Genomic DNA, 72,089 nt, shown 5'->3' on the forward strand with positions numbered 1-72,089 from the left:
CAGAAGAAAAAAGGAGAGAATCTTTCACACTTGGAAAAGGATCCAGGAAGACTGGGGACCTTTCTGCCCTCTGCAGGAGAATTGTCTCAAAAAAACCCCAAAAAACAATCTCCGCCATTTAAGATTGTCTTAGAGCTTCACAGCTCTTTTTGCCTTCATCTTTGGCTGAATAAATACCATCTCCCCTCTGTGCAGATGGTAGGTGAATAAGGTAGATATTCTGCATGCTCTGCTTCCTGGTGTTGCTTTGCCCTTATTGGCACCTGTCTAGTTTGTCAATGAGCCTGCAGTACATACTGCTGGCTGGCAGGGTGTTCCAGCCCTTGCTGTTGGAAAAAAAATACAGAAGAGGGAGTGACGGTCTTCTCTGTGTGTCTGGGTTCATCTGATGTCACCATTTAACCAAAACACTTGGCAGAAAAATAATTTAATTGGAAAAGAATGCTATATCCTGGCAGTTCCTCAGTCATAATTTCTAAAACATATTTTGAGGGCTGCCTGGGCTAATGTTCTCTGTATAGCCTGGAGTTTAGCAGCACAGTGGTTATTCTAACCTTTATTTCTGGGAAGTCTCATAACTATGATCTTTGAATGCTCAGCAGCAAATGAACTATGATGAGGAATCAAAGAGATATACAGGGTACTTTATCTCTGGTATGTCTTTACAGTGCTTTACTGCTGAGATGGTGGTGCATTTTTTTTTTTTTAATCGGTGCTGCTGATGAAGGTGAACTAAAGACACTGGCTTCTTGACCAAAAGAACATTAATATCTTATTTTCTGCGTGGTGACTTATGACTGAATGGATCTACTTCATTGAGATTGAAGACTGAATTGTTTAGGCAAAGGAATTGGAATAATTCAGGGATTTTTCAAAGGAGAATAGAACTGAAGTGTTATTAGAGTGACCCAAAAGGTCTTATGTTGAGTGGTATATAAATGAAATCAGCCAAATGTCAGTATTGTCTTGGGCATCTGTAAGCTTTATCATATATTCATTCCTTGGGAAGTTTTGACACAGTCTTGGTGAAATACCAAGGGGGCAAGTTTTCATAGGCAATTTGGGCAGATTCAGTATAAGGGATGTAACAGTAAATCTGATGAGGCCTTTCCAGAAATGACTCTGATCTCATTTGTTCAAGTTACTTTTAGGAAAAATATTCAGAGAAATTTGTGATGTTGCTGTCATGCAAATCTTCTATTAGTATCTGACATGTGTTATAATCTCTTATCTGGAAGAGATCAAAAACATTAATTTGAAAAGAAAATTGAGTGAAGCATTTTGTGATGAGTAAAACAGGAGTACTGAGGGCTTTTTTTTTTAGAATTAGAAAGTCTTCATGCATGTATTCTTTAATGAAAAATAGAATTTAAAAAACTCACTGATTATTTTATAAGAAGTTTAATGTAAATGTTTAAAAACAACATTCAAACACTTAAAACACAAAATGTTCTACTGGGAAACAAATTATGAAATAGTTTGACCTGCTAATTTGGGCCTTAAATGCCTGTCATTTTCAGTTTGGGATCTCAAAAACATTGAGTTAAAGGTGAAGCAATCCTATAGCTGACAGAGGACTCGTAGAACAGAGGTGAATTGAAGAGACTCAGGGTTGGCAGGGTAAATTAAAATTCTGCCTGAGAAGCTCACAGTTAGTTGCCTGGGCCCAAAGTCTTTAAAGTGGCTGTAAATTTGTGTCTGAATACATCAGGTAAATAATAAGTTTAGAGGCACTCTTCTGAACCCTGTTATGTGATAATAGGAACATTATAGTATAACTATCACTTTTAGTTTAATCATACCTAAATTTGTGACAGTGAGGGCTGATGTGTGCCATGCTGTGCCTTGTTGGCTGGAAAATGTGGGGTCTTACAGCTAGAGCTGGAAGCGCCCCTGCCTCTGAAATCCTTATGCAGAGTGTTGGGGCTGAGGCTGAGAGTATTTTGTGTTGGGACTGAGAAGCATCCACATGCTATGAGGAGCCATGTGGCAAGAGACAGCATACATCATATGTAAAGGACACTAGTAGAGAGGATGCACTGAAGGGTTGGTCATTCCCTGATATTTGTCTGCATTATGCTTAGTCTCAGGCAGCTGCTTCTGTTAGAACCTGAGCTTTCATGAGCATCTGTCACCACAAACTAAATCCCATACCTAATTCTGGAGAACATATTGGAGTGAGTAAAGTGATGGGAGCACTGGTGAATTTAGCAGACCTTAGTCAGAGTCCAAGCCTATCAGAATCTTCTATTGTGTGTTTTGTCCATGTCTCCAGAGTTGAATCTTGCTGAGCCACTCTCTCTTGTATGCAAGACCTGACAGCTATTTTTCCCTTTTGCATGTAGGCTGCTGCTTAGTCTCCCTGTGCTGCCTTCCCTTTTGTATAGACAACCAGGAAGGATGCAGGAGACAGACGAAGAGTTGCCTATGGGGCAGAGGAAGCAGAGCTTACCGGAAAGTGCAGCATAAAGAAAAGTAAAATCCTGCCACTTATATTTCAGGGCAGACCTAAGAGGGGCTGGTGTCCTTGTGTTTGTTCAGCATTCACAATCCCAGACTCAATATAGGTGGCAACTGTAAAACTCAGGAACCTGATGCCATTGACGATTGTTTTGAAACTAAAGTCCATATTTATGGTAAGCTGCATGTGTCTCAAAGAGCAGTTCATGACAGGTTGTAGCCATTGGCTGGAGTTTGGTCTTGTGTGTTCCTCAGATGATGTCTCTCATTCTAAAGGTCTTCCCCTTTAAGGTGGATTTGGCAGTGTCTGTGCCTTTGGCTGGCAAACACTGGCTGGAAAGGCTCTGCTTCCATTTAACTCACAGTTACTAATTACTGCCCGTGATGTGACTGTTCAGTCATGGGCAGCTGTGTGCACAGCTTTCCAGGCACATTAAACTGCCAAAAACTTTCTATGGCTGTGTAAACTGTTCCATGTAGGCAGCTATCAGTGTAAAATAAAATAACATTGGGGTGCAAGTGAGGACAGATCCTGTAGTTTAGTAAAATATTGCTTATACTGCAATACTCCACAAACTTCTAAACTCATGTTGAAAGGCATTTGTGTTTTTTTTTTCCCCTGGTCTTTCTTTTCTGTTGCAGCATTTCAATAAGTGGAGTGTGTCATCCAGGTGTTCCAGTGTATCCTCTCTGATGTGGAGTAGCACTGGGAATTTTGGGAGCTTCCAGAAACCATTCAGATATGAGAATCTTGCACTTCCTGTAGCCTCCTGAACTTTCAGAAACCAATTTAAGTGTGAAAGTAACAGATTTTGTCTTTTGTAATGGACTTTCCCTTCTTCCTTCCACATATCTCCTTTAAAAAGCAGCTGTTATAGTTCTGGTTATTTTTGCTATGCATAATTTCTCCCTTTGAATCCAAGTCTGAATCTTGGCACATTGGCAGAGAGCTCCCCAGCCTCATTTCACACTGCATAAGCAATGCTCCTTCTTTTTCCACCTTTCAGCTGCCTTTGTTCTCACACTGTGAGACAGGGAGACTGGATGCTTCCAGCCCTTTTTCTTCAGGCTGTGCACTGTTCTATAAATGCTTTCATTTTTTCACTGGTTTGTTCCCCAGTCCAGGTCTTTTCTATTTTTTTATTGGATAATAGCTTTTTTTCCTAAGCAATTGCTCCTTTTTATCACTATTCTGAGTCTCTTCTAGTTAAGAGTTGTCTTATTTGGATGACATGGTCATCACATACAGTACTCCAGGGAAGGTTGTGCTGTTACTTGCTGTTCCAAATTCTTCATCTAATGGAGGCTTAATAGCCTATAGAAGATAAACAAAGGAGTTTAGAATTGGATGTGACCCAGAAAGCTAGATCTAAGCACCTTTAAGCTTCAGAGAAACTTGGATCCAGATCAGAGGTTTTTTGGCTCATATTTGGAGTGCAGTCAGCAATTACTTTCATGACTGCTGAACCTAAGCAAAAATTTAGAAGAGGGTTATGTATAGCTCCTTTAATCTGCTTTGGAAAACTGCCTATTCTTGTGCTAGTCAAAGTCTGAGGAATTGAAAATGTGACCTAAAGCCACCTCTGTCTCCTTAGGTCTTGCATGGAAGACAACTTACTGCACTAGAAGAACCATCCATTGGCTTTTCTTGTGTGTGTTTACCCCTTGCACCACCTACAGTTCTATGTTATGCCAATCCCCTTGGTTTCTAAGTGATGCTGCTGGAGGGTTAGAGATCTTTTGAGCACTAATGCCCAGCCTTCTGTGAAGAAATATCCTATTTCTGAACCTTCGTGTCATATGTATGTAAGTGAAAAAGTCAAGACAAGTTAATGTTCAGATCTGGATGTGCTTTTTGTCATAAATAAAATTATCTAGAAGCAGCATAAAGAACTTTCCAATTGGAACTGCTAAACCTCTAACAATAGGATATCATAAAGAAAATTGTAAGGTTGGACTGATGTGAAATAGAAGTTGTCAGAAATGGAAGCTCAGACATTACTGACATATTTTTATTCCTTGCTAAATTTTTTAATCAAAGCCCTGCATCTCAGGGATGAGGGGAGGTGGTGAGCTGACCCTGCTGAGATCTAGCAATAAGAAGACACCTACCTCTCAGCTCTGTCTCTGAAGTACTGACAGGAATTTGCTTTTGCCTTCCCTCCTGCTTTTTCTTGTCCTCTTTGAAAAACATGTAGCCTGCTGAGTAGAGTTGCAGCTACTTGCAGGATGCACATATTCTTATTGCTGTCACTTTTCATATAAGAACAAAGTGTTGGTCTTTTACTTGAGATTAATTTATGCTGTAGTCTTTCCCCCCTACAATTACAATCACAAAACTGTAGTATGCGTGGAAGGGTATCATAAACAGGCAAGGGCTATTGGTAGTTGAAACTGGAATTTTCAATGTTGCCAGAAAATGTGATCTTAAGTAGAGGAATACTTGTAAAGGTAATACTATTTTTCTTATTCTGAGAAAATGTGGAACTAGCATTCCTAAGGATTAAAATCTTGGATAGTAGAAAAATGTAAGAAAGACATAATACAGTAGAAGGCAAAAATGTGGTAAAAGCGCTACACATGCAGTGCTTGCATGCAAGCTTCATAGTGTGAGACTGGCTAAAGGGTAGTTACATTGCTGTCAGCTGTTTTAGTAAAACAGTGTTGTTTGGGGTTTTCCCCTTTTTAATTTATAAGAGCCTTTGAGAGGAAAAGTAGTCTTGTACCATGTTTTCGACTGCATTCTCAGTACCTGCTGCTATCAAAACAGCTTACAAGGCTTCTGGTGGCAATATTTTTCCCAAATCTTAAAACTGAAACTATTTATTCAGGTGAAGCTATTACACTAATTGTTCATAAAGTATTTAGGCAGATGGAACATGCCTGGATCAGGGAATAAAAGAGGTTAAAAGGGAAAGAAATTGCTGCTTCCTTTTTTTTAGGCATTAAACCTCAGACTTAATCAAGGACAAAGTAAAAGAACAGAATGTATCACCCTCCTTAATGTTTCCTGTTTATAGTGTCAAACTCTCTAACTTATTGTTTGGTACAGATCCATTTTTCCACTCCAAAGAGACACCCTCTCCAGCCATTCTTTTGAATCAGGATGTCCTCTGGACTCCTGTGCTTTACGCCAATCTTCTGAGTACTTTCTACAGGTTTACATAATCCACATCAAAATGAATTGGGCTCAGAAGATTGAATTCCCTCCCAAATTTCCCTCCCAAGTGAACAGGTTAACTCGGTTCACTTCCTTTAGTTGCTCTTGCTTCCAAAGGGTTGAGTACTCAGTCTTTTTGTTGCAAAGGAAATGCTACTTCCATGTTTTTTTCTTTGTGGAAGCTGAAGTTGCCTGTGTGATTACAAAACTCTTAATGTTGATTCAGCTGAAGAGACCTTTTAAGGCATGGCTGAAGACAACCTGAAAAAGTAGCAACTAGCAAGTCTGTATCCTTGTTAGTAAGATGTGGGTTGGCTCTGGTAGCTGGGGGCTGAAGTTGGACTAAAGAACAGGAGGCTGTGGTGAAGGGCATAGTCTGAACATGCCCACCATTTCCTCTACACCACCTCTACTCCATACTGGGAAATACCTTATTTCTTCAGGCTGAAATCTTTCTCTTCCTTTCTACAGAATCATTTTGTGACTTGAAACCTTTTGAACTAGTTGCATTGCATTTTTTTGTACAAACTCCCAGTAGAAACTTTTCCACTGGAGGATCTCAAAGTGCCTTCCAAGCATCACTAAAATTGTTTTTCTTCCTCTTGTTGTACTCATTTTCAGGAGGAGATGTAAGATCTGCAAAGGTTAGGGAAATTGCACAAGGTTATGGAGTAAAATGGCAATAGTCAAATACAACTGGAAAATTCTGTTTTCAGCCCCTTACAGCCTTCACAGTAAGATGTTGAAATGTAATCCTGAGGGTAACTAGCAGTCAAGAGAAGTTTTGTGTGATTTCCTTTATATATAACTAGACACAGAATTAAAGCATAATCCTTGAAGAATAGCATTTTATACATGTTAAATATAAACTTTTCCAAGCAGGTCATAGACATAGATAAACCGTTCAGTTTTCAATATGGGAAAGCATGCTCACTGTTGTCTTTGGAACAGATGACCACAGGAAATTGAGGAAAATGGCTTAGGAGGATTAGAACAGGAGAAAGGATTAGTCATGTAGCACATCTACCATTGCCATATGGAGCACAGTTCACTGAACTAGTAGTTTTAAATCATATTTGCTGCAGATGAATTCCTGTTTTCACTTAGTCAAAGTTCCTGGTCCACCACAGGTTCAATGTCAATGTATTTACAAATAACCTACCTGTAGGCTCTTATCTACAGAAGCCATTGGATTAATATTTTTGGATTCTTTTTGCCTGTTAGATATTTCATTTCACTTGTTGGATATTTGGTAGCTCTGTTGCCTGTGTGATTAACAAGAGATTGAAGTGAAAAGTAAACTGTGAATTGCAGTTGTTGTATCCTCAATTTTATTATTCTTAGCATTAACTGTCAGCTATTCATTAAAAAAATCTCATTTGTCATGTTTGGAGCCTTGTTTTGCTTACTGTTTAAACTGAAGACCCTCTCCCATTTCTTCCCTTCTGCCTTTCTTCAAGAAGCATTGTGCCAGTGGTGAATAAATTCAATACTACTTTCCAGACTGAGGCATCCATGTGGCCAACACATGCCTCTGCTAGCCATGGAAGTGTAAATTAGGAGGTTTGTCTTAGTTACACTCAGTATCAGCCTGCAACCATGTCACCTAGTAATTAGGAGCTGTTATTTTCAGATGACCTACTGTCACTTTGCTCCATGTATTTGACCTAAAGTAGACATGTGACTGGTGCCTCCAGAATAGATGCATGTTTCTTTGACAGTAATTCAGATGGGGGCATTTCTTTACCTCCAGGCAACTTTCTGAGCCCTGTTGCACCTCTTTTTTTGTCATTCCTCTGTGTAAAATGAGTGGCTGTGCACATCTTGGACACTGAAAATACATTTGCATTTGCAGTATTATCCCTGTCAATAGACAAAACCTATAAGATACTTTTTCTTACCAGGAAGAAGACCCATGAATGGGATGTTTATGTAAATTGGTAGCTCTTTTCACTAATCAGAGACAACCCTTTTGTAAATTATTGATGTATAAAATGATAAAATACATTAGAAACAATTTACTAATTAATCTCTGAATCATCAAAAAAATAGTATTGGTGTTTAGATGGGAATATATGTATAAGTAAAACACATTAATGCTTTTGAAGGAAGGAATTTAGCAGAGCTGGGTGGCTTGCTGGTACCAAATGATCTTAATCTGAAATACCTCTTGGAAAATTATTTTTCTCTTTGGGAAAAGGTCCAATAGTGAAGATGATCTTACAGTCTTTTTGAGGTTAAGAATGTGTCCCAAAGTGTGAAATGCAGAAATAAGTGCTTCTGTTTCACGTACCTCATTGTGGTAATTATTGAGCACATCTCAGACTTCAAATATTTCTGTTTACAGTCCTGCATGGTATGTAGTATTATGCTATTTTTCTTAAAGATGGGGGACATAAGACACCAACTATCATAACAGGAGTGGGTAACAGCACTTTTTTTAACAATGTTGTCAGGATAAAAACAATGATCTTCTCTCCATTCTGAGAATATTTTCTCCAGCTCATTGTAGGGGCATGTGAAATAAATGCAGTTTTGGAGAAACTGCCTCTCCTGGTGTGATATTTTTCCGTGGGTAAACAGGTTTTTATTCTTCAGAGCTAAGCACTTTATGCCAAACCTATATTCTCATAGGAATTAATATTTAAATCACCTTTTTTTCACTTTGTGTGACAGAGGTTGACTTCCTTGATTGTCACGTTTGTATGAATTAAATTGTTCTGAGTTAAGTTTCTTAAACTGGCCATGAATGTTGTCAAGCTGGGTCCATTAATGACAAATTACACATTACTGGTGTCTCGTGCATTTTGTCAGTTGCCACTGACACATTAGTCTCTGCCAGGTATTGTGAACACTATGTAATTTTCTGTTTTAGGGTTTGGCTAAGTGTATGGGGATGAGGGCTGCATTGGCAGCTGGAGGGCAGAAGCAGTTGTGTGTACACAGTAGTACAGCAGGTACTACTGCTTCCAGCAAGGAATCTTTTGTGCATATTTTGCATATTGAGAGAGGCCATTGTTATGCAAAATACAGCCCATGATTATTCCATTACAAGACTGTTCCTTCTCAAATGAACAAAGTAACTAATTTAAAAATAAATTTGAAAGAATTCTACTTATATCATCCTGGGGAGGAAGGAGGGGGAAAGAACTTGACATTTTGAGAAACACTGTAGTGCAGTTTTGGTGGTAAGGGACGCTTGTAATGTGATACTTAAAAGTCCATCGTTTCCATACAGAACTGGTAGGGTACAGGCAAAACCAGATGATTCTGCTTGAGAATGGTCATGCAGGAGATCGTGTGGCAAATGAATGTGTTACTTTCCCTCATGCAATATCCAACAGCATGTTTTTAACCTTCTGTGGACACGTATCAATTACAGATGGACTGCTCCGTGCTTGGCATTTGGTTCTGAGTAAACACCTGTGCCCATCTAAATATTTTTTCTGAGGACACGGAAATTACTGTGTACATGTTTAGTACCTGTACTATGTAGTTTTATAACTTAAATGGGGTGGACCAAAAATGACTGAAATTAACTCAATTTAAAATATCCATGACTAGTTACAATATCTCTTGGAGGAAACAAAAGTTATGGGTGTCTACCACTCTGTATTCTCTGTAGCAATTCCCTCCCCGCTCCCATCTACTGGTAGCCTAAACAGAAAATTTGTTTCTATGCAATATTATAAAATTGATCAGAAATATTATAAAAACATTACCAGTTCTTGTTTTGTTCTATAGGGGCTTTCCACAGGACTTGTTTAGAACTGATTCTCAGTTATTTGGAGTAGCTCCCCCATAACTGGACTGCTGGGGACTTTGTATCTTCACTGTCCATGCATATTTGCCTTATCAATATGATGATAAATGAGGGGTCGGTAAAGATGCAGGTTGTTCTTCACTGTTATAGTTAACTTGGTTTATAATGTTTTATTTAAATGCTTTCATTCTTCTAAGATAGCAGTGTAATTTCACATTTCTGTATTGGAAAGTTTAGTTAGATAGTCAAATAGCTCTGATCAAAAACATATCTTCTTACTCAATGGGAAGCAGCTCTATAACTAAGTGAAGAACTTGTCTAGAACTTATTTAAATGAGAAATTCACACTTCTCCACTCCTCTGCCCCAAAATTTACATATCTTTTAGTTCTGGAGTTCTTTCAGTTACTGAATGAAAAATCAAGATATTAAAAACACTCCTTAATGCATTTTTTTGGAGGAAAAAGAAGTAGCTGAGGCAGTTAAAAATATACTTTCCCCAAAATGAATGGCTAGCTGGTTTCCTGAGGGATGAAGACTTATATTCTTCCAGAATTCATCTTAACAAATATAGATATGTAAAAACATTTATGGATATTGTGGACTTATGCATCCTAATATAACTCTATATAGATATGTGGAACTCTGTATGTGAATGGCGCTCTATGAGAAGTTGCTTATATGTGAGATTCTACTCCTCCCCAGAAACTTTTTAAGTGCAAAGCCTTCATGGTATCTTGAGGTAAAGAATTTCCCCTTCTAAATACATAGTGTGATAAAAAGCACTGCTTTGTCTGAGAATTCCACTTGCTGGTATGATTCAGTGTCCTTTTCCTCCTGTACTGTATCTGGGTATCATCCAGTTTTCCTCCTGTTTTATCTTTACATAAGTTATCCTGATATTTTACATTCCTCTTCAGATTAATATAGACTTTGTCAATATAATTCTGGTTTTGAACTTCAGATTCCATGTCTCTGCACACGTCTTCCTTCATGCACCTGCCCATGAAAAATCAGCTGTTCAGGTCTGTTTTGTTTCCCAATGATCTAGATAAAGCCTTACTGTAACTTTTTTTTTCATCTCCCCTGCAGCATTTTATCCGAGTAATTTTCTCAGCCAGAACAAAACCATCCACCTCGCTGAATTCTCTTCCACCTGCTCCGATGCCTCTCAAACTGATGTCCCATTGACTTTAATGCATGTTCTTCTTGGGTGAAATGCAGCAGTCTGTTTGGTTCTGGGGACACAATAACACCTTTGTCTCTAGACAGCAGAATTATCTGCTATGAGCAATCAAAGATCACAGCATGTTTTCATTCACTCCAGCCTGGCCTTCCAGTTTTGTTAGCTGAGCTGCTTCTGCACATCAGACCATTAACAAAGCAGTTACCTTCAATGGTGTGATGCTTCACCAGGGACTTGACTTGTTATGGGACAGCCTTCAGAGCCATATCTACTGTGGGTAGGAAAAAAAGCTGTTTAGGTTATCCTAGCCAATACATGCTCTGACAAGAACGTATTTTCTGTGAGTTTAGGTGTTGAATTAGGAACCAATGAAAGAGGAAAGTATAAGCATTTTTACTGGCTGAAGGCATATAGTCCTCTTCAGTAGGAACAATGAATTTGATTTGAGGAGAGCTCCACATCTCTCCTAGGGTGTTCACTTCAGGAAATGATGGTTTGTGTTAAGTTTAATACTACAGAGCATGGTAAGTGTTCACTAAAAATTAATTGTGACTATATTACCTGCTAAGTGGAGTTCAAATAGGTTTCCTGCAGAGCAGTCAAGGAAGATGGCAAGATGGAGCTGAGCAACAGCACAGGGCTTATAATTTTTGAGCCAATAGCTTTTTATCTTGATGACCTTTTTACAATGCTTATAGTCTCAGGCAGCTCTTGGTTCCCAAAAGCACTTTGCAGACAATGTTTTGTAAGCAGATTAAGCTATTGGCAGCCCTGTAAAGAGCAGGAAGGTCTGTGAGCTTTGCAGGGCTTCATACCACTAAAGACTGTGCCTGACAGCTGGGTGCCCACCAGCCAGTGCTAAACCATGTGTGGGTAGGGAGATGGTGAGACTGTCAGGTGCTCTGTGCCACTTCTGTCAGTGGATCAAGTGGTGTCTGAGGAGAGATGTGACAGCACACTGTCACAGATAAGAGGGCAAGGAGATGTGTGCAGCTGGCTGAAATTAAAAGGCCTCTGGTCCCAGTCCCCAGAGAGGGGTGGCACAAGCGTGAATCTCCCTTGTCCTCCTACTCCTCCTGGGAATGTGGTTGTGCTTAGGAAAGCTGAGTGATGGGGGAAGCTAAATGGTTTGTTACCAGCAAATGCACAGGTCAAGTAGTTCTTTAAGAGGAAGGAAGGGAAGCTGAGGAATGCTGGAGGCAAGTCTGAGACCTGTGACCTCCTGTCAAAACAGCTAGAATTAAAAGTTCTGATTCTGCTGAGAAGGAATTAATAAGAAAAAAGGGACTGAATTCCTTGGGAAAGCAGATTTTACAGGAGAAATAATGGGGTTGTGTGGGGGGGTTAATCATCTTTGGGGTGGAAAAAAAGGCAAATCAAAACATGAAAATGCAGAAGTACTTATTATTTAAACCAGCAGGGTCGGAAGGGGACACTGACCAAGAAGCACCTCAGTAGAAAGGAAGAATCTGGGCTCTACTGCGTATCATGAGCCAAACACAACTGGGCTTTGTCATGCTGTTGAGGTAAAGCAAGCATAAGGAATAAACAGTATGTTGCCTGAAAGACATAAGGAATAAAGTGATCAGTGTGAGCAGTGTTTCATCAGGAAGTATGGTATGTTTTAGAGATCCATAAGCAGGGAGCATACTGTGTGACAAATACCCATCATAAAAGTTAAAGGCTCATGTCTCCATCTTTGTTTCTTTCAATTGGGTTGGAGGAAACTGCAGTTTCTGTTTTCAGTATATAGGGGAATCAAGCTTAAAATAATGTGTATGTGCACAGGTAAGAAAAGGGAATGGCTTGATAATGTTGAGAATAGTGGAATAAGGTGGCCTTATTGTAGTCTATAAAGTGAATTACTTAAGTGATCTCTCAAGACTGCCTTGTCACTGGGAAAAACAAAAATAGAGAATAACTTAAATTGCAATGAAAGTAATCCTTTTTATTTTCTTAATGGGTATTCATGGCTTTCTGGTAGAAGCATTCAGAATAAGATAGGGCTACTGCACAGAAACACTTTTTAATTTTTCTGATAATCTATAAAAATCTTAACTATTCAATATTTTTGTTAAATTGTTATTTTTAAAAAGGTTTAATAGAAAAAATACTTTTTGCCAACAATAACAATTAAAAATAAATGGTTTGTCTAAGATGAGTGATTTTTTCTAGAAATAAATATAACTATTAAAGGGGTAGTAATACCAGGGGAATTTGGACTGTCTCCATTACTGAAACAGTGCTTGCTTCTGTGAATTACTGCTGGGTAGTGGAGCATGGAGAAATGTTGACAGTCAGAAGCAAGTGACCTTCTCTTTGAGTGATGGCTAGCTGGAGCTTACTGCGGTTGATCCAGGAATTCTAGTGGCCCTGTGCTGACAAGCTGTGGAGAGAAATGGTCTGAATGAGCCACATGTGAACCAGCTCTGACTGGAGGTGAGTCCCCTCTGCCAGGAGGGACTGCATCTCTCTGCTACTGTCCCTGCCACACAGCACTTGTCAGGAAGACGACTAGGTGACTTTGGTCTCCAGCAGTGTATATAACTTGTTGCTTGCCTGTATTCAGTTAAAATTAATGCAAATAAAATTAAACTGAGAGGGTATGAGGAGACTGGAGTATCTGGAAAGACCAGGGCAAACAGGGGTCAGACAGGGCCACCAATTACATTCAAGTCAACAAAACAATCTCCCATAGAGATTCCTTCCCTCTCTGCTACACAATGTGAAGTAGGTCTGGCAAGTAAGATCAGGATCTGCCTCAAGAGCAAAACAATAATGGTAAAGGGTAAGAAACAGAACACAGATCCAGGGGTAACAGCTGAAGCATGATGGTGAATAACTGACCCCCTCTACCAAAGTAGTTTGGGTTCAAATGGGTATCGATGGATGGGCTGGTTAAGAGGTGTTCTACCTAAAGAATGGCTTTTGTCTCTGAGAGGCTGGTTATTTTTATTAAACCAGAAACTCTAGCTAGGAAAAAAAATCCTGGCTACAAACCTTGCCTCTTACAACATAAGAACTGCAAAAACACTACTGTTAAGTGCCTATTTCTTTCTGTCAACAGACAAACCTTGGAAAACACTGCTACGTGAGCAGTGCAGTGACCGTTGGCAGATACATCTGTTGCATATTTACACTTCTTTCAGCAATAACTGCTTGAATGATCCTAGTTCACACTGTCAAAGGCCACAGTAACTGCAGAGAACTGTCTCCTCAAGAGGAAATAAATGTACGTGCCAGTAGCTCCAAAACCAGTTCTATTCCCAGCTATTTTATCATTAAGAATTTGAATTACTTCAGTCAAGGTGTGGCACTTGCACACCTCCCTCTCTCTCCTTCCCAAACTCTTTTGGTGTGGAAGGTGCACGCACACCCCCACCCTCTTCCCCAACACCTCCCACCTCTCCTGCTATGGGGCAAGTTAACAGCCCTTTTTGTTTAACTGTCTGTCAGTTAGCTAGGAGAGGGGAAGAGGCGCCAGACAGTCAGGAAGTTTCTGGGCGCCCATAGCCAGAATGGGGGAGCAGAGAAGCTTCTAGAATGCCCATAGCCAGATCTGACATGACTATAAAAACAGGACTTCCTGCTGAGGCTGCCTTTTGTATGTGTCCTCCCAGAGCAGCAGGCCAAAAATGCTGCCATCGAGAGCCTTCCCCTTAGGCAGGATCACTGCCTAAGGTAAACTCCCAGGACTGGGACGGCCTCACTGCACCGTGTGGTTGAGTGATAACTTAATAATTCCTTTCTAAAATAAGCAAGCGTATTTCCTCGCCAGATAAGTGAGTGTATTAAATAATTCCGTGCTTAAATATAAGCACGTGTATTTTTCCTGGAGTCACGGATGGCCCTGGTGTTGTTTTTTGTGAGCCATGTGTATGCACACTGTGGATCTCCATTGTTGTTATTTGCTGCACCTCAATAATTTCCTCAACTGATATTCAAACCTGTATTTATGTTACTGGAGTGTTAACTGATTGCATAAACCCCATTTCTTATCGGTTAATTGGCTGCACCTTTTTGGCCAGAATAAAAGTTTGTTTTGGACCTTGTTGTCCGCCTAAAACTAACTTCAGTGTGCTTCTGTGACACGAGGAAATGCAGATAATGCAAGCTTAAGCTAATGCAAATGAGCATGATCTGTTCCCCATTCCATAGATGTACTATATACCTAAAACCAGGTTATTTTTTCTGCTGTGATGGTGCACGGACTGCCTTGATATGCTTTTGATCGGTAAACAAACTACTAGGCACTGTATCTATAGTAAACGGGTGTCCTAAGGAGCCGCTTAATATTCTGCTGAAATAAAAGAAATCCATACACAGGGTCCAAGACCACAGCAAACAACTTCTCAACCTCTAGAGATAGGCAGCTGCGATCTTCAATGGAAGATTTTCCTGGTTTACTTTAATAACAGTTGAGGAAACAATGTGCCATAGATCCAATTGCAGACATAAGAAACTTAAAAGGGTAATAGCTACATTTTCAGGAGATGTTTGTCCAGAGAGGGAAGTTCTTACATTATGTTACAGGTAATTTCTTACCCTGCACCCAACAGAAACACTCACTTATTACAACATTTGTTTGTCTGAATTGCTTTATTTCAAGCTAAGTCATTAGATGGACCTGATGCTTTCTCCAGCAATTTTTCTGCCGCTCCCATATGACTTGGGCTGTGTCAGTAGGTGTATTACCTGTTTAATTTTTAGATCATAAAGCAGGAAATTTAACAGGTCCTTTTGAGATTACCCTTGTGGTCATTTATTTTAGAAGTCCTAAGCATTTGATTGAATGAGCCCTTCTCGAAATTTTTGGACTGATCAGAATGACTAGTTATCTTGACTGCCTGTTGGTAAGTCCTGAACCCACAGGGAAAATGAGACTACCTTTCCAATGCTTTCTGAAAAGCTATTGCAGTCTGGAGTGCCATGTATGTGACTGACAAGTGTGTATTAAGTAAACAGCTACACTTCACAGAGCTGTGCTTTATCAAATTACTGTTTTCTCCTCTAACTTTCAGGGACATTGCAGGAAGTCTTGATGAGCTGAGTTAGATGCTGCATAATGAGTCATGACAGTTGGCATTCTGTAATCCTCCTTCATGTAACACCACGGCAATAAATTGTACAAGGTGCCTGAGGATCAGCTCAAGATCTGGCACATTATAGTCTTGTCAGGCTGGAAGTAACTGTCAGATTGCCTTTTTTCCTAGTAAGTTAATTCCGATTCTGAAGAGGACTAGAGTTCATGAAGGAACTAAGTGAAACAAAAAGAAAAATGGTTCTTGAGCTCCTACATTTGGGTACGTGGCTATGTCTACCTGGTAGATCTGTGCCTGCTAATTTTCTTGTGATCCTCACTGGGAGCTTGTGTAGCAACTGGGGAAACATGGGCCTGGATGCTTACTCATGCTTCTCCAGCGCTAATAACTTAACACGTTTGAAATGAGTTTAGTAGCTACTCTCAACACAGGAAAAAAATATTGAGGCCTTGGGTAATCATTTATTTTGTCCACTCCCTACAAGCTCTTCCATTCCTTTCTCTAGTCAAAGCTGCCTAGACCCAGAAACCACAAGACAACCTCAGCTGTTCACAAAATCTAGAGGCTGTGTTTTTTAGGGGTCTTGAATTTGGAGTTAGTCAAGAAAACCTGTATTCTACGCCTTCTTGTTAAAGCAAATTTCTTTCCTGATTTCTCGATTCAGCATTTCCAAGCTGTTTTAAAACTCAGTCATGTCCATGTTGGAGGTGATTTAAAGTAAAATTATACCTTAAGTTGTATTTTGGTTACATACACCTCATCATTTGCTTGTATTTTTTGTACTTTGCCTTAGTATGTTTCACCATTTACAAGTTATAGCTGATTGATGCAATAACAAGTGATGAGGATTGAGCTGATCAGTTGCAGTTATGACCTGCTCATTCCTAGTCCATTTCTTTTTTCCTATCTCTACTATGTTAATGGGTTCCGACAGATGATGTACAGTTAGTCCCTAAATAGCCATTCATCAGCTAGGCCTTCTGCCATTCCAACTTCTGTTTAGTATCTTAAAAGCAAAAGCTGTATCCTTTTTCAGAGAAGTAAAAATATCTTCTTTAGATGAAACTACAGGGGAAACTTGAGATGGTGAGCATAAACCTAAGGTGACTTTCAGTATGACATGTCAGTACAAAGCATCATTGTGCTTACTGATAAGCGTCAGCAGTGTAGGCTTGAAGTGTTTCTTCTAAGACAGTACAGATACATATATGGATCATTTTGAATATTTCTCATTATCAACAAGCTGTTTTTTTATTTCATGTTTCATCCTTATCTTTTAGTATCTGCTTCACTACAGAAACTGACTTTCCACTTGTTTGTTTGAGTGCCATAGAACTTTGTGACTGAACTGAGAGAGACAATTGCATTGAGGCCAGAGAAAGTTGCTTCTACTGCAGTGAAGTTTCTCTTGAAGCAGAAATTATCTGCTGTGCTACATTAGGCTTTGCTTGAAAACAGTTGCAACTTCACAAAAATTTCTAAAGACAGAAATCAGCATTTCATAAAGGATTTCTGTCCCTTTACAGGAAAAGTATTGTTTCTGCCTTTGAGTGGTTAATTGTGACATTAGAGCCAGGTATCAAGTGGGCAGGTGTCATGAAGGTTTTGTTAATTAACCTCAGTCCTAAGATGTAGCTAACAAAACACATCAGTATCTGCTGTTTTGCCATAGCTCTTCAGATCTGAGAAGCAGTCCCTTAGATCCACTGCAAATTGTCAAAACAGTGCTGTGAGCCCACAGCAACCTTTGCAAAGTCAATCCTTGGTCCCGAACTGATCCGCTGATGTAAGCCCTGAAAAATCCCCTATATTCCCACCGTCTTCCCCAGCTGTCACACAGCTCTAGCAGATCAGTCCTGACTTGATGGCTCTCCTACCATTATAAAGATCTAACAGGCATATGTCTCAAAATAATTGTGAACACCGAATCTTTTTTCTGGCAAAGCAAATCAGGGTGTCACTTCCTTGACTGTCCTGAGTGGCCAACAAGACTGCAGAGTTCACATTTTGTTTTCTTTTGGCTATATCCTGGTACAAATGGCAATAAAACAAGAAACCGCGGCCTCACAATTAGTATGCTATCTGTAGGAGGACTACTTATCATGAGTTCACACGTATATGATGTTTAGCATGGATATGTCTGACCCAACTCAGATATTACCTAATCTCCCTTGCCAAAGGGAAATTAATTTTATTCCATTCCCTATCAGATAGCAACTACATTTCAATAAAGGACTGAAAAACTGTCCCAACCTAGAGTTAACAATAGAGAAGATGCTGCTCAATAGAGAAGATGCCCTATCACCAGCAGTTCCTTATTCTTTTTCCACAGGGATAGATTCACATTGAAGCTATATACATACATTTTATATGGGAAAGTGCTGATTTTTATTTTATTTTTTTTTAATGTTATCCCCAAACAGGTCAACCAAATTTGAATTTCAAAAACATGAAGAGAACCCTAGTTATTTTTCAAGAGCATCTGATCTTGCAGATGTCATAGACAAATCTGGAAGTTGTCTACCCTCCTCAGGAGCATTGTGTTCTTTTGCAAAAAAAAAAAAAAAAAAAAAAAAAAATTCCTAACTTCATTGCACAGGAGTGATGCCATACCTGGATACTTTATCATGAAATCATTGCAACTGAGAGTAGAATTAAGGTGCTTGTTTTAAAGGTCTTCATTCAAGGATTCAGAGGTCAGACAAAAATTAATGACTGTTATGGAATTATGCAGTATTTCTATTCAAGGTGTTAATGCTGTCAATGGCAAAGAAAAATTCAAGAGGTTCTTCTGAAAAGACTTTTGTTGCACACAGGTTTTTGCTGTTATCTGAAGTGTAGTTTTTACTGGCAGGGTTTGGATGCCAGCAAGTTGTAAACAAAGGATATAAGACAAATATGGCTCTTCTCCTTTTATAAAACCCTAGTTTCCATGTGAATTTTGTCAAATGTAGCTTCATGCATGTACTTCTCCATGTCTGTTGTTAGATGGGGCTGAGTATATGGCATAATTGCCTTACTGCATGGCCTCATGGTGGGCTGCTAAAGGTATATTCTACTAGACAGTTTCCATGCTTTTTTGCATATTGCATATACATGTGTCACAGCCAGCACACAACTTGGGGCAGAGGGGGACTGTAGAAGAGCATCAATATTGGGATGATAGCTATTGATTACTTTCACTAGTTTCTCATACTTTACTCTTATGTACCTTTCACCACACACCTGCTTCTACACCTCCATTTTAGTTAGCTTGATCTATAAGTTGCAGCTAAACACACAGATGCAGAGCTTGCTGAACAGAGCAGCAGTAATTATAACTGTTGCCATCTCTGGAAGGCTAATAGCAGCTAAATAGCTATGCTTGATGCAGAAGGAGAAAGACTAAAAAGTGACTGATACATAAGCCATTCTCATCCTTGTGTAAACCCCTTCTGTGCTATGTGAATTAATGGGATTACAATGCATGAGAATTTTGAACAGTTTTGCTCCAATTAAGACTGAAATAGTTTAAGAATAACCATTGAAAGGATTCTGAACATCCTCTAACACTTCACAAAAGTAAGCAAACGAAATGTTAACATAACTGAATGAACAGAATCATAACTGAGGTAAACATTTTATTTTTGCTACTTTGTTCCATATTCTATGGTAGTGGTTGAGTTATTTTAAATCTTTGAACACCGAGGAATCATTCAGTAATTTTTATCATATGGCCTATACTTGTATTGATGGTGGACTATTGAGTGATACTGTCAATTGCACCTGTAATATGTACTTTAAAAGTTAGTTATTCACCACATAAATCATGGAAGGAAATGGCCTTGTCAAGCAGGTTATTAATACCTCTTAATTGCAGATATTGTAAAGATATTGAAATGCTCAGCATCTAGTCTGTACTATATGTTACCAGAAAATCCTGCTGCCTAAAATTTTGTGAGATGGTAGATGGTGAACTTTATAGTATCTATGTAGTAACTGGTATAAATGGCTTGACTCTGGAAAGGCAAACCTATAGGCAGCCAAAAAAATGTAACACAGTGAAAAAAGGAGATGAACATACAGTAGCAATGAAAAAGGACTATTGTTTAGCATGTAAAGATAATATCAGTTGTTAAGATTTGTTAGTGAAGTCATAAAAGTAATGGTTGTAATACAGGAGACCACAAAATTGCACAGCTTTTCTTGTCAGTGTTGGGTTTGGGTGGGTTTTTTGTCCCCACATGGCACTACAGTTACTGAGAAGCTATGGAGAGAACAGTGCCTTTTTTTTTTTTTTTTTTTTTTAAAGAACAAATTTCTATACCAGCTGATGTTAAAAACTAAAGAAGTAATCATAGTTTCATGCTCTGTTATCTGCTTTGCAAACTAGAGCTTGGAAATGGTGCTTGATTTCTTCTGCAGGTTGTGTGTGGTTTGGCATGAAATGGCAAATACTCCCTTGTGTCAAATGGGATTTTATGACTTCTAAGAAAGTAGCTCTGTCAAAGCAATACGTGGGACTCTAGTACTTGTAGTTTGAGAACATGAGGATTTGATCTCTAAAAAAACTGAAATGGTTAATGAATACAGAGGCATAACAGTGAGTAAGCTGCTTAATATGTGGAAAAAGTACTCAGGGACAAACCTTATGAGGGTTCATTGACTAATGTAGAGACCTATTTCCAGGCTCCAATGCAACAAAGCTACTTTCTCCTGAATTAATGTCATAGACAATTCAAGGAAAATACTTTCTTATTGTTAAGCAAATTGGAAAGAACTTTTAATAACTCGTAATACAAGCAAGTATACAATACAACAAATATATGCTGGTAAAGCATTGATTTTTCATAAAACTGATGTGATTTTTGAGTTTTGATGTATTTTGCACAAAGACATTTTCATTGAATTTCAGCCATGTGACAGAGGTAAATCAAGGTCTTAGTTGATTTCTCTCTTCACAGACAGAAATTCAATGTGATGTTTTAGAAGTGCACAGGGAAATAGAGTAGCAAATCTCATTCACCTTCTGTGGGAAACAGTTACTTAAGCATAAGTTACAATTTATACCTTTAAATCATCCTTTTTATCTTTAAGATATGTTTTTGAAAACATTTGACAGTACCCAGTGCATGTGATGTGACTTCTCTGAATTAAAGCAAGTGCTTTGAGAAATTGTGGAGGCAAGGGTAAGAGATCTTTATAAGTTCTTCTCTTTGTTGTTGGGTATGGTAAATTTAACTCTAACAGTGCTCTCTACCCAGGAAGAGGTTCAGTGGTAAACAGTATAATCAAATATTTTCTTTCTAAATGTAGATATACTGAACCCTCCATGAGCTTCAGTTAAAGGCACTCTTCTTCAGAAGATATGGTTGCTAACAGGTGCAGCAAATTCACATTACTGAATAAATTAGTCTCCCACCTCATAGGTGGTAATAGACACTAGTGTCCTCACTCACACTGTTGTTCACCATCTTCCAGAAGATGGATATTGACAGGAATGGGGAAACAAGATGGGCACCCTGCAATCTTCCTTTTGCTCATGCACCTCCTGGTGCTTCATGCAATCAGAGCCCCATGCTTGTCCTTGCTGGAATAGCACCCAAACTCATGTTCACTGTTCTTCACACTCTCCAGTTGCTGCAGTAAGTGGCTCTATTTTCCACATAAGGAGACTTGCAAGGCACAAAAGGTTAACTAGGGAAATGCTAAGCCTGTCTCATATAATGAAGATGTAACTTACTACCCTAATCAATCTGCCACAGCTGATTAGACCTGCAGTAAGGTTGAAGTCTGATTAAAAACAAGCTGCCGATTCAAACCCTCTATTAAATTTCCACTTTTCATTTTGGGTCTTTTCAGATTCTCTGAATCTCTCTTGTCAGTATGAGCAAGCAAGTACTGTTGAGTTTGAACATCAGACAAAAACTTCCAGTTTGCAACCTCTTTCTAAAAATCAAGTTCAAGTAATAAATAGGTTCAAAGACAGAGCTCAGAAAATCACAGGAAAGTGCTTGGAATTCCTGCCATAAAAGAGTCAAGAGTATAAATATGCCTGGCACTGGATAGACATGAACCCTGCTAAACACAGTTCTCCTATTCAGGATAAAGAATACTTTGTCCCATGAGTAATTTGATGGAAGTAAATGGCAGGCATGGTCAATGTAAGACTTGTGAAAAATAAGGGGAAAAAAAAGCTATGGATACATCTAAGATTCTTTTCTATTCTGGGCTCTTTAGTAATACCATGTTCAAGAATGTGAGCTATTAGTGGCCATATATAATTTATCATTCAAATTTGTTCTCTTATCTGAGGACTAGACACATAAAAAGTAAAATATTTTAAGTGCTGTGGATCTGATCTAAATTGATGGCTACTTGCCTTATGTACAGGCCATAACTGCTATACTGGTTGCACATACGTAAATGAATGTATGACATGTTGGGAAGGAATTACCATGCATTTTGTATATTGAGGCCATTTCTTGCAGGCATATTTGAGTTCTCAGAAGGAGTCAAAGGCATGGCTGATCTGGTCAGCCATGACTGATGGAAGCTGAAAAATGGTCAGGTTATACAAGTGAAAGAAGTTTCCAACACCTTACACTAGGATCTGTGCTGGGACCAACAATACTCAATAAATTCATAAGCGGTCTTCACAAAGCAAACAGTGATCCAATCCCACACAGTTTATCAGAGTTCTTAAAAGTGAAGATGGATTAGAAAAACGGACTGGTGTTGAATTAGTGGGTTGAGAAACCATCAGGCTGAGCTTACAATGCTGCTATTTGCAAACAAAAATGTGAGTGAGGAGACAGGATGGAAGTCAGTCCATCTACAGAGTTACATAAACTTAGGAAAGAAATACAGGAGTTTTTAAAAATGTTTGCTACAAAATATATTGATACTCAACATTAGTTGAAAGGGAAACTAGAAATATGGGAATGGAATGGAGAACAAAACAGAATACATCACTATCCCATGAACATTTCTATTCCATTATCCTATAGCTCTTTTCACATTTTGAATACTGCATAGAATTACTTAGGTTGGAAAACAATGCTTTAGGTTATAAAATAAATGACTGGGATACAGGTCTACATAAACATAAATAACATGCAAAACATGAGAAATAATGATAAAAGTTTTATACAGTCGAAGCAGGGTAAGCTTGACAAAATCCCAAGGTAGAAAATTTAAAATTAGAGTTTGTCATACTATTCTGTGAGCTCTGACCTGGAAGGTCATTATATTTTAGAAACAGAAACCTAAATATCTCTTGGTACCACAGTTATACTCTGAGTGTTCTGCATGTCTTTTATACAGAATTTGGGCACCTATTGGGGCATGCTCTTCCTTTGGACTAGCCACTCTATAATGACAATAGATTTTTCATTTGAGCCTTTCGGGGGATACCGTAGGACAAAGAAATAGTGGGAGATTACTACATTACTGGTGATATACACTGGGGATTGACATGCAGACACTATGTCCCAGAACTAAATCTCATGGTATTTATTTCACTGTCCAGGAAGGTATCTTACAGCAATCCTCTGTGTTTTCTTTGTCTCTTCTGCTATTTTTCTTTACAGTGTGGAAGTACTTCTGTACTGTCAGGGAGCTGACCTCATCTGGAGACTCTTCAGTTTTTAGACAAAGAAACCAAGCTTTTCATCTGAGATGCAATAGGCTTATATTCCCTATCAGACCTGAATTCATCCAAATCTTGTGCCTAATAGAGACAGAGAAAAGCTGCAGCTCATTTCCCTATTTAGGTAGGTTCCTGTTTCAACACCTCTTTAGGAGCTGCTAGATGGAAAGACAATTTGGTCTTTCTTCCTTATCTGAGGCAGAAGGCAAAATCTATTCAGGCAGAAGAGCCATCAATAGCACAATGTGTGAGATCTCAAGAGCACATTCCAGACCCTGGAAAGTTCAATGTAATTTTTTATTTCATTAGTGCTTTTCATCAGAATGAGCTTGAAACTTTCTTTACTTTGAAAGGAGCAGTACACCTACAGCAGATGTACACCTACAGAGATTCTGCTGCTGTGTGTCTTCTCTCTGCAAATATTCCCCCCCTTGTATGCTTACTTTGTTGGCAGATAAGAATAGGCAGTATGGAAGAGATGCATACTGCAGCTCTTCTTATGGTAGCTCCTACAGATACTTGAAAGTCTCTACATCTTTAATTTTGTACCTTTCACTACACTGACTTTACCTGAAGAAAAGTTTCAACCAGCAGGACAAAACAGATGAATGTGTGGTAGCTCATGTACAATCTTGTTTGGCACCTGTGTCTTAAGTACACTTATAGACCCTGTAACTGCAAAGATTTGTGGGTTTATTTTTACTTTGTTCCCTGTCCTATTTATTACTACTTGGCTGAAAGTGCACAGAAGGTCCAAAACAAAAAAAAAAAAAACAAACAACCCGCACCCTGTCCAGTCTGAGCACAAAATACACTGTAAGGCCACAGTATAAACTTCTATAAGCAGAAAAATATTTTAGATCAAGCATTAATAGAATATTACAAATCAAAATATGATTCCGCTCAACTCTTCTGCCATGTGGACCTCAAAGCTAACAAACTCTTTCACCTTTTATGTGACTATTATATCTCTGTAACACCCAGTCTGTTCCAATACTGGAGTGAATATTGTCCCTGCTTTCCCAGGTGAACACGAACAGGCTTTCTTTGAGGGTCTTTGTACTATGAAGGCAATTAAATTCTCATTTTCAATGAGGTCCTGCAGCCTACAAACTGGATTTTGGCAGGGAGTTCTGAGAAATGGAACCAGTGACAGACTTCAGTGCCTGAAAGCTGAATTCTGCAATGAGTTATGTGTCCTGTAGGAGATCCAGTTGCTGTGGAAGGAGAGGGGTTGAGCGAGATATGGTAAAACCATTGCATGGAAGAAGGTCCTGGGTGGGGGGTTAGCCAGGTCTTCTGAGTAGAGCAGTCCTCTTGCTCTCCCTTGCTGCTCTGGAGGAAAAGATCTTCTGTCCATTTGAATATTCCCAGTGTGATATTGTCCCTAATCCTTCTTAAATACAAACACCAGACAAGGAACCAGAGTCTACCTTTCTTGTGCGTTATCGCTTACTGGTGAGACTTTTTGCCTAACTAGCAGGAGAGTCTGGCTCAATATTTTTTTGGCTTGAGAAAATCTTAAAACACACTTCCTGCCTCCCCTGTGCCACTAAGCAATACCTTTGTTTTTCAGAGACTCACTCCATTCCTCCTCGCTCAGTATGCTTCATTGACTGTGACAGTGCATGAAGCCTAATAATGGTAGACTAGTGGGCAGTAGAGAATGTTTGAGTTCTGGTCCAGTCCCTGCTCCCAGAACTGCTTAGGTTTTTTTCATGCTGACTCTTTGAGATAAGATCTAGAAACTATTCTGCACACAGTGCTCAGAACAGAGACAGTAATTGCAGCCGAATCATTTTCACAGATACTACTTTAAGAAAAGGAAAATGATCATCTACCACAGTTGCCATCATTAACCTTTTCTGCTTTTAAGGTTCAAGAGGGGAAGAAAGAAAAGCTGAAACACAGTGAAGAACAGTTTCTGAAGTAGTACTTCCATATCCAAGTAAAATTACTTTTAGACAGTGTTATGGGGTTGGATTAAACCCCTCTGAAACCTATTATATGTTATAGTAAATCAGTTCCTATGATGAAACTGCAGATCAGAAGCAGCAGTGCTGTACATATATAGCAAACAAAAGCAGATTTACCTTGTGGTATATAATCTTAGGTGCCCATATTCAAAATACTGAATAGCTACATAAATGAGTTTCACATTTGCAAGTGGTGATGTGATGAAAACATGCAATCAGTTATTGCTTATCATCTACTGTGTACTTTTTTGTCTGGAAACTGTGTGCTCCTGTCCCATGGTAAATTAAGTTTGGTTTAGAAGTATTCATTGAACCCACATAAATTTGCTGGTGATCACATCAAGGGAATTTTCAGTTACATCTGCAGGAAAAGTGCTAATCATTGATTGAGGTGAGAGTTAATGGCTCAGTGATTGGATTTCCTTTCTGAACACATCTATTTATCCTCAGAGATCAGGTAGCATGAGTAACAAGTAAACCTTCTCCATGTTAACTGCCCTGGTAACAGTATTTGCTTTCTAAGTTATCTGGTATGCCTTGCCAAACATTATTTTTGGTATAACTTTTTGACTACTTTACTATCAGTGGTCTGAATTAGAGATGTGCTCATCCAGAACTATACATTGTGGTGCTTAACGTGTCATTACAGCAAATTGCTTGGGTTTTACATTAAATGGAGAAGTGCCTCAGCTCTTTAGTTTTGTTTAGCTTGGTATTGACCTGTGTAGCAATTTACTACCTTAGGAAAGCATTTGTGGTTTTCTTTAAGTGCAGTGCTGTCAGCTGGTGACTAACTGCAAGAAGAGCTCTTCTGTCATCACCTCTGCTGTACACAGCCTCCATCAGACCCAGGGTCAGTACTTGGCAATTTAGGGTCTCAGTATGAGTACAGCAGCAGTGTTTGGATGGGAACCTCTCTGAGTGAATTCAGGTTTTGCCTAAAGTGCAGCTCTGGGCTCTGTTCTTGAGCTCATCCTCTGGAAAGAAAACAAGGCCTGTTCCTTCCATGGTCTAATGGCACTGAACTTGCAGGAGCTTTCTAAAGCACAGAGCAGCCCTTATGGGAACCTCTGGATCAGATCTGCTTGCTGCAGTTCCTGTTTTCCACATCACGTTTTAATTCTGTGCCTGAAACTTTTTGTCATCTTGTTATGGCAGACTATACGTTTTGTGTGTTACTGGTTTTACAGAGATCTCTGTACACATGATCACTACAAAAATGAGCTATATGTTATATCTACACTCCACAGGGTATTTAAAAAAGATGAAACCAATCTCAAAGATGCAGTGATTTCAAATCAGGTCCATCTTTTTGAAACACCCTGTAAATCCTGTGTTTGTTTTCATGCTGAATTGAAACTATGCCTACAGTTTTCATATTCAGTTCTCGCTGTAAATATCAGTCATATCTTACATACTCTACTTATGCAAGGAAATGCAGATTTTCCATATCTGGGGTTGAATGCAGAGGATAGGGCCTCAGGGGCGGAGCTTGGCATTTTGAGATTATATGGTAGAGTTATCTCTTGGTGCTTAAGTGTCTTCAGATCAGGAGCGGTGGGGGCAGAAAAATGTTTTCCATGGGTTTCACTATCAGGAGCCCATTGTAACAAATGGCTCATAAGGGACTGAGCTATTCTGTTATTGTCAGTCATGTGTTTGGTCACGTTGATGGTATCAGGTTAGTTTCAGTTAGTTCATGTAGGATTTTTGTCTTTGAATAAATAAACAAATGCTAATTGAATTGTAAATGCTTTTTAAGACAATCTTAAATTATCAAAGCATGATAAGCAGGGGTAGGATTCCTCAGTGAATACAGTGCTTCCAGGATTCATGCTCATACTTTCAAGTCTGTAGTCTGTATTTTTTTTCCACCTAAAGCCAGCACCACCACTGTTACATAGTCATTAGGTATCATTATTTCCACTTGCAGAAGAAATTTTTAATAAGAGATTTAATTATTTGAGACAATTTAGCTTATCTTTCCAGAATATCTATGAACTGCACGTATATTGGTAAAACCTAAGCAAGGCTTTCAAAGAAAATTTACTGCATGAACATAAGTATGCAATTCATAAAGGAAATTGTGCTTACCCTATGGCTAAGCATTACAAATTATATCATTGTAATGTGAGTAGTCTGAGATCTATGTTTACAGGAGAAGTTGTTACTAGAGAGACAGAGAAGGTAATAAACACAATAATATAACATTGTTGTAGAGACAGTCTTGTTTTTTTAAATTAAACATTTTGGAGCCCAAGGGCCTAAATGTCTGTAGTTCCTTTTTCTGTAATAATGTTGATGTTTTAATCTCTGTTTTTTAATTGATGAGTGCTCTGAACACCGGGGTGTTTCCTTGTCATTTGTATAGCCATAATGGGCACATGCAAAGATCTACTGCAAAGGAGCCTTGCAGTGGCAAGTTAGCAGTGCTTTTCAACTTAATTAGCAGTTGGCTGTGTCTTTGAAACTACAAGTTCCTCTGGGCGAAGGCTTGTCAGTAGTCCATAAGGTACTACAAAAACACAGGATAAAATGTTACTTGAAGTTTGTACTTGAAGGAAGGACCTCAATCCAGCAACCTCCTGGGTGTGTTGGAGTACCTTGATGAAGGAGCCTGTGCCAGAGAAGCAGCAAAACTCACATTGTGTCTCATTCTTAGGAAAAACTGGTTCTAGGGAAATAGTAAATCAGCTTCCTGTGATGCTGAAAATCAGTGAAACATTTCTGTAAATAAGTATTCAAATCTGACCATTTGCATAGTGAAGAAATTTTTGAAGGGCTTGAACCTGGGTATGGTTCCCCTCTCATTGAAATTAGTTACAAAATCTTCTTGTCATGAAAGCATGCTATTATCATTAATTATTTTGAAAATTTCACCTCACATTTTCCTTGGAATTTCCATGTCCTTTTTTTTTTTTTTTTCTGTTGGCTGCCTCTGAAGGTAAAATGATGTAACTGAATTTTCCTCTTAAGGAGTGAGCCAGATGATCTTCATGTGTGCATGCAAGACAAACCTGAGCTCCTTTCTGCAGCAAAGTTGTCACAGTGACTGTAGTAAGAATTTTGGCCCGAGGACTATGGATTTGTCTCTTTGATATGGTTGTGAGTGTTACTTCCATTTCCCCCCCCCCCCACCTCCCCCAAAGTTTACAACAGAAACTTTCTCAGTTTTAAAAAACAGATGAGGAAATTAAAACTGTCATTTGGGCTTTTAGGAAAACATACTATGAAGCTGGCTAATGTAGATTTTTTCAAAATATGTCCTATGGACAGATTTTACTGTGAATGAAATCTGTTAACCTGGAAGCAGTAGATGACAACAGTACAGAGTGATGAAAGTTTAGTTTCTAATCTCTTTTACCCTGCTGAGTGCCACTACTGTAATTTCACTTACTTCAGGAAATCACCTAGGCTTATATCAATGTTATGATATGAGGAGAGGCAGATTCCTATTATATTGGATACTACCCATGAATGATTTTGCTTGGCTGGAGTTTGCCTGACTGTGATCTTTGAGGCTGGGACTGTAGTGAATGACAGATGGATCCAGGCCACAGATCTGCAGCAGATGTTTGAATGGGCAGACCACTGTGCAGACCAAATGTCCTGGCAAACACAGAAATGCTGGAAATGTGGAACTGATTTGGAAGACCTGAACCATCTTGCTTTACATCTGGAGAGAAAAAAAGAAAAAGAAAATAGTACAAGAGCTGTCATGATGGCAATGGGTTTGATCCTGACCCTGCGGGTGCCAGGGGGAGTGCTGCTGCTGGCTTTCTTTTTGAAGAAACAGGTGGGCACTGAGGATTGTAACCATCCTGATTGAGGATGTCTGTCCTCCACTGGGACATTGTGCTTCATTATTTTTCACTTGCAAATCATGCAGCAGCATGTCCTAAGAAAGTGTTGCTTCATCTTTTTTTTTTTTTTTCTTTTTGTGAACATTGCCGTATATCTCAACTTTGTTCTTGCAGTCTCTCTGTCACATTAATATTAGATTACTGTAGCATACTTGAAAAGAAGAGATGTCCTTCAGGTACATTGCAAAGACTCTATGTTTGCCTAGGCATTTGAAAGGCTGTATAATGGAGAAGAGGGTGAGAGGTCACATTAATAGTTGTACTTCTAGTACATTTTTCAAAATATTTATTTCAAAGCAATTTTTGTGACTTTAGAACACCCATCCTAATGTGCTTCACAACAAAAGTGCCTAAATACCTCTGAAAACAGCATTGACTCAGAATAAGAAAAAGATTTAGGCATCTAAAATCAGCAGTGTGACCCAGAAAACTACTGTTTAATGTCTAGCTGTCTGTAGGACTAAGGTTTCTAATATGCCAAGTATTCTGTTCTTTCACATGTTCAGACCCACATCTATTTTGACAAAGTTAAATCTCTCAGCATGTGTTGCTTGCTGAAGCCATTTGAAATCTTGAAACAAGGTTTTCCTCTGTGTTCGTGAGGGGCCTGGTCTGCCATACCTAAAGCACCTTGACTACACTGAAGATTGTACACATCACAGTAGTCACAACTGCTCTCACTCATGGAGCAAGAATATGAATGTCTGAGCTGATGAAGATTTATGGCAAAAATGGGAATATGGATGAGGGGTGTGGAGATAAAAGATCTGAGGCAGGAAAGTCCTGTACTGAACAATGGGTAAAAATGCAAAAATAGTTCAGGGAACAAGGTTGTTACCCAGACAACTCTTTCCCAAATGCATACTGTCCTCGCTGAGTGCAACGCTCATGCCCTGTTGCTTTCTTCTAATCATGTTCTTTGATAAGTAATAGCACAGCTGCAACAGGAGGGAGGGAGGGAGGGAGGAAGTGTTGCCATAGGGTTCATTAGCAAGCAAATGCATTCCATGAAAAGATTCTGAATCAAGTTGCTCAATCAATACTGGGCTGTATATTTACGCTTTTCTGGCTCTTTTAGCTAAGGAACCTCTGTGCTGCTCTCTGGTCTGTTGCCTCTGATTGCTGCCTCACCTCAAAGGTTTATGAATGTTCTGACAGAACAGAATCTTCTTTGTCTCTGGCACCTTCAGAGTTTAGATCTCTACTCAACAGGCACCCTTAAAAACTTATAACTCCGAACTCACTACTGAGGGAGCAATTTTCTGCACACTTGGTTTGCAGTGTGTATGAGTGTGGCATCTTAGGAAGACATTTAAACTCTTTCAGAAACCTACTGGGCTCCATTTTGAAGTTTGATGGATTCTTACTCTTATTATTTTTACTGGAAGACTGTCCCAGATCATCACATGTCCATTGGTTACAAAACTTCTAAATTTCTCTTCAACATGGTCTTTTAACTTTTAGTGTCCTGTGTGTTTTCCATCAGCCCTTTTTATTTTTCTTGGGGCTCTAATAGGCTTACAAAGATAAACTACTTATTTTCTCTCATTTAGTCCTTACAACTGCTTGTTCCTTACCTTCATTATAACATTCAAAAGGCAAAATAAATATTGGGCAGTTTTTACATGGAAATCAAGTTAAGGAAAATGATGGGTCATGTCTTTATCCATCTACATCTTGAACACTTTATCATCCCATTTCTTCTTTCCACACAACTTAAGATCCTTCCCATACATTCAGTAATTTTCATACCTGATATTATCCTCCAAACAAAGTAGAGCTGGACTGATTTTCTTTTGTCTTTAACTTCCCCTTTCTCTCCTGTCACTGAGGAATCCTACAGATTTTGCCTAGCTTTACCTGGCTTTATCCAACCCCACAGTCTATCCCAGTGTGGTTTTGGTTTTCTGCTGTCTGTCCACCACAGACCTGGCATCAATCCGTTCAGTGCTGCTTTGTGTACCATTCGTGGAAACTGCTGTGGTTGCTATATAAAAGCATTGCCCTTGTTGCTACTGACCACTTAGCAAGTTTTGAATTGCTCATTCTGGAGAGGCACCTGTGTGGAAGCTGTTGGTTGGTGCTGGTGTCTGTATATAAACCCCTACAATATGTTTGTCCTACTCCTGCAGGAGTTAGTGCCATTCTTTCCCTGGTGACATAGTTATGGTTGCTGTAAGTCCGGGGAGGGAGTAGGGTGCCAATGGGGAGCAAACTATGACCTCAACTCTTGATGTGGTTTAGCCCTGAAGCAACTATTAGGTTACCCCAAATTGCACATTTGAGACAAAGTCCTTACTGAACTGCTGACCAGTGGAGAACTGGGATCTGCCCTGCCTCTTCCACCTTGCAAACATCTGCTGGACCTTCTGTTCATCTTGTTCTGGGAGACAGAGTGGTGGTGGTTCACACTACCATATTGGCAGCTACAACAACAGTGCAGTTCCTCCTTAATGTATAATATTCCTGAGAATTCAACCTTAAATGCCAATGGTTTTAAGCTGGATCTTTAACTGAATATAATTTAATAGGTATATAGTATTTGTAAAAGGATGCATCTTTCTCATATTCCTACAATATTTTCGTGTCAGCTTACATCTCTTTATTCTTGTATGCCCTGAATAACTTGATAGATGTCACACACAGCAAAACCTACTGTGACTTTTTTCCTCCAACAGACCCTGCATGTGTTCAGTTTTCCAGTCTGGTCTCTTGCACATCTATAGGACCAGACCTTGTGAGAAAATTGCACTTCTATACATAATGGTGAGCTAAGAAAGATCATTTCAATATTGCCTCTAAGTCTGAGGGTCTTATTTTGTGTTGTTTATTTTTTTTAGTTCTCCCTCACCCTGACATTTATTAGATAACTTACACATACAGTCTCTACAGCACAGACAGGATCTCAGGATTCCCATGGGAAGTGGGTTAACCGGTGGTTCCATTCTGCCACTCTTTATTTCAGTGCACCCAATTTTCCAATGCAAAATAGAATCATTTCATAGGAGGAGCGTAATGTCCCTACTAGGTTAGCCCATAGCTGAGTGGTTAGGACATTGTCATCTCCAGGTTGCTCTGGAGAAATTTTTAATGCATGCAACATAGTCTGAGAGGGGTATTCAATAGAGGAATATTGATTCCTTCTCTTGAGAAAATGCTTTAAAATAATGTAATGCTTTAAAATAATGTAATGCTTTAAAGCTTTGGGACCCATGCCCTGTTTCTGAAAGAGATGACTTGAAAACCTAGCTTACTAAATAAACTTCAAAGTTACAGTGTCTCATTGGATTAAGGAACCTTTCCCTGCTTAGCAATTAGGCAACTAACTCCCATGTTTTGTCAGGGCCTCACTCACAACAGAGTTTCCATTGGCGAGCTCACTCTTGTAAATCCCTTTGTGTGGAGCCTAATTTTGGATTTCAGACTATAATTTGGCAAGTGAATGGAAAGAACAAAAGATATGTAGGAATTAGTCATTATAAGGACTCCCAGTTATCCCTGTGGATGTACCCTATGCTCTTTAGTTGGAAGAAGTTCACACATGGTGAACACAGGTTTATAGCTGTATTAGCCAGTCCTAGTCTTAGAGGCTTAGTTAGCATAAAGAACTAGATTTGTCTTATAATTTTATTCCTGCTTTATTACTTCATTTTACAATATGCACAATAAATTTGGGCTGTTACTGTAGATGTTGGGTGAAACCTGAAATGGTAGCAGAGCCGAGGTACCAGGGAGGAAGAAGAGCCTGTTGCAATAGGACAAGTGGTAATGGTTTTAAACTGAAATAGGGCAGATTCAGGCTAAACATGTGGAAGAAATTTTTTTACAATGAGAGTGCCAAAACACTTGAACAGGTTGCCCAGAGAAACTGGTATATGCCCAGTCCCTGGAAAAATTCAAGACCAAGCTGGACAGGGCTCTGAGCATCCTGATCTAGTTGAAAATGTCCCTGCTCATTACAGGAGAATTGGACTAGATGACCTTTAAAACGTCCTTTCCAACCCAAACTATTTTATGATTCTAAGACTAAGAAATATTTATACTTCCTCCTGGTAATTATTGTGTGCATGAAATCTCACAAGGTGACCTTGTGACTCCTCTAAAATTGCATTGCTTAATCTTCTTACCTTTCATCCTTTGTGAATCTTTCATTGTCATTTACTATCCCTCTGATCATCTGTTTTGTGCTGCTCAATCCATCATGAAAGAGGTGAGTTCGTATATTGGAGAGAAGCAGTCCTTGTTCTTTCTGTGCCCTCTCTCTAGTGAAGCTCCAAACTGTCCTTCCCGCTTTCCTGAATGTCACTTACAAGCAGTCCTGGCACAGTGCAGCTAGGAACCTCTTCTGTTGTTGAGAATACTACCATGGCCATATTTGATGGGAACAAATAACATGTAGAGAGATTTGTGGAATGGAACTGTTGGGAAGACAGCGCTTTTCATCCCTGGAGAAATTCTAGCATCAACATTTGTTTTCTCCTTGATTGGGGGCAAAATGTCAAATCGTCAAGTAATTTTTTTTTAAATTCTGTGAAGAACAATGTGGAAAAGTGTAAACAACCTTACTGAGTTCATCTGTAAAGATAACTGAGACATTCAATTTTTCTCATGTTCCTACATGGTGCACATAATCCAATGGCCAAGGGCATATCTTATCTGTAAGCTGCCAAATGACTTACGGTCTGAGGCAAAGATATTTGTGCCTCTCTGCTTGTAGCCTGAAGGACCAGATCCTGTTTCTTTGCAGTCTCAGAGATCAGCACAAGTCAGGATATTGTCTAAACCTATTGTAGTAAGACTGGTAGCAAGATGATATAATGAGTCTACAACCCCCGAGTTCTCTGTGAATATTACTTATTTCTTAAATGGAATAGTCAGGGAAAAAATGTTTCAAAACTCCATCTTATTAGGAAATTACTTTAGTATTTTTCAGTACTTCTATTATGAAATATTGATTGGAAAGCACTGCAAGTTTCATGAAATGCCATTGGATAACTGATGTCACACTGTTTAACCATCAGGTGTCTCCCTGTGAGCAAAGACAAGCTTTTTTGTTCTTCTCCCACAATATTCTAAATATCCTACAGTATTGTAGCATCTTTTCATTCCATCAGTTCTTCCTTCCATCAATTCCCTGTACTTCTCAGCACATCTGTCTTCCCACTGACTGTCCAGATCTCCACAGCATCTCATCTCACTCTTTAGAGTACTCTTTTCTTCCTCCTGCAACCATCCCTCATCTCTGAGTGATTTTCTGGACCCTTAGGGACATTTATTTTCTCTGCTCTTAGCTTCCAGTGTGATCCAGGATGGAATAGGAAAGGATGGCAGACATTCTTGAAATAAACAGCAGAAAAGAAGGTGTGAGTAGAGAATGGAAATTTCAGTAGAATATTAAACATGATGGCATTCAAAAATACCACAAGGGTCAGTTTGTCGTGCAGCTTGTCCATCCCTATTCAGACACAATACAGTCACTTTCAAATAAAGATAAACTGTGAAGAAATAATTAAATAAATTTTAAACAGTCTCAGTGTTGAAGAGGTTTACATTAAAACCAATACTGATGTAAAGATGTAATTTCTGTCTTTTTAGTGGTGTAGTCTTATATCAGAGACTTATAGTCTTATATCAGAGACCAGAGAAATACTTTTTTTACTGATGTCCCAGATACTCTTTTTAGAAAGCTTATTTATAAAGAGAGACTGATATAAGTAGAATAAATGCAGGTGTAGCAAAGAATCAGAAGGGGTAAACATTATTTTTTTCAGTTGTCTTAATTCTGCCTTGAGCTAATAGGGGATACATAGTCCTTTCTCAACTAAATCTGTGTGCATCCTTGTAAATTTTGTTTTTTAAAGCAAACCTGTGCAATGTTGAACACTTTTGCTTCTCAATGCAGAGGTGGCTGTCCGATAGTAGTAGTGAAATGTAAAAATTATTCTAGTGTAAAAATTATTCTAGTGAAAGAGGAGAAACTTTAGTGAGATTACTTTGGATGACACTACCACTTTTTTATTATTTTGGTTAGCCTTCCAGGTGATTCTGTTGTGAATTATATTCTAGAAAGAACTTCCAAAGAACTGAAACTCTCCAATATGAAAGGAATTGAAAACAATTGTTTTCCTTAAAAATGTTTTGCCTAGAATCAAACAAACAAGTTACTTAGGAAACTTCATAGCTATACTCTGTTCAATTTCTGTTTAAAAGCTATTGTCTGATGTGCTTGTTAGAAGTGAGAACGTAGACAATGCTAGCCTATTACTCATGGCAATTCCATATTTATTTAATGTGTGCCTTAGCCAAGCAATGTGTTATGTCACAGAATGTAAGTCAAGACTGCACAGCTTTATAACTAAGATTAATATGCAAAAGTTACAGGCTAAAAGTGTTTGAGTTTGGAACAGTAACTGCATGTTCAATGGCATGCTCTGAATGCAAAAACCTTGTTTTTCTTTATAAATCCCACCATAGTCTGTTCATCTTGAAATACAAAGTGTTCTGGCAGTGGATAGAGTTTTCTTTCCCACTTCATCTCCTGACATATTGTTTTCCTTCTTAGTGGACATTTAGGTTCTATTTTCTTATTCAAGCTGCTTGAGCTCCTTTTCTTCTTAATGTTGAACTTTTTTGCCACTTCATGCCATTGTCTGCATTCCATATTTTTTTTAGGTTCACCTTGCTTTCATCTGAGCTACCCCAAAATAACCCTGTAGTACATATCTCATGCACTCTGGTAAATTACACTGGACCTTTTCCTTACCCGGCACAATTTCCTTAGTGAGGAAGATTATTTCAAAACTTTTTGGAAGTACACCTTTCTCACTACAGGCTACCCTAAAAGTTTTGAATATCCATTATGAGATTCTGTGTTTGGAGAAGTTATTTAGAATGGCTGGAACTGAGTGACAACAGGTTTGGCATAGTGGTTTGTTTTTTTGTGTTTGTTTGGTTTTGGTTTGTTTTTTTTGTTTGTTTGTTTGTTTGTGTGTTTGTTTGTTATAATCAAATTGTATATTAGTTATCTTAACCATTCTCTACTAACTAATCCTTTCAAAGATTTCTCATTATTTAGTGACTGGTCATGGACCTGAAGAGTAGGGAAACTGTTCTTCCAGTGCTTTGTGCTTTGCGGTTTTGCATTGTCAGCGTGAGAAAAACGCCTGCCCTCCCCGTAAATGTACTCTCAGAGAGACAGATGAAGCAAGGTGTCAGTGCCACATATGCAGGAGGAGTAGGATTTTCCTTGGAGCAGCAGAGCTAGTACCACTTCACAGAAGACACCAGTTTGATACTATATCACAGGGTGTTCCTCTTCTTGTTTTCCTGTTATTTATGAAGCATACATGAGACCTGTTGATCTGTTTAGATTTCACCTCCAAGAACAGACTTCATGTGCAAGTCTTTAGGAAGAATCACAGCCTTAAGAGTTGAACACAACATTAACAGGTTGCAATATTCAAAAGGTCATCATGGAAGCTGAGCTCTGCCATCCCTCCTCCCTCTCTTCTGCAAGGTACTTAAATGACTGATTGCCCTTTAAAGCAGCCTACAGCCTAGGTACTACAGAAGAAACCAACCTATCAGCAATGGATCCTACACTTCAAAGTCTGTCAAGGACAAACAAATAAAGCCATTTCCTTCAAAGAAAATTACAGTTATGGCCTAAGACATGAATTACTATCTATTGACATAAATCTTTATGAATTGAGAAAATATCATAGCCTATTTGCTGGTTTTAGATGTGCCACTGCTCTTCTCCCCACAAGCCCAGGATTTACTAATGCTCTTCAGCTACAAGAAGATCTGATGATGTTTCAGGGAATGACAGTCTAATGGGGAATCAGGTCCCACAGACATAGAGCGAGACTATAGAGAGTCTGGTATAACCATGTCCATAGCGTACTTGAGCAGCACAGCATTGCTCAGTTCAGCAGCAACTGTCAAAGCAGTAAATTACACAGATCATGAGGCTTGAACAAGATAATTAAGAAAAGTGATTGATACATTCAGGAAAAGAGCAACACCTTATTTTGATTACTTGTCTTCACACATACGTGAATCAGAGGATCTGCCTCTGGGTAGGGGAGCTATTTATAGAGGCTGGTAAGGGCCTTATTTCCAAACCATTCTTGCTGCCATGTGCAAAGGAACTTTACATTGTATACTTCATTTTATGCTGCAGAGCCTGATATATAAATCTCTTATTTTTGGCAAGTAACCTACACTCTTATGTAAATTCAACTGTTTAGTCTACAATTGAAAAGATTTCTGTGTAAAAAAAAAACTATAGCTTTAATGTAGTGGCTTTAATCACAATTTGTCTCTTCTGTCAAATAGCCATTAATTTTTTGCAGTTACAGTCAATATCTGACGCTGTTCTTCCCCCTTTATGTTAGTGTCTGACCTTCCTTTATTCTATTCACGAAGTTGGCTTTTATGCCATCTTTGTAACCATCAGTTAGAGGAACATTAAATCAAGTAAAATATTAAAACAAAACAACCAGACTTGAAAACATAGACATGGAAATAAAAGTGAGACAGAATTCTGTCAAACTCTGAAGAGGAGTTAAAAATGAGCAGGTGCCTGAAAACAAGGAGGTCTCTGTAAGGTAGGCAGGTAGTACGTCAGGTGGCAACATGAATAAATACACTTCCTCTGAATTCACTGGAGTTTCATTGTCTTAGGATAATGTCAAGTTAGGTCATTAACATCTGATTTACTACCTTATTTTAGTGTATTTCTTTTCCTATATGGATCTTTATATGGGAACATTATCCATTCGTTCAAGGAGATGTGTAGCTACTTCAGTTTTTCTGAGCGTGAAATCTAAACAGATCAACAGGTCTCATGTGTGCTTCGTAAATAACAGGAAAACAAGAAGAGGAACACCCTGTGATATAGTATCAAACTGGTGTCTTCTGTGAAGTGGTACTAGCTCTGCTGCTCCAAGGAAAATCCTACTCCTCCTGCATATGTGGCACTGACACCTTGCTTCATCTGTCTATCTGAGAGTACTGAAATGCTTTTGAGGTGACAGTGGCTGCTCAGATGACAAAAGTAAAGGACAGTATTTAGGCAAATGTGACTTTTGAGAAGAAACAGAGAAATACTGTTTTTCAGAATATCAGTCCTCATGGTGTACACTGTTTTTCTCAGAAATTTTAGCTAGCGCTTGTTCTAGTTACATGTTTAAAAACATGGATTTGTTGGCTAAAAATGCATTATGAATTCATTATTACTTTCTGCAGTGCTTCCATACTAGGGTTATCAAATCGTATTTTATACACTATTCACTTTATTCTTTTTGCAGTCCTGTGGCTCTTGTACAAGAAGTTTCAGCACACCTGATTTGCCATCATCTAAACTAAGGCAGAGTTCTGGTGTTTTAGGTCAAATACCTAATTTTGGCTAGGGTTCTGCATCTTGAACACATGTTTTTTGTCTGCTTATCCATTCATCTTTGCAATACATAAATTAGTTTTTCCTGCTGAGAAGCTTTAAATAATACAAAGGCATATTCCAGAAAGCAGAAAAAAATAGCTTGCTCCCTGAGTACTGTGCACACTAGATCCTTGTATACAGTAGTGCTATATGTGGGAATTGCTTGACTGGAGTACCTGGAGAGGAGCAACTACTGGGTAATGTCCTTCCTGTGATGGGACATCTATAAAGTTTGCTCTTACTGAGGTAGCACTGCAAATCTTGCTCTCATCAAAGACAAAAGGAATGGCTCTTCCTCCTAGCTTCCATTTTTTGTGATGTTTGTAGTTTCTTTGAACTTCCAGGGTCTCTGTATGTTGGATTTAATTGACCAGTTGGCTAAGTTGGAGAAAAGGGAGAGGGAAAAGATAGGATGGGAAAGATGAAAGAGTAATATGTAAAGCTCCTTCTCACTAAGATATCTTTCCCCTTACCTTTAAGATAATTTTCCTTATTCTTAAGATTTTTTTTTTTTTTTTTTTGGTAACTTAGATTGCATGACTCTTTCCTCTTTTTGATTTTTCTGCTCTACCAATATAGGAAGTATCAACAGAGGCACGCGAGGTCACTGTGAGGAATTGGGTTACTGTTTTTTCTTTTCCTCTGCTTTTTGAAACATCAAGTTGTATACTGCAAATACTAGTGTTTTCAAGCTAGAAGGAATATAATGCAGAGCAGAGCACTAAAGCACCTCTGGCACTGTCAATTTTTGGCTGCTCTTGGAAACAAGCTTGAACTTTATCTTAATTCAGCTCAGGACTTTTTCAGTGGTGGTCGCAGTACTGAACAGCTTTTTAAAGCTACCCAGATGCCTTGAGCCAAGCACTTGCACAACGTAATTTTACAAAGCTTTTGATCTCTTATCCTGGGCAGCTTTGCCTCTGTTAAAATTAATTAAAACCAAAATTGTCAGGCACTTGACCTGATGTTTTAGGTGGACTATTACGTACTAAATTGCTTGCATGGTACCAGTGCATTTTTCAGAGACGTGCTCTCTTCTTCTCCCATGGAAGTGGGAGAACCCCATTGAGCGGGCTTTAATTTACCATGAATCTTCCCAGCTCCAGGTTAAGCAGGGCTCTGAGAAGAAAGGGGACTGTGGAAGTCATGTTTGTGCTCATCACTGATCTTTGCCCAAATGCGGTGTAGGCAGGCCCACACATGGCAGCATACTCTCAGGGTGTGCTGGTGCCTTTACCCATGAGTATGGACACCCCTTGGCAGTGGAATCCCAGCTCTCTGCTGGCTGGTGCGGTGAGGTGACTCATTGCTAATGCCAGCAGGCCTGACACAAGGGTTCCTGAGCCCCACTGGCACCTGTTCCTTTGGGAACTTGGGGAGAGGCTTGGAAATGTTCTTTCCAATTAAATCTGCAGAGGTAGAAGAAAGGATTATTAGTGACTTTTCTATGTGCAGTGGGCAGTCCTGAGCCCTCTGCAGCTCAGCCTGGGCTTTGTGTCCCAGTGGTGTTTCTGGGAGCGTGGCACTTCCCAAGAGGGACTCTGTTTTTCCATCCAAGAAGGCAAGGCAAAAAAAACAAAGAAAAGCCACCGCCAACACCTTAGAACGTGCCTTGATATAAGTTATAAAAGTGTCTGTGCCCTTTCTGTGGGATGCTGGCAACATACAGTTAATTAAGAACACATCTGTTCTTCAAAGGAGGGAAAAGGTCGGCTGTGTTTTGCTGTGAATATTTTTTTTCTTGCTCTGCCCTGAAGTTAGGCTGGCAGTAACAGCAACTTTTCTGTTTAGCTCTCTTCGTTACTTCTACATATAGAACATGCATTTCATCTACTACACAGTCCTTGGCAATACAGAAAGAGAAGACATATTTTTCTATCAATGTAATAGAGGTATATTGAGAATGACAACAAAAATTGAATATAATGTCTAACAAAATGTATTCTCTAGATCCTACTAAATTCTACAGGCTCAGAAAATGTCATGAAAACAGGCTTTAACTATAGCATTCTTTGCTTCTTAAACAATGAAATAAGAGGAGTAAAACGTTTGGAGATTTTTTTCCTGAGGAAGAATACTTTCCAAACAAATTCTAGACCCTCTACAAATAGACCACATAAAATAATTGCAATTTACTTTATAAAATTAGCCAGAGCTGTTCAGGAGAGAATTGCATGTTGGTAAATTCCCTGGGAGATGTACCTTTCAAGTGTGATGGTGTATCCCTTTGCAAACGGCTAGCATGCGGTCATCGATTTGCTAAACCATCAAGAATAGGCCTAAGTAAGACAGAGTCAGTGTGCTGATTCTCTGCACAGAGGTGAATTTAATCTTTAGAGAATGGATGGCTATTCTTTTTATAACCCTGACCCGAGATACAGCTGCAGCTCTCTAAAGATATAGGTGTGCACACCTGTGAACAAAATCCAGATTTATTAGCCTCCTTATAATCATCTCCACAGGCAGAGGATGTGCTTTTGACCTGGCCTTCCTTATCCTTCCCCATCCAAGTATGTGTGCAGTATATTTCACAAAATGAGCAGAAGAGAATTGACTCATCATGCAGTGAACACCTGCAAAGTTGTGTTTTTTTTTGTTTTGTTTTGTTTTGTTTTTTTTTTTTTTTTCCAGAACCTTCACTTCTTGATAAAGGTAAGAAACTATATGGTGTAGACCATGAAACCTTTACTACCACTTTTTGTGTCCTTTTTAGGGCTGTTTGACACATATATGTACGTGCTCTCAGGCTAGTGACTAATCTTGATATGGGGCTTGAGTAGTAGAATTGTATAAGTTCTTCTGTGTCTGGTGCTTTACCTCAGTTTAAGGGTCCAAACTTTAGCCATTGTGAGCTTACTTTAATTTGATTATACCTAGAAGCTGGAGGTGGAGAGAGCCTGCCTGTTCATCATATTTGATTCAGGGTTTCTCTATGGGGTATTTATCAGGGCATCAGCCAGGGGAACTCCAAATACTGCACTGTTAGAAGTAAATTTTTTTCCCTTCAGGAAACTGCACAGAGGGGCATGGCACATAGGCTGCATGCATACTCTGTCTGCATTTACCCTGCCAGGTTTTATATCTCTGCTGTATTGAAGTGTGGTCACTAGACAACCAAAGTGATAAACAACAGCAGCTTTCAAACAGGGAATGTGAGCTGAACAGTGTTGTCTTTCCTGCCTTTGATAAAGAACTTGTGTCAGGTTCTTTAGGGAATTTGGACTTGCAGCAGCCTCCTGAATCTGACAATGTGACTCTACAATCTGGACATCCAGCCTTCAGCTTAATATATCTTCCATTTGGGGCCATCTTCTCCAATATGAACAGTAAATTAAAATTCAATCTTATATGCCTCCAGAATGCCTGTTTTTCTTTAAAATACCTTCAACAATTTTATTGAATAATGTCATCAGTGCAGAAATTGTGTGATGTGCATAGAGCTGGTCAAGAATAGCATAGGGGAAGACTCACTAAAGGTTTTTAAAAGTTGCATGCATATTATACATTTTTTCTAGAAAAATGAAGCCTCCTCAAATCTACTGCTGTTCACAGATGTTCACTGAAACCCCAGTCAGTCTAGAGAATATAAAAAAGGTGTCAACATTTAAATGCCTTCATAACCTTATGTTGGTGATGTTACTGCTGATCAAGAACTCATGCTGTGGCTGGAGTTAATAGCAGGAGGGGTGAGCTTAAATCTTAATCATTATGTGGTTATTTGCCTTCTTGAAGTTTTTCATCCTATTTGCTTGACAATACCTAAAAACATGCTACTTCTACAGGTTGTCTTTGACCTCCATTTCAATTTAATTGCTTCCCACCAAAGGAACTTCCCTCATTCATGCTCTGAACCTGATTAATAAACACATGCACCTCTGTTTTTCTTAAATAATGTGCACAATTAGCTTTCTTTGCTGCCATCAGGGGTAGCAGTTTGTGTGTCTGCAAAGGGAAATACTCAATAGGAAACATGGCACAGCTGCCATGTATTTGAGATGAACTTTCAGCACACTTGGGATCTGGACTTTGTCTTTAGGGCTACTTCGAGGCTTGATTTAGCCTTTTAGATATAGCACTGAACTAGAGTTGGCAATTGCACAGTTCGATGAAATGTAATTTAGTTGATTTAGTTTTTACAGTTTTCCTTTTATACAGCTTGTGACTTAATACATCTTGAGAAAACAGTAGTATGGTTGGAAATTGTATACCAAACTGATAACTTTCATATGAAAATCAGAAGCAATCTTTTTAAAGGAGGTCTATTTTTAATATGAAACTCTCTCCAGGAGAAAGATAAGGTTATTTTGAATTTTCAGTGAAATTTCAGGTTCAGACAGCCTAAGCTTGAGAACAGCCCAAGACTCTCAAGTATTTTTACCCCTGATCAGTTTCTCCTCTCTGGGTGGACATAAAGAAAACTACTCTCTGAGGTACTCTGCATATTAAGTTCATTCCTACTTGCCTCAGGGCTTGGTCTTACTTGCATAGTTTTAAAAAACAAATCTGATTAAACCACTAATTTCACAGCAGGATTAATAAAAGGTAAATGTGTTAAGGTTTAGGTTTGAATTTTACATTAGGACTATCTCTCTTTCAAGCTAGAAACCAGAAAAAGAAGATCCAACTCACTTTTAATAACCTGGGAAGAGGTAGAGAGTGTAGCTATTTCTTCTTCTGGGAAGTTTCTTATGTTTCTAGCTGGGTTATCCTTTTAGTTAACTGCCTCAACCCTTGTATTGCACCTGAGGAAACTATACTCTGCATGAGGGTAGATAAACAAGATTTGCGGTAAGTGGGTTGGCTCTTTGCACTAGGAGTGCTGTCCTGACACATAAAAAGCGTACTTAGTAGTGCATGTGCCTATTTGGCTAAATGATAAAAATACACACCTCAAAGAACCAAGTACATGACCAGATTTAAGTGTTCAGTAAGGTCTGATCCAAAATCCACTGAGGAAGGTGCAGTATATTTGTGTGATTTGAAGGGCTTTGACCCATGAAGTGTCAATGGCTTGACAACTCAGACCAAATTTCCATGGACATTTGCATGCCTAACAATGCAGATGAGTGCTCAGTGGGTCTTTTGCCTGGCCTTAACAGGTTTGGCTGGCCTTAACAGGTTTGGTGTCTAGCCGTTACTGGCAGCTGTGGCAGTTAGTCAACTAATTCATCATCTTCACATGGATGTCCCCTTTATCCAGTAAGAAGGGTGTTCAGTTTACTGTCAAGTAACTTTGTTCTTGGCATGTTTCAGCAAGACTCCAAATGCAATGTGGATGCATAAGGCTAAATGCCTGCACCAGCAACTGAATTTCCAGTTTTTAATAACTGAAGAGTCCAAGAATGGAGCAGAAATCTTCATCACTTAAAACTGATAGTGGGTTTCATGTTCTGTGACCACGTTTTGTGCCAAGTCTTGGTGTAGCTCTTACTGTTTCTTCTCTGGGCGACACATTTTCGGATGCCACCTATGACTGAACCATGGTCCTTGTGTAAATGAGCAGACCTTGTTCCTAGCCAGAGAGGTTGCTTGAGAGTGATACAGCTTCTTTTTGGTGTTTGCCTGTGTGTCATACTGTTGGGCAGCCAGTGGATGGGAACTGGTCCTGGAGCCACCACTGATCCCCCACACAAATGCTGGGGAGGGGAGGGCTGCATCTTGGATCCCAGCGCTGAGTGCTCCCTCTCCGCTCTTTAATGTCTGCCTTTATTTTCTTTCTTCTCTGCTCTCTCAAAGCAATGGTGTGCTTGATCAAAAGGAATGCACTGCCAAAATTGAAACACACATATATACATATAAATGCCCCTCTCTTCCTGCATACATAAGAGAAAAGCACTTACACATAGCATGTGAAAACAGAAATAATTTGGTGTTTGATTGCACATCAGGCTTCCCAAAATGCATTCTCATCAGACATTCAGGAAACATTATGGTTTTATTACCAAGGGAAGGCTTTCACTTTTATTATTTTTGTAGTAGAAATTGCTCTGGATCCTATAAAATACAAAATTCTAACTAAAGAGACAGTTTATTTTGAAACCTTTGGCACGAAATAAATTAACACTTCAGTTTCACAGCTTTTACAATTGCAAAGATTATCTCTAGTTAGCTGCTGTGAAGCAGGGAATTCTTGTTTATTGGTTTAGAAGCATCCACCTCAGATTGAAGGCACTCATGTTAATACACTAGCATAAAATGGTGGGAAAGCACTCAAAATTGTTTCCACATTTCACTGATGCTCCATGAAATGGTTTGTCTTGCCTGGTAACGCTAAAGCCATCAGCCCATATTTAAGTTACTGTTCATAACTGAAAGGGAGAAAACTACCAAAAATGCCTTCTGCTTCTTTTGGATCCCTCATCTCTGCTCTAGACTCCCCCTTGTTCACTCCAATTATCTGTTCTTATATGCATGTAAGTCTCAGAAGTCTTTGTGATGTTACTGTTCATGCTCCACTTTTCTGTATTTTCCCAGGAACCTGGGGAGACCTGATGGTACCTCTATTTCCCCCTTTTCCTCTACTGCAGACCAGGAATTAAACCTTTATGGTGGGTTACATAGCAGTTGGGCAGCAGGAAGGAATAAACACATGTTTATCCTTGCCTTCTTGCAACACCATCTTCTCCTACACTGCCGTAGCAGGGGAGCAGATGTGAGATTTAGAGACAGGGATGCTTTGGGGTGCATTCAGCCCTTGTTTTCCTCCCTTTGTAAAGCAGGATGATATCAGCTTGATGGCATGTTTGAAGCAGGTGCAAGTGCTTCTGTAGCCAATGCCTAGACAGAAGAAGCAACTTCCATTTAAATTAAGGCACTAAAAAGTATAGTGATACAGATGTAGTCTAAAGACAAGCTCTGTGTGAAGCGCTCTTAACTAGAGGCCTGATGCAGCATCCATTAATTTAATGAGCATTTCAGGGATGGCTGGAGTAGGCCACCTGTGGGGTCTCAGGTCGTCAGCCATCCCACAGCTCTGTGGACTCCCTGCTGCCAGGGAGGCTGCTCGGACCTAAATGATGATCAAAATGCCCAGTTCTCTTCATCAGCACACATTAATTCATCTGTCTGACATTACATCTAGTCTATAAACCCTGTAATGTGGAAGACTCTGTTTTGAACAAAGTTGGTCATCTGTAGAGTATTGTAGCCCTTGAAGGATCCCAGACTCTGAGGCAGTTCTCCAGCTACCACAGACTTTGTGTGCATTTCGATGTTTTTATGTACACGTTGTATAATTTCACCTTTTCTTACTTATTAAGGCTTTTTCACTTGCCTAAATTTCATCCTATAATGCCCAGCTGTACCTGCTCTCCCAGTATCCTCTTCCTGGAATATTTTCAGATGCCTAATTCTTGTGAAACCACTTATTCTCTCTGCAATTTTTCATCCAGCTGTATGGTAATTGTTAGCATGTTCTAAATATCCCATTTTATGCCCAGTTACAGAGACAATGATTTCCAGGTACAAGAGAAACATGGAAATATTTCAGGCTTCTGCTCTGGTGGCCTCATGTTCAATCCTATGTACAGAAAAAGGGGCAGCTGTCTAAAAGCAAGAATTGCTATTTTTTACATTTATGTGTCTGGTTTCTTAGAGATTTCTGTAGCTCTTTCAGAATAATTTCCTTTTAACTTCCAGAGAGTATTTATTTGCTCTGTAGTGCACCAACTTCCAAGACTTATTTTATGTCTGTCTTATGTCTGTAACCACAAAGGCGTTTTCCATCTCTCCTATTATACAACTGTGACAAAGACACAGTAGTTGATCAGTAATCAAGTCCTGAAAATTGCATTCTTCCTTTATTCTGATCTGAAACTGAGCTTGCATTGAACTATGTTAGATAAAGGTGAAATCTCTGGAGGTAGATCACATAGTAGCAGGACAGGTATTATTTGAAGAGGACCCAATGAGCTGAAAAGAACAGCAGCAGAAGAAACTCATTTGATTTGACACAGCTATGAATATTTAACATTTTATAAGGAAATACAGAAACGCAATCAGCTTTATTCACTCTGATGCTCTAGGAAGTACAGACTGTCTCCCATGTGTTGTCTCTGAAAATATGAGGGGTTGAGGAGGCTGAGGAAGAGAAGCAGCAGCTCATGCAAAGATTTTCTAAGCTCTATAAAGCAAAATTATGACAAAAATTGACTTCCAAAAGTTTTTACATTTACATTGCTACAGTATTGATCTGGATCACACATGTCTTACAATAGATACTCAGATTTTAATACATAAGAATATTTTTCTTCAATGTATGCTTATTGCTTATACACTCTTGTCTTGTTCAGTGTCTCAGAGCAGAATAGCAGCAGAGATAAGACATGCTAAGATGCCCTGGACACCCCAGATGTCACTTCCCTTTGGAAGCTGAGAGAACAGAGGACAGTAAAAACCATCAAAAATATTGTGTAACCATTTCCATGGCTGAGACATACAAACCTGAAAGCATCTGTATGGTTCATAAACAGCTTAAGGAGTTGACCTTGTCCTAGATATGAGCTCTTGTCCATTGTATGCTAAAGTACCTGTCTTCTCACATGATTAGTGTGTGACTGGCTTCACATTATCCCTGGTTGACAAATCCTGTCTAAGGGTTGCCTGTCCCCAATCTCTCACAGTTCCCATCTCCTTAAAGGGTAAAAAAAAATTCAACCAAACTTCTATCTCTTTGAACAGTTATTTAGATGATAATTAGAAAGCAAACCAAGATCCATATAATATAACAGACTCATTACAGTGTATCCAGACAAACAGTTCAGCTGGCGCAAATGTGGGATTGGTAGGGGAGTAGCTGCAACAAACCCCAGCCAGGGCAGTGAAGAGCCTGACTTCCTTTATATTGCTCCTGTTGCACGTGGAATTGCAACAGAGGTCTGCAGCCTAACAGCATCCTCTCAAAAAAGGGAGCCCCTGGCATGTAACAAGTCCACATATCCTCTTTTAATAGTGAAAAAATGTTAGTATCCCTTATCCTGTGTGACAAGGGTCAAAATATAAAATAAAGACTCTTATCTACACTCCTCTTGCACTACGTCTTTATTGTACTGACTGCACACAAAGCATCTGATGCCCTGCTGGATTTTGGTGGTGGCTGGGAATGTTCTGCACACAGAAAAAATCAAAGCCAGATGTTGCAAGCCCACCAGGATGAGGTCCTGCTTCCTGATGGGCAGGCAGCAGAGCCCTGCTGCCTCCAGGTGTACTCTGGAAGTGGATGCTGTATTTTTCATCAAATTACAAAAACTGGGAAAACGTTGCCAAAGCAGTCTCTTTATTCTGCTGAACACTGTGCTGAAACAGATGGTCATTAAACAAGAAGTTTGTTTGTTTGTTGAGTAAATAGATTGCACTGGTCTCAAATAGCAGTCTTTAGCCCCCACTGGAAAAAATCCACTTATCTAGGAGAAATTTCTGCTATTCCTCATTTTGCATTTTCTGATCAGGAGATACCTAGCTATAATTCATAATTATCACTTTGGGCTTTTGATAACATACCAGAATCTTCTGACTAACAAAATGACATGTGGACTTTTTTCATAATGACAGCAATTAAAAATTGCATGAACTTATATAGAGAGTGGGGAATGAATCCTCCACCACTTGAAATCTTTAAATCAAGAGACTGTCTCTATAAAATAGATTTTCTGTATCAGTAGTATGAAAATAGAAGCAGGAACCACAGAGAGGAATTCTATAACTGAGGTTATGCAGAAGGTCAAATGAGATGGTCATAATGATCCCTTCTGGTCTTAACCTATCCATCAAAGGGCATTAAATTTCACTCACTTAGCTGGACATGTGATTATGCAAAATAGAAGTACAAGGATTTCCTTGCTTGTAAAGGGAGAACCTGGAAAGAATAATAACCCTGGGATAAAAACATAATGCTGATCTTCTTTCAGAGCATCTACAAAGTTACCCTGGATCCTCTTAAGGTTAGCATAAATATCCTGGTTATTCCAGCTGAAATGAATGTTTAGAATGAAGTACATTATGAATGCATAATTGATTCCATGACCTAAAGCAGCTGTTTCTTGGTATTTGGAAACCCTTCCGCATTCAGCCACAAGATGGACAATGAATGATTGTTGAGGAGTTGTTGAAGCATTTTAAAGAAGTTCATCTTCATATTTCCTATGCAATACTGGTGTATGCTTTTTGTAATAGTGCATTGCAAAAGCGAGTTTCAGTGCTGCCTTTGTCTCACCAGCAGCCTCAAGGATTCTTTTTCTTCCACTGCACTGTGAAACAATGCCTGCTCTTTGTTGGATCTCTGGGACTAGAAATTCAAGAATAGGATTTCCCCATGATAAGATGCAAGAAACCAAAAACAAACATTCTGTTTGTCTCTTGGCTGGAGCTGCTTTTAAAAGCAGAGGGATGTGTGGGTGGAGGATGTGAGAAGGATATTTTGTACTGCCATATACATCTGTAAACTGCCATTCAAGGATCTGTAAAAAGCTCAGCTGAACAACACCCAAAAATATACGATTTTGCCCCAAATCTCTGATGCTTGAAAGCTGGTGGGTTCAGTTCCTGGTAACTGTTTTCATCAGTAAGGCCAGAAACCAAATGTTTTTTAAACTCTCCCTCAATCACTTGAATTGATTGGCAGCCATTGATTAAACAGTCATGTAAACCAGTGCTGGCCACTTCAGTTTAAAAGGGAATGGGCAGGAAATGGGAATTGCCAGTGTCTATGTGTACATGCTAAATTGTATTGTCAGTCAGCCAAAGACTTCAGTATTTTGTCTGCTAGACTTGGAAAGAAGAATGATGTTTGTGGCAGGTAAAGTTGTCCTGGAGATTGCAAAAGCATCCCAATTTTTTTGTCTTGCACTGCTACCCTACTTCAAAATTTCCTTGGGTTTGGGTATTGTTCTTGGCACTGTACGTCAATGGAAAGCTTCCGTATTACAAATTTTCTGTGCCAAACTAAGTTTTTTGGGTGGTTGCCACTGTATAAGGGGACATGTATGAATGTGATTGTAAGGCTTTATGAAATCTCTTCCTATAGAAATTATGCACTCTGTTGAGGCACTGGAATTTTTGCATCACTGAAAGATTCTGCTGCTCAGCAATTCAGCATTTTTAAAGGTTCAGTGAGCATGCAGTTAGTCATTTGTTGTCGTGGTCTCTCATATATTTTATATATCTAAGTCAGGAATGGATATTGAACCTTGACAGTTCTTTCCAGAAGGTGTCATGGACCCATAAGATGAACACTATCTAGGCATAGTAAGATGTCTCTTGTGGCTCTTTGGGTGGTAATGGAATGTCCCTGGAGGTGGAAATGAGAGCAGATGTAGCTTTAGCAACTATGTTGGCTCAGTATGAACTGAGACAGGATTAGCATGAGTGGAGGATTGGGAGAAAGAGAGGAAGAGAAGTGGTAGCTCTCTCCCTCCTAAAATGATCAAGAAATATTACTAAAAGGTTGATTTACTTAGAACCTACTTAGGAGAGAAGCAGTATATATCAGGGATGGTTAAGGAGAGGCTATGGGCCAAATCCCAGAGAACTCTCTGGAGGCATCAAGGAAAGCTAGAAAGCACACTGACCTAGCATAGTAGGAACTCACCACAACACAGCTTCATGAAAATCCTTTTTGTGTGACTTTTTGCCAGCATTGTATCACCTTTGATTTTTCCTTGGGAATTGACACTGTCACAACTATAGCTGGTAAAAGATTTTCAGAAAATTTTTTGAGTGCATTGGTGGAATTAATTGATTTCTGACATTGCAAGCAATACTTTGCTTTCAAATCAGACTCTGAAACACTAGTCCTAGAGTCTATTATTAATTCCTGATGTCATTAAGAGATGTCTGCTCTGTCTACAATGCACTGACATTTATTTTATAAGGCACTGATATGATGAGAGTTTCGATTTGATTTTCTAGCCAACACGCCTTGCCCAGGATTCCCAGGAGCTATATTTAAAAGTTAGCTGCCTAAATTCATGTTTTAGTCATCTAGAAAATGAAGCAATTTTCTAAGGTTCTTATTGTCTAGTTTGGCAGTTTCTAGCTTCTCAACTTTTTCTTTGACAAGGCCATTTATTTCAGTGCCCAGTAAGGCTACCAACTGTTGTAACTCTTGGTCTTCTCAAGAATAGCACTTCAGTACTGTTCCATATGAAGATGAGCAGACCTGGATATGCAGTGAAATAAGCAATTTCTTTGTCCACAAGTTCTCCCTCCCCTGTTTTACCACAGTGTAACTCCCTCATGCAGGACAACTGCAATCTTCACCTTAGGGGTACAAAGAGTCACCTGGGAGCACAACAGTCATATATCAAAGGAATAAGACTGATAACAGAAAGGGATCTGAAGTTTGCAGCAGAATCTTTTTCATGAACCCCTCCAAAAAGAGTATGTGGTGTTCTGTGCTGTCAATATCAGAAATGTCTTTAAAGTTTTCAGTTCAGTCTGGTTGGGCTTCCCAGATGCCAAATTTGATACCTACATATCAGCTGAATGACCTAGTTCTCCTATGTACACTGCATGGCTTCTTGAAATATAACTGTTGTTTCCACCAGCAGTAAGAAGAAAATGAGGGGAGCAACTAGGCTAGATTAGGCTATATAAAAATATACTTCTTACTCTCCAGACTGATATACTACAGCTCTTTCTGAATTTGTATCTTTCCCGCCCCGCGGGAAAGGGAAGTCTAAAAAGAGGTGTACTTTACACCAGCTACAAAGGACTTCAGAATCAGACCTTACATGTTTAATCTGTATGTGCAGAGGCAGACTGTTTCCCCTGTACATGCTTCAGTGCATCAACTAATCTTTAAAGAACAGGGATTAAGACGAAGCTTTGCCATGAACAGGTTAGCCCTAGCTATCTAGCCCTAGCTGCACAAATCAATTCAGATTCCTTGGAGGTGTGTTGTATGGATCACTGTTCAGAGACAGGATACTGGAGTAGATGGACCATAGGTGTGAGCCAAGGCCACAATTTCCAGGTAAATTCCCACTGTAAAATTACAGATTTTTCTTTGGTTTTGATTCCTTCCATGTGCATTATAAACTGTTCTTTCTGTTGGTGTACTGATACTGGTGTGTGGTAGTTTGTATGCGTTGAGTTTTTGCCTACTCCTATTCAGTCAGTGCTAATCTTTTTCCTGGCTCTGTCTAGGAGCTTCTTCAACCAAGGGAGGCAGAAGAAAATGTGTGTATTTGTGTCTCGAGGGCTGGAGAGAGGAATCTGACAGTAAATAGGAAAGGCTGATCAATCATCCTGAGTGTTTTACGTTAATTCAGGTTTTATTTAAACCTTTTAACACTGTTCAGTGCAAAATGAGAACTTGCCACCAGCATTAGAAATAATATTTAACACAGAAAACATTTGTTTTTGCTTTTCATCATTTAAGTTACTAAAATACAGCAAGGGAAAACTCTGCTAGTATTGAATAGCAGGAACAGAGCTGTCAGTGTTATTGTATTTATCTGTCTCTCCCTATATAGATACAAATACACATGACTTCCACTAGAACATTTCAGGCATTGACACCACCTGAGAGCTTTTTGCAGCTGCAACTCTTGCATTTTGCAGCAAAATTTTGCTCTCTTTCCCTTTACCCTCAGCTTCCTCCGCCCCCAGAGAACTGACACGCTTTCCACTGACAAGTGTTGAGTGTAGCTCCTGAGGATTTAGCGTGTCAGGCTGTGTCTACACAGCTTAGGTTTCTATTATTACGCAATGGCTTAGAAGGCAGTGCTTTGCTACATAATTACAGAGCCAATCTGTATTAGGACCAGGAGTTTGGATGCCTCTTTCCGTACCAACTATATGCCTCCCACCCACTTAAGCCTCCTCCCCAACACTCTTGTTTAACAGCTTATTTTTATATGCTTCTTTCCTCTGGTTGCTGTTTTTCTTCTCTTTCCTACACTACATATTTGTTTATTTCAGAAGTGAGGAATCTGACTGAGTCATGCCTGCGCGGATTCCTATGCAGCACGGAACACTTGCTGCGTGTTGAATCGTCAGAAGAGGTAAGAAGAAATTCCTGAAGCTGCCTGCTAGTTCTCCTGGCTTTTTCTCTCCCTCTCCCTCTTTTTTTTTTTTTTTTGGTGTGTGCACATTGCTTGTCTTACAAGCCGTGCAGCCTCTGCCATCTAGAGCACTTTGTGAGATCACTCCAGTTTGCTGTTTTTCCTTTTTCCATCTCTGCGTGTGTGTGTATCTCCCTGTCTCTCTTCTCCCCCTCATGATACAAATCAATCCCCCCTCCCCAACACACACACATACACATACGCAGAAGCTGGACTTGTGAGTATGAACTTGAAGACTTGCAGTACCAAAATGCATGTGTTACCTTGGGATGCTCTAGGATCAGAACGCTTGAAAAGCCTGCAGGCTGCTTAGTTCTCTAAGACTGGGTTTTTAAAGCCAAACAAGAAAAGAACAAGTTATTAATTTTTTTCCTCTTTTTTTTTTCCTTTTTTTTTTTTTTTTTCTTTCCTCCTTTCTCTTTTTTGTGCTCTGGATATTACTGAAAAAGGAGTCTCAGGGATTCACACAGTTGGACTTTATTGAATCAGGCTGCATCTGCCAAACAATCTAGCCTGCATTTTGGCTTGCTAGACATCAACCAGGATTTTTCCGACTAGATCTTCTTTTGAAAAAAGATGCATGGCATAGAAAGAAGGTCTAAGTGCCTGTCTGAGCCTATTTTATTGAACCTGGGATAAATGTTACTTCTTAAAGGTAAGTGCTAGGTTTTTTTTTTTTTTTCTTGTGTATATATAAACTATATAGCTATAACGTAAACTACATATAGATATCTACACCAAACATTTATGTACAGTTATTTCTGATGAAAAAAATCTGTCGTGTATTTTAAAAGCACTGGAGAAATGTATAGCTTCATCTTCCTTTTTATGCTAGCCTAGATAAGCTTATTCATGTAGAGAAATGATTCTCAGTTTGATTTCTGCATCTCTCAGTATGAAGAGGCAACTGAAAAATAATTTATTTTTAAGCAACAATAAGGATTTTTTGCATGGCAGTTTTGAAATAGTGATGGAAAGAGATTTGAAATAAAGGATAGTAATTTGGTTTCTAATACAGATAAAACTGAGCAACAGAGTAAAGCTGTGAAAGTGATGCCAGCTTTCTGGAGGAATTAGAAAATCCTACAAAGCTAAGAAAAAACTTTGCTGGACAGATCAACTCTGCCGTATACAAAAACACACAGTAAAAGAGTGGGGACCCTGGCAAATGCCATGTGAAGAAACAGAAGGCACAGGAACAGCTAGAGAAGGGAAAGGAGTGAGAGGTGTGGAGGGGCAGTGGGCACCCAATTCAGTGTCTACCGTCACAGAGGTTGGTATTCTTGATAGAGTGGTGCCACTAATGATGGACAACCAGAATTGGCAAGTTCAGTATGTGGGGGATGGGGTACACAAGCAGGTATATGCTATGTCTGTCTGATGGCATCAAACATATATGCTCTCTGCAAGACTAAATGTAATGAGAATTTGGGTAGGGGGAAGCTTCTAAATGGCAGCACAGGACAAGATGTAGCAAAATGGAAACTGAGTTTCTCCCTGACTTGCATGGATACATGTACGCTTTTGCATCACAAAACAAGCGTATGACTGAATAAAATAAGAAAGAAACTAAAGGGAAGAGTGGAATCCAGTGATTAAGTCAACAAGTCCCAGTATACTGAATTAGTAAACTGGAAATATAAAGTGGTCAGCTGTGGTAATGTATGCAAGGAAGGGTTCTTAAACTGTGTAACTCTTTCCTACCCAAAAAAAGACAAATAGCATTGATTTAAAGCAAGAATCATTCTTTGCTGAGGCTGCTCTAGTATTTTTGGGGCAGTACCATGGAGATATTAAGAGTATGGTTTATTTCACCTACCCCATATTTGAATTTAATAACACAGAATAACTCTTCTGAAGAGACAGGCTTTGAAAGGAAAATAGTAAGCGTCACCTAATTTTATAAAGTCACAGTTAATTAAATGGATACCTCTCAACTTTATCATACAACGCTCACCCAGGTTAAGTCCAGCAGATGCCACACAATTGTCACTGGTATTTTCTGTTTCTCCGGGAAAGAGGAAACATTGCCAAGCAGGGTATCAATATTCTGTTGGATCTTGCTGTGTACAGAGAAGGCAAATTTGAGCTTGGGGTGAGAAGGAAGACAGACAAATGACTACTTTTACTCTTGCTGTGTTTCAGCCTGGTTACAGTTTCCTTGTTTACAGCTTGCCCTGGTTCGGTGGTTAGTTTGCATTGCCTCCAAATCGCCACTTGAGCACAACAGAGTGCTTTTTGTATGCGCTTTGCTCAGAGCTGTGTTGTCGCAGCAGCGTAAAACAGAGCTTCAGACCTTCCCTGAAACTGCTGCCAATTCTCAGGGAGAGAGGGGATGCAATAAAAAATAAACAACAATGCTAGGAGACCAGAAGAAAAAAGTCATCATGTTCAACCAAGCCTTTTTAACCTATCAATACCAGCAAAAATCTGTATAGCCTCTAGAATTGGAGATAGTGTCTGTATGCTCCCCAGAACAGCTCTATTTTCTTTAGGGTGACTTTGGCCCTAGTGTCCCCTCGTATCTGGTTGTGCAGGGCACTGGCAGGCAGGCAAGGAAGCAGCTCCTAGGGCACCATGCAGGATGAGAAGTGTCATCCATCCTGAGAGCCACCCTTTCTGCTGCACTCCCTGCCCCACGCTGCTCTTCACAGCATTAGCACTTCTTCTTTAAATTTACATTTGGAATGTAACTAATATTTTTTCCCAACAACACGTGTAGCCTTTCCCCACAGCCTCTGATTTGCCTGCTGCTCAGGTGGGCCTGAGCTGATAGCTCCCTGGCAATCCATGGCAAAGAGCTCCTGTTCTCTCTCTTTGCCAAGGACTCTCTGGCCACTGACTGAACCTTGTGATATAATGGTGTTAGTCCCAGCTGATGCCTTTCTAGTTTTTTTCTCTTGCAATGAAGGTGGGGGGAAACCATGTACAATATGAAAAGCTGATTCATAATTATCAAGGTTTAACAGGTAATAGGCAGGACTATATTTCATGTGAAATTTATCTCCCTGAAGAGGAGTTGTAGACTGACAACTCCCAAGGCTGCATTTGTTATTCACATAAAAGGAAGGAAAGGAAGAGGTAATGACAGTGCCTGTTCACCCCCAAAACCCTTTTTGCATTGATAATACATTTCAGCCTTGACCTACAAAGATCACCTGTGGGACAAAAAGTGTAGTTTGTTCCAAGTTTGCACTCAGTCTTCTTTCTGGCCTAAGTGCTCAGTCTTGCTTGCTTTGGGTTCATTGTAGTGTGTTGTCATGTGTTTGTTGTTGTGGAGACAGTGACTGTCCTCTAGGTACTGGACTGAAAAGCAATAACGCTACTTATGAAAAGCAGAAAGAAGACATCTGTGGCTCCTTCAAGCCAGTTTTGATCACCGTGGAATCCATTGACCAACACCAAATGGGTCATTGCTTTATCCCTTATGTATCCTCTTTGTCTTAATCATGTAGTTTTCAATTGTGACTGATGATCTCACCAAGATGCTGGGATTTACTCTATCAATGTTCAGAGGCTGTGTGTGCTCACAGGGCACCGGACAGCTTTCAGTCAGCTGAAACTTGTGACAAAAGGCAAGGTTTCATTCGAATGCATTGGAATAATAACAAAATCAACAAATCTCCCAGTGTGATGCACCCCTTCAGTGAAGGGCCAGCTGTCACCTTCTGCCCAGCCCACCTTCATCCATGATGCACAGGAGGGAGGGAAGCTCCTAAATGGTACTTTTGCTTCTAGGAACTCAAATTACCTTCTGCATGGGAGAGTGCCAAACTTTGGCATGAAATGAACAGATGTAAGCATGTCATTAAAAGGCACATAGTGATGCCACAGGGAAAACTAGGAAAAGGGTACATAATCTAGAAATATTTCTGCTTCCCTAAGGGCAGTGGTTGTCTCCACACTTTAGAAAATTTGCATGATAGTGTTTCAGATTTTTTTCTTTTCTTGTCATTTACTCTGTCCTGCCATGGTCTGGGTCTCTGGCATTCTTAGATTCATGGGAAAACATTTGCAACAAATCCAGGATGCCAACTTCAACATATGAAATGAGCAGTTGCAGCAAAAGTAATAAAACATCTTTTCAGTTAAAAAAAATATGCTGATTTGAAAACATGGGAGAAAAAGAAGATATGTGCTATCAGGATCTGGTCTTATGCAGAATCCCTGATGACCTACATAGAAGGTAGAGGTATGTGGGATTCTTTCAGTGACAAATGTTGTTTGTTTTTTTCTTAAGAAAAATGTAGATGTATTGGAGTGAAATGTGATTAGGTAGTGGTCAGTTTTATTAATTTCCTGACTGAAAAACCTGTAGGGAGAAAATTGTTAGAACACCCCATTTTACTTTTTTTCTGGAAGATGAATTTTATTATTTCTTTCCAATATGTGCATTTTGTATGAAACCAAAAAATAATTCATATGAAACTTGATCATAAAAGAGGCCATGCTCAAATCTCATTTTGCTAAATGACAAGCAAATGTGTCAGTTGAGCTGGAACTAAACATTTCTAGCTCATTAGAAGGCTTGCATAGTTTCTGTCTCAGTTTCAGCAAAGGAAATAGTAAGCACTTTATTTCCAATTCATGGGACCATAAAACTTTTTTGTGCCAAGCCCTGCCTGGAAGTAAGTTTACTTGGCCAAATGGGATTATTCCAGGAGCATCTTGCCAACAAGTGCTGTGAGATATGAAGGCCCTTGAGTGTCTGCTCTCGAAATCATTCTTCCAGCTATGGAAAACCTATGAGCTTAGAGGATATGACAGCTCAATAAGAGTAGACAAGAAAGGATGGCTGCAGCCATAGTATGAGGGGTACAATGGAGCATTTAGGACTCTTCTACTAATCACTCCTCAGGAAGGAACAGGTCTTTAATCCTCTGGGAGATCTGCTATCATTGTGATGTTATAGAAAGAGGTGAGATAAGGAGAGGACCCTGGAATAGCAGTAAATCCAGAGTCCCAAACCTGGTTGGTCAGAATGAGAGAGATAGGACTGTTTCATCCCAGTCCATACCAGCATAGGTTCTGAGCAGAACAGAAAACTGGATTAAGGATAAAATTGACAGAAAGTACATGACAGTTGAAATCACCATGTCTATTTTAATAGACTTAATGTTGTGTTGAACATCCCTGGAAAACGTGTGTGGCACTGCAGAAAATTGTCTGTGTGACTCTTTCCTTGAAGCCAGAGGAGGTTGGTCAGGGCTGAGCATAAGTCTTTATGTACAGGATTGAGACAAATTGCTGCAACTGTCCAGTTACAACTGTGGAGTTTGAGTTGAGTTAGTTGGGAGGACAGACTTTGGGAGACGTCAATATGATCAAGCCACATGTATAACATTGGAGGAAACACACATATTGGTGAGGAAGTACGGAATTTTTCTTCTCCTGCCCTTAGAGTTGCAATTTGCTTTGGCAGGCTGAGAAGCAAGGGAGCTCAAAATGACACCAGGTGCATAGAGTCCTTAGCCATTCTCTCATCATGTCTAAGCTCCTTAGAAAAACCTCAGTATACATGTCAGTCAGAATGAGTAATCCTCCTCTTGTTACAGCCTCAAGATAAAAAATCAGTAATGGGAAAGGAAAAAAGGTTGTCTTAAACATGTTGCATCTTCTGTTGCAGTGGCAGGATGGGTGGGTTGTGATACCACTGAAAGTGCAGCACCTATGTATGTGCTAGAGAGGAAAAGCTGATTGTACCAGAATTTATATCAGATCCCTGTGTTACCCACCTTAAAAAAATGTATTTGCCCTTTCAGTACGGAATTAAAATGATGAGCAGTCAAATGGCAAAAGGAAAAGTTGAAAAGTTGAGAGGAAAAAAAAAAAAGCTTGTTGTGGCTTGCTCAGTGTCCTCATCTGCTTTGAAAGCAGCCAGCAACAAATGTCTGGCTCCTCAGAGAGATAACAAAAAACAAATCCTTCCAAATAATTTCAGTAGTCATTTCATCTCCTTCCTTTTGTGAATATTCCTGTGACTAGGTAAACACATGTGATACTCAGAAAGCTCTGTATGGTTTGTATGTGCAACAAGTATACTAATCTGAAAAAGAAAAAAGCTAAACTGTATTGATAGAACATAACCTATCTGGATGGAGATCGGTTTTGTGGTTCTCTAAACTGATGGCTAGTTCACATTTTGTATGAGTTATCACCTGTGTAAATGAATGTTATCACTGTTGCTGGCAGATATTTACTGTATATTGTTTTTTAAATAAGGGTATAAAATCCTTGCTCTCCAAATTATTGACTGCACTTTTTCCCTGTAGTCAGGTCAGATAACTTATCTCCTGGAAATGTTCAGTAGAAAAACATGTTAGGTCCCAGAAACTCTCATGGAGGAGAAGACCAAGCTTTTTTTTGCAGGCTACCTATAATAAAAATATCTTTCTGTTATCACTGAAAAAAATCTCAATTTGCTTGAAAAATACCACCATGAAGTATGTGAACTATTTTCTAATCCTGTTTCACATAACCAAGTAGCAGACCAAACCATGAATGCTTCAGTTCGCACCCACTTTGCAAGGACAATGTGACCTTCGTCTATCACCACAGCTACATCTTCTGTTCACAGCTCCCTAGATGCATTTTGATAGCGATATCTTCTAGAGGCGAGGGGGAAGGTTGTTGAGAGTCTTCACAACTATCCGGTGTGGCCGGGAGCCTCACAGAAGGTGAGCTTTCACCTGTTCGTGCTGTCCCAGCACCCTACCCTGACTGGACCCAGTGGCCCTTCAGCTGATGGGAGGAGAAATTTCAGGTGCCTCTGTAAATGGCATTTTCCTTCAGACCCATAGGTGGGTGACAGCAGTTTCATGGCAACTGTAGACAGCTGGCCTTACTGGCAGAGAGAGCAGAGGAGTTAGAGAGCAGTCTGATGAATATTTATGAGAACAAATGTACTGAAGGCATAGAGGGTCACGTTTGGAGAAAGACTGGAAGTATTTTGTTAGGATGCGAGGGAAGAGAGAAAGGAGAATCAGCAGTAGTACAGCTAAAATGATGTCTCTGTCTCTTTAGATATTTGTATGACCCTTCTTGCTGCTGAGCCAAAATGCTGGGATAAGCTAAAAAGGGTTTATGTATGCAGCTGTATGTAGCTGATCCCTCCTTGAGCCACTGTGGGGTAGTTTATTTGTTATGTCTAACCTGTTGGTGAATGTGGAAAAATTTATTCAAGCCCTTTGTGCATTTGTTTCTGTTTTCTCCATCTTTCTTCTACATCCCTGAACTGGTGAAGAGAATGAGAATGCTATTTATTTATTTTTCCTTAGCACTGAACACTGGGAATTTTTTATCATCACTGAGCAGATGAGTCACTCTTTAATAATCATAACCCCTCCTCTCAATTCTTAGTAGAACCTAGCAACAAGCTTTCAAATTAATGTGAGAGACCCTCTAAAATGTGGCAAGTCCATCTTCATGTGGCATCTATTCCAGAGAGAGTACAATAGATGAACTGAAATCTCTCTTCTGTGCTCAGAATCAAATGGCTGCATTTCATGCCCATCTTACTGTTTTGTTTTCCTCTGGCAAATTCTTTACCTGCCTAATTGTGTGATGACCCTGTGGGTCTGTGGCTCAGGAAACTTCCCTGTGTTTGAGATTGTGCCAAGAATAGGAAGAAATCCATCCTCCTGCGAGGAGGCTGAGATAGGACATGGTGAATTTCTGTACATTGATGACTCTACCCTACATCAGTGTCCTACCACAGAATGGAAAAATCAAAGTTATGCTACATCCTATCTCAACTATAGGATTTACATTTAAAAATAAATAATGCCCTTGGGCCAAGGAACAGCTGCTGCAGTTCTTTCCAGCATGGCTCATTGATCTTGTCCTCTTATTTGACACATTCTGCTACTCCCATGCTGCTGTAGCTAGTGTTAAATCACAGACAGATCACATAGTGACCTAACTGAAACTGAGACCTAGTTGAGGTAGATATTGTACACCCAGGACATCAGATATATGGGTCCTTACACCACCACCTTGCTTGACACTGAAGAAAGACACAAGAGTTAGGTCTTTTTAAGGCTGTGTTGTCTCCTTCTAATGCAGATTTTTTTTAATTTATTTTGTTAGTCTGATCATTTTCATTTTAAGGAATTGCTTTCAACTCTTTTTTTGACAGCTTGTGTGTTTTTATCATGGAACTGCGATGAGCTTAATGCGTACATTAAAAGTGCATTTTCCTACAAAAGTCCTTCTATTATGGAAATCAAGACTCTTTTAGGAAAACCTAAATATCCTCCCAAGTTTAGTGTGTGATGTAGCTGCACTCACATGCTCTCAGTCATTCTCCTTTTTCTTTATACTGACAAGTACATAAAGAATAAAAACGAACTCTGCAGCCAGATGTTCTTCCTAAATATCTCTTGTCTTGCCGGCTTAGGTAAAAGGCAAATTGCAGCTTGAAGCTTCATTTGTGCAGCAAATCTTAGTCCCCAGCAAATCAAGTCTGTTTTCAGAAGCCTTTTTTTTCAGTCACAGTATTTCAAGATGGGGAGGCACGCTGTGTTCATGCCCCAAATCGATTATGCCATGTTTGCAGAGTCTTTAGTCATAGGTAGCAAAGACATTTAAGAACAAAAGAACACAGTTTTGGTCCTTTGTTTCCCTTTCTTCTATTCCTGATTGAATTTTCAAAGCCTTTCTGACATATAAACAAAGCAGTATCTGAGAGATGTTTGGAAAGAATTAATATGGGATCTCATATGGTCATTCTCAGAATAATTTCCATTTTTTTTTAAGACAATCTCTCCTGTGGCTATACATTTATTTTGTAATGTATCTTGGGGTTTTATTGTTGGGTTGTTGTTGTTGTTGGGTTTTGTGTGTCTGTGTCATTTGTTGTTGTTGTTTGTTTCATTTTTGGTTTTTTTTTTTTTTGATTGTTTATTTCTGTAGTTTTACCAGGAATAAAACATAACCATTTACCTTGTCAACACACAGATCTTTTTTGATCATGTTGTAATAGAGTAACAAATATTGCTGAATGCTTATAGGACATCAAGTAGTAAAATCTTACTGATTTCATTTAAGAAAAGGACATATGAGCTCACCAGTAGGCATTTGGAAACTGATATTCAGGAGGAATATCAATTCCTTATAATCTGTTGATGGATGCTAAGCTTTGGGTGACAATAAGTGATACTGGTCACTTGGGTTCTAGTGACTCCTATTAATTATTCCAAGATTTGGCTGACTAGTGTGAGATTCAAATGTCATGTTTTCAAATGCTTTGGTCATTCAGAGAAGCAGCAGCATCCGTATCACATGTGATTAGGATGACCAAAAATCTGAACACAACAAAAATAGTGATTAAACATATCATAAATATTAGTAGCAGGCAAATCACACACACCTAGAATATGAGGCATTTGTTTGCTAAATATGTGTGAAACAATCAGGATAAAATGGAAAAAAATAAAGTAAGGATCAAATCATAACAAAGATCTTTAAAACAATACTTCTAAATGCCATTGTAAAAGTAATAAAAGTAAAATGGAGACTGTAAATGCAGTAAGTGCATTTTAATATTGATATACAGTAAATCCTGACATTCCACAAGGGGAAGAAATGGCACTACCACCTCCTGTGACATATGTATAAATATATATTCATTTAATGTAGGACAAACCCAGAAAAAGACTCAAGGTGGAAACATAGCCTTCTAATTAAGACTTTGGTCTTAAAATCAATGTAGGCCTGAAAGAAAGAGTCTGTGTAGGGTTGAGTAAAACTTAGCAAAAACACACACTTGACTGCTAAGAATAAGGGAGGACAACTTTCATTATTACAATTTGCTTAACTTTGGGAATGTTTACTGTTTTTGTATATTATACATAAGGTCACCTCTGAGATGGAAGTGCTAATTTGTAATGAAATGCTCTGCTAATTCACAATTGTGTTTCCACTTCAGAATAAACAAATGTTTTTGGAAAGGTTAAATGAGTCCCACTTAAAGTATCTTCCTCCTGTTTGAATAAAACATTGCATGTCAGCTCAAACCCGATTTTTAATTCTTTTTCTATTTAGTTCTTTATTCTTTTTTTAATCATTGAACATACATACTTATATAGACACACTGCATATATGTGTACATATAGTTAGATCCACTCTTGGCCAGAGGCATAAAGTTTACTTTTCACTTCTCTTTTTGTGATAGGAGATAATGCTTGTCTTAAGACTAAATATACCAACGTCAGTTTCATACCAATCTTTGTGAAGTGTTTGTAGACTAGTGAAGCTCAAGGGTACACTCAGGGAATTAACTATGTTGGCAAAAGAAGAGAGACAATGAGAACTAGTGAAGAACTTTCAATCAACTTTTGTCATTAGAGAGTGTTTTGTCTGAATCAGTTTACTGGGTATGTGAGGGTGGGGCCCGAGAAGTTATTTGGCTTTTTTTTTTTTTTTTAATATTTTAATCTAAAATGTTTATGGGTTTTATTTTAAAACAAAACTGAACTTTTAATTATGTGAAAAGCTTTAATGTGGCATTATGTCCTATTTTTACAAATAGGACATTTTCTAGAAAACGCACAGTTTCTGAGTTGTTATCAGTCAGTCTAATCAAAATAAGTCAAGCTTGCCTGTGAATTCCTCATGAAATCAGGCTTTCTTAACATTTTTAGGATTACTGATAGCCATACAGAGATGGTACCACTTATCTTAGTAGAATTTTTCTTTCCTCCTTTCTCACTTTTTTTTTTTTTTTCTCTTCTCTTTTCTTGCCCTAATGTCCTGTTCTTTGTGGTTGGTTATGCATAAAGGAAACAGATAGTTCAGTGACTTCTCCAAATAAAATAGACTGTGAAAATGCTGAATTTGCTTCAAGGTTCATAGGAGGGGTAATACAAAGGTAAAATGGCAATGAATGCATGGCACAAGAGTGAGAGGCTTGGGCCATGGCAAAGTAGGCCATCACGGTTCCTAATCTCTGCAGAGAATTTACCTCCAAATTTTAGCTTTACAGAAGCAACGGGAGAAAAGACATGACACATGTATGACTGACCATCGAGGAATTAAAAAGGACTTCACTGCCAGTGTTTCTGTGAGAGCTGAAAAGTAAAAGAAGCAGCTGAAAAAAGTGAGAGTTAGAAAGCTTCCAGTGGTAGAGCAGCCACATGCAGCAGTTTAGTGCTGTTCATACTGGAAATGGTGTTCACTGGTTCATGGTTCATATTATCTTATGCTTAAAAATAAAACTTGTAACTACTTGGTTTTTTAAATGTGTTAGGGTGTATCTGTAACAGGTGATTCATCTCTGTTGCTCATGGGAAAGGAGAATGGGGAGTATCTGATTATTTAAGTCAAGATCATCCCGGAGTGCAGAGCTTTTGGGGACTGTATGTTATTATTCAGATGCTGCAGTAACAACTCCATACACAGGGTGTTTCAGAAAGATGGACCCAATTTGAAACTGCAATATCTTTGAAATTAGGTCCATCTTTTTGAAACATCCTGTACTTTTAGTGCCTCTTCCACTCAGAACTCTGAGAAAATATGAATAAATTGATCCTTGATGTTTTCCATGTGAATTGGGTTACTGTTACTATTCTACAATCGAGAAAAATGGGGTATGGATTTTGCCATAAGCTATTCTGTGATCACATGCAGTTTCTACAGCAGAGCTGTTAATCAAGTCACCCATTAAACTGAGTGTTCATGTGATGAGGCTCGAGCAATGGTAAGGTAGTGCTAAACTGGTGGAATGGAAAGCAGATCAAATCCCAGAGTTGTGCAGATGTGCTGTCAAGGTTTAAGGAAAGGCGGCAATAAACCGTGGCAGATGCTCCCTGTTACCCCCTCACTTCCCTCCACCCCTTTTCCTTTAGATTGGAAAGATGATAGGAAAGGTAAGGGGAAAGGAAGGGAGACCTAGAGTTCAAGTTGGAGAATTTTAAAGGGTTTTACTAATGCTACTAATAAATAGAGAATATATATACAAAATATACAAAACCAATCTTGAGTGCTCGATGTGGAGTTGGCGTCACTCCAGCAGTGGTGGAGCTGGGTGTGCAGAGCTGGTGGCTCCAGCAGGTGCAGGTCAGGCCCCCAGAAGTCATGGTTGCAGGGGTGCAGAGCCTGAGGCCTGTAGATCACAGGCAGACAGGCAGGGTCCTCTCTAGATGCTGGCCATGGTAGAAGAGAGAGTGACCCTCATGATCACCCTCTTACACAGGGGGTATGACGATTATGGGATGGAATACTCAGCTGGTCAATTTAAGTCACCTGTTCCATCCACCCCTCCTCCAACACGCCCCTCTCACAACAGAATGTGGGAAAACTTATCAGTCTTTCTTGGCTACCATAGTAATAAATCTAAACACGAACTTCTTCAGCATTCCTCTGCTCTTCTTATCAGCACCAAGTACAGCATCTGTGGAAAAACATGCAGGCTAAAACTCACAAAAGTACAGCCACCTAGAAGAACTTAGCTGGAAGAAAAATCACTAAAAGAGAACTGGTCTTGTTTTTAACAAAACCAGGACATATGCCTACATGAATGAGCCCACTGGAAAGCCTCATTTAGGCTTTCAATTTCAGCAAGACTATTATGAAAACAGTACTCAAATAGCAAGCATTAGCTAAAGTATAATAGAAGCCACTGAACCCTTTTGTACAATTGTTTACATGCTTTAACAGAGTTGTAGAAAATAGCCATCACAAGCATTATTGTGCTGTTTATTTTTGATGGATTTCTTTAATAGTCATTTGGGAGGGATATGTACATACCAGTATTTGAAATTATTAAAAAAAAAAACCAAAACAAAACAAAACAGAAATAGCTATACTTCCTATGTTGTTTGGGATGCTAGAAATTTTCTAAGTACATGTCCAAGCAAACCTAATCCTCATGTATTTTCTTCTTATTACTGTGAAGTGTCATACTGAATTACTGATGAAATTCATACTAGGAGAAGTTCTACTGGTATCATTACTCCAGTGCTGGACTAAAAACCTTTACTCATTAACACATACAATATTTGTGTATTTATTATGCTACGGTTAAGATTTATTTGGCTTCTTAACTTTTTGGGGTCCTTATTTCAACTGAAGTTCTGGAGGATGTAATTTATCTCAGCTCGCAGCTAATTTATTTCTTTAGTTTTTAAATGAGGAGACCAAGGACTTCTTATCTCTCTGTTCTTATTGTTCAGGTAAACATAACCTCAGCCTCTGGTAGTGAAAATGGTCTATTTATCAAAATCAGAAAGCTCAGCTGACCTGAAATGACTGGCATAGTTATTCACCAGGAAAAATACAAACTGCTTATAAATGGTTCATATGGGAAAAACAAATAGAATTTATCCTCTACAAGATTTGCAATTACTCATGTAAACCCGGAAAAAAATTCTGAAGTCCCTTGATCACAGTTTTTCCTTATCACTTTTACAGGACTGCTTTTAAGTCTGCAGTGATAAACAAACAAACAAATGCTATCAAACCCAAGAAGGTTCTGCACTGCAGCTGTCAATCACCCCTTTCACATTTGGTGTCATTTGGCTGAATTGCAACTAGCCCCTCCTTCTACAGATTACAATCCAGTCTCAGATGTCCAAACCTCAGTTACCCAAAAAGAAACGATAGAATAGAATGTCCTGAATTGGAAGGGACCTACAAAGATCACCAAGTCCAACTCCTGTCCCTGCATATGACAACCCCACAGTTCACAGCATGTGTCTGAGGGCATTGTCAAGTCTCTTCTTGAATACTGACAGGCTTGAGGCCTCTGGGTGAAGAACCTTTTCCTAATGTCCAACCCAAACCTCCCCTGGCACATCTTCTTGCCATTCCCTTGTGTTATCTCATTGGTTTTCAAAGAGAAGAGTTCAGTGCCTACTCTTCCTTCTCCCCTTGTGAGGAAGTTGTAGACCACAATAAGGTCTCCTCTTAGTCTCCTCTAGGCTGAACAAACCAAGTGATTTTAGCTGCTCCTCATATGGCTTCCTCTCTAAACCCTTCACCAACTTTGCAGCCCTCTTCTGGACACTCTCCAGTAGTTTAATATCTTTTTTTATACCCTGGTACCCAGTACTGTACACAGTATTCCAGGTGAGGCTGCACCAGAGCAGAGCTGGACAATCACCTCCTTTGAGCAGCTGGCAATACTGTGCTTGATGCACCCCAGGTGATGGTCCTCCATGTTTGTTAGTTGAACTGTTAATTCCCATAATTACACAGACACACTTTGTCTCCCATGACATTCAGTTGAATAAAGATGCACTGCCTTTTAAAACCTGTTTCTTTTAAGGTCCCACTCTAACTCCTCTTGTTATGCACTCAGTAGCAGCATGTTAGCTTGTTTTTCTTGATGTGACTACAGCAGAGATGAAAAGTGATAATAAATCTTCAAAGAAATCATGATTAGCACGTCATCCACAAGAGAACATCAGTAGTAGTCATTAAATATAGATAGTGTCATCAACAAGCTTGTGACTTGTGAATTTCTGAGATCTCTCAGGTGACGATTTGTTCATGGTTTTTTTTGCTTTTCTGCATAATGAAATGGAATGTCAAAAGGAAGAGATTTTGACTGATGCCACGAACATCTCCTTATTTGTGGGGATGTCTTCCTGGACTTCTTAGCTCAGGAAATAAAAGTTTAGGGGTCTGGTTCCTATAAAATTTCTGAGATCCCTAGAAAGTGCTGTGTGAGTTTTTCTGGTTGGTGCAAAGTGGTATCATTTTTTAGTTACAGCAGATGATTATCCAATCACACTAAACTGGTCATTGCCTCTAGTACTAAGCATGCACTAAGGGAGTCAACCACTACAACTCCCTGTTTGTCTACAAGAGCCTATTTAGGACCAGCCTGAGCTGCTAAGTGACTGCAGTGCTCTTACCATTGATTTACGTAGTTCTGGCCCTGGAAGAGAAACTGGAAAAAGTTCAGAGAAGGGCAACCTGGATGTATTTGTGGAGAAGTTTTTGCACAAAGAATGATCAAATAACATTTTTACTCCTCAACGTGGAAGGGATTTGCTCTGGCTTGGTATGATAAAGATAGCTACGACTATGAAAGATACTTTTGTTCCTTGTCTCTTCTAATAAAAGTGTCAGAGGACAACAGATTAAACTGGCAAGTGACAGGTCCAGAACAAACAAAATAAAGCACTTAGGATTGTGAAAATCTGTGAAAGCATTTCCTGCAGGATTCAGGGATTGCTAAATGTTTGTGTTGATTTACAGAGGGAGAACTTAACAAAAGAAAGACACAAGGGTTTTTTTAATGTGCAAAGGCAGTATCTTCAGCTAACAATGTTAGCTAGACCACAAGCAGCAAAGAGGCCAAGATAGAGAGTATTCTGGGAAATTATTACTAGGCATTTGCATTGCTTTTAAGTTTTTTGATTGGTTTCCTTTATTGACTACTAGCAGACGAAAGATACTGGGCTGGAAGTACCATAGGCATGCCACAGTTCAGATTTTGGATCTGACACAGGATACTCTGATTCCTGCAGTCCTTGTTGCACAGCCTGATGCAGTGTTTGGCCAAGTCCACAGCTGTATTTCAGTAGGGTGTGATGAGGTGTTAATTATTCAGTGCTTACAAGTATGGGCAGAAACACTGATCTACCAGGATATTGAGACAGATCTTCACTGTTGAATTTACTAAGTTATTAGCACTCCTGGTGTCAAGGTTTAAAGCAAGGCAACAATAAACCATGGCAGATGCCCTCTGTTAATCCCTCACACCATAAAGAGTGATAGAAAGATAAGGAAGAGGGACTTCAAGTTAGAAAGAGTCTTGCAAATTGGAGAAGTTTAAAAGGCTTTACTAATGCTACTAATAAATAGAGAAAATATACAAAATATACAAAACCAATCTTAAATGCCCAGTATGGATTTGGCATCACTCCAGCAGTGGTGGAGCTAGGAGCTGGCTTGGCTCCAACAGCTGCAGGGCAGGCACCCGGAAGTCATGGGCGGGACTTCACAGCAAATAGGAAACCGGCTTTCAGGGATGCAGGGTCTGAGACCTATAGACGACAGCCATGGTCAAAGAGGGAGGAGACCCTCGTGATCTCCATCTTGTATAGCATGTATGACTATTATGGGATGGAATACTCAGTTTGTCAGTTTTCACCACCTGTTCTGTCCATCCCTCCTTGCAAACACGCCCCCCTCAATTATGGGACGTTATCAGAATTCTTAGCTGTTATAGCAGTAAATCTAAAAACTAACTTCTTCAGCATTCCATTGGTCTTATCAGTTTAGAGCATATTGTCTGAAAAACATGCAGGCAAAAATAGAGAAAAGTGCAGTTCCTTAGAAGGCACTTAGAACTTAGCTAAAAGGAAAATTCACTAAAAGAGATATGGTCTTGTTTTTAACAAAACCAGGACCCTTGATTTGGAAGCTACACTGATATAATCATGCTCTCTGGCTTGAGTAATTCAGTTTTTATAGTGTTTCACTTAAGAAAATTTTTCTGTCTGCACCTTGGGCTTCTTGACAGCTGCAGTAGTTGGCTGCATAGGTGGGAGCACCAGAAGGTTTGCTGCTGAGCTCTGGTGGCTGGAGCAGGCAGGCCTTCACCTACTTCTTGGGAAGTTGTATTACAGGTCTATTTAAGCTAAAAGGAAGAGCGTTTTGTTTTCTCTTTTTGGAAACTGTTTATCTGAGTGTTTAATAATGATGTTGTCTGGCTGTATAGAAGAGAGGTCTCCTGGAAAGCTGTGGTTCCTGATGGTGCAGGAGTCTGAGCTCCTGCATATAGGGCTCAATCCCTGTAACAAGTTAGAAGGTATGGTAGATAAGGGAAGCTCAAGCAGACATCTGATTGATGAAACAATGTGGTTTCTGTAGCCTCTACCACTTTAATTTGGGATTTTTTATGTGCATTTAGTCTCTGTCTGACCTGAGTTTTATATGGGCTGAATAATTCACTGGTATCTCCACCGGAGTTTATGCTGTTGCTGGTGGAGGATCCTTCTAGGGAGAGACTTTGCAGACAGAAAAAACAGAAGGCTCTAAACCAAGAGAAAAAAAAAACAGAGAGGAAACCAAAGGACTGGCAAAGAGACAGCTGTTGTCAGGACTTCAAGTTCACTTATTTCTTGAGACTGACATATCTTGTTTGGTTAACTTGCTTTAGTTATGAGTTGTAAACAGATTTTTAAAGTGTCAGCACATATGAACAACAGAAGACTGGCATATATATATAAAAGCACCATACCAAATATGATAGAAGTAATACACTAAAACATGTCCTTATTTCTGGCAATTTCATGGAGTAATTTTCCTTAGCCTGAGTTTTTATCACCTTTCTTTCAGGTGTTGTTGAGCTACTCTGAAAACCTAAGGAAATCATGAGTTATTTTACAAAATAGTTGAGTCTCAGGAGAGGATTTTTTAGCCAAGTTCTCCAGTGTCTTCCATGTGTTTTGAGTACTGGTTAAATAAATAAATTTAAGTTAGGAGACATTGACCATTGTGTTTTGACCTGCAATTTGAGAAAGGCTGACTGCATTGCTTTTCTTCCTGAGATCACCACATTAATTTCTATCCTATTGATTTTTTATTTTTTTTTTAAGATAAGAATATTCAGATTTGTGTAATGCAGTAGGATAAAGTGAAACCTGCCCTCAAGAGAGAATTACACTGATTCTTTTACTAATACAACCATTTACAGAAGTACTAATGTGTCCAAGGAAACATGAAGGCTCAGGAGTTTTTTTAGAAATCGTTCTACAAAGTTATCAGATATGATTTTTTTCCCCTCTTGTTTTTTGCCTGCTCAGTTTTTCAAGAACTAGCTTTAGGCTGAACATAAAGAAAAGGTTTCCTGACAGCAAGGTTCATTAGGCTGTAGAATAATTTCCTAAGGGAGCTGATATAAATTTTGTCACTTGGGATTTTAAAATTGGCTTGGGGGGTGAGGGTGGTGGCAAAACCACCAAACCTTTAAAATGCATCTCACGAAGAAAAAATCTGTTAGCAGAGAGAGCATGGACTAACTGGCTTGATAAGGCTATCTTTTTATGTCTAGTTTCTATAGATAATTGCACAGAAACATGAGCATTGCTAATTAACTGCTCATCTGCTTCATGTGCTTATGGCTTACCAGCTATAGTCAAATCCCATCTGTCACTTGAGGACAATTAAGTGGGCCGAGAAGCATCATTTTATGACTGCACCTGGCCAGGAGGAGGTGTTCCAGATGGACAGCATGGGAAGCGGGAGACACCTACAAGAGGAAGGGTGAGGGAGGTTGTCTTTTCAATAAGCAATTGCAACTTGATGTAAACACCTAAATATAAAGCAAAAACAAAACAAAACAAATTATTCTGGAGTGGTTCTGGTAGAAGGATATTGTGCTTCCAGTATCAATAGAAGAGTTGTGCAATATTCTGCAGACTGCTAAGGCTTTTGCCTCCAATTTTGTATGAGTTTTGTCACTGGAGACAAGCAAAGCTATTTTAAATTGCAAGAATTGACCAAAAGTAAATATATAGCATGAAGGATATTGGAGACAAGGAAGGGATAATAAGGCTCTGTATTACCAAATGAGGTCCAAAGCCAGCTGTTAGGTAGTGGTGCTACAGTGCAGGTATATAATGTTGTGCCTTGGGTCTGTTCGGGATGCAGTCCTGGGGGCTGTTCAACTGCTGCATAAAATAATCGCACCCACATTTTCATGGCACTGTCATAGCTCTCACTGTGTGCACTCTCATTCAGGCTGTTCTTGCTGTCTGGTGCCTGTGGCTGACAATGCAAAGGCCCTTTCATTCTAGTCCAAAAATACATGACGAATAATTAAATTTGTCCCTAAATACAATGTTTTCTCAAAACTCTTCAAGCGGCATCAGTGGCTCTTTAGAGGCCATTTTCAAAGCTTACAGCAGTATCCTTTGGTAATGAGATAATGATATTGCCTCAATTATATGCTACAAGGGAAAATGAAGACTTAAACTGCCATTCAGTTTTAGAATTACTGCTGTAATTTTAGAAGTATCTGCCCTCCCTTTCTCTTTAAGTAAAATCAACCCACCCAATTTGTCAAGGTAATGCCATTTGTGGCCAAGAGGGACCTCTCCTTGCAGTGATGGCTTCCTTCAGAGGGCTGACATTAACAGCCTCATTTTGTAACACCCAAGTCCAAATAGTTTAATCCATCTTAATTCTGTTTATTTGGCTGTTGCTCGCCATATTTGGGCATTATGCATGACCAAGATACTGCAGGGAGAGCCATCAACATTTGTGCTGATACTTCCCAGCAAAGATGTTACATATATATACATTTTAACCATAAATAGGTGTGTGTGAAAGACAGACTTGATTCTTAGTAAGCCAAAATAAAAGACTGCAACTTTTTCCAGAGGCAGAGACTACAAATCCTGGCTTGGTTGCAAACTGCAGTGAGCCCTGGGGTGCCTCCCTGCAGGGCTGCAGTGTCTGCAGCCCCTGGCTGATGCCCAGGGCCAGCATTGGTGCTGCTTTGTGGTCTATGTGCTTGCTTCTCCTCTGTTTGTGGGAGGACAGAC

The sequence above is a fragment of the Streptopelia decaocto genome, assembly GCF_964273445.1.
Source record: "Streptopelia decaocto genome assembly, chromosome: 3".
NCBI lineage: Eukaryota > Metazoa > Chordata > Aves > Columbiformes > Columbidae > Streptopelia > Streptopelia decaocto.